This window comes from Suricata suricatta, chromosome 8 (assembly GCF_006229205.1).
Source record: "Suricata suricatta isolate VVHF042 chromosome 8, meerkat_22Aug2017_6uvM2_HiC, whole genome shotgun sequence".
NCBI lineage: Eukaryota > Metazoa > Chordata > Mammalia > Carnivora > Herpestidae > Suricata > Suricata suricatta.
In genome coordinates this window covers 51,835,231-51,896,178 of record NC_043707.1, presented here as the reverse complement: position 1 = coordinate 51,896,178, position 60,948 = coordinate 51,835,231, and the positions used below count along the sequence as shown (strand labels likewise).

Sequence of the window (60,948 nt, the reverse complement as noted above, 5' to 3'; positions counted from 1 at the left end):
AAGCAAACAGGTTAGTGATAGTTGAAATATGCCATTTAGAATATAGTCCCTGAAGAGAGCTCTTGGATGCATGAAGTCTTGCCCAGGGTTTTTCTATGGTGAAGTTTTACAACTGGCAATAGTCAGAGTACTTTCCCTTATTTCTCTGGTGATTCTCCCAAGTTGATTTCTTTTCATGGAATCAAAAAGACGATTAAATGAGTCCAATTTTAACAGCTGCAAATTTATTCTTCAGTGTATTTCAAGCTCATATGGCTCTCTAGTATCAATATTGCTAGTAGCAGCCTAAGTGTGAATATGTGTTTCTGGCAAGGAACAGATTTTCATTTTAATTGACACTTTCTTTTATATACTAAATCTTGGACGCCAAAGAGCTTTCCTCACTAGTAGTTGTAGATGCTAAATCTGTACTTGACTTCACCACCTCCTGTCAAGATAAATGCAAGCTTCGTTTCCCCTCAAATGAGTTCAAAGAAATAATTTCCTTGTTGTCCTGTGTTGGGAGATGTTGTTTTCAGCCAGGCGTCACATTGGTCCAGCTGGAAAGATTTTCAGTGCCTAAAGCAAGATCAGCTGCTTTTTTTTTGTTCTGCAACATGTAGCATTTGAAATGAGAAATTTAGGTTTGCTCAGTTACTCTAAATTCTGTGATCGAGAAGTGGAGGCAATAAAAATCATTAATACTCCAAGTGAGAGTGTGTTGAAGTCTTCGAAATTTATTCAGAAAGTGTCTTGTGCACCTGAGACAGTTACTTACAGAGATAAAGGAAACTCTGTCTTTATGGCAGTTTGGGGGCAGAGAGAGTCTGCATAATAAAGATGATCATTTTAGGACATGTGCCTTAGAAACTGACAAACTTATATCTTCTGTTCAGTGATCCAGATCTTCTCTGAGCTAAGGCACATAGGGCCTGTTAGTTCAAAACAAAACAAAACAAAACAAAATGGTGGTAAAGGTTTATTGAAGTCTCATTTTTTAATTTTTTCCATACTGTAGAGAAGGTTCGCTATTTTGCTTGGGATAGTTCATCTATAAACTTGGTCTTGAATTTCATAAATGGCTGCTTTTACATAGGATTTCTTCCTCTGACTCTGACCACATAGCGTTTATGTTCCTTCTCTTCAGTTATGTTTGCGATCCTTAGAATAACCCTGTGAAGTAGTAGAAAGTTACCTTTATTTTATAGATGAGAGAATCAAGGGTCAGAGAAATGAAATAGTCATACTTCGTAGTAAGTCAGAGACTCAGTACCGGCACCTGGGTCTTCTGACTCCTGGGCTTGTGCTCTTTAGACTGCACTAGCTACTCCACTTTGAAAGGGATATATGGGACATGGTTGTGATCACGTCGAGTCTGTCTCCAAGGGAGAATGGATTCACTCTTCATGCCATGGTATATTGGTGTATGATTTTCTGCTTGAAATGACCCAGATTCCAAGCCTGTTTGTGGAATGTATACTTGAGGATTGATGAGGATTAGAAGAGCCCACAGTCCTTGAGATTTTCTTTGATGATAATATCTGTAACTGCATCAAATACAAATTTGACATTCTGTGTGTCTGTAGCGCAGGTCATGTGACTGTAGATTTCTTTGACATCTTTTCGCATGTTGAGGTCAAGGAACTGATTCTTGATGTAATTCCCTGCATCTTCATAAGAGTTGTTCCCTGGTTTTCCAGAAAAAAAAGTAGTGAAGAAGTGGGATAAATTAACCCTTTTCAGCTGCTCACTTAACTTTTTTTTAATGTTGAAATTTATTTTGAGAGAGGGAGAATGTGGGTGCATGCAGTGTGCTTGCACACAAGTTGGGGGAAGAACAGAGAGAGGAGAGAGAGAATCCCAAGCAGGCTCCACACTAATGTATGGCTTGATCCCATGAACCGTGAGATCATGGCCTGAGCCAAAATCAAGAGTCAGACACTTAACCAACTAAACCACTCAGGCATCCCTACTCACTTAATTTTTAGGTGACCCACCTGATCCTTGAAATGTGTTGGATACCTGCAATTGGGGACCTAGTTTTAGAGGGAGAGTCCTCTTCTCTATTGTACTCCAATGTTTATCACTTGAGCAACAAAATTGAGGAGAGGTATCTCTGTCTCTGCCCTTGATTTCTGGGAAGTATCATTTAAATAGTCAGTGGCTCTCCTGCATCTAATGTCTGTTCTGTTCCAGGGACATCTGACTTTAAACTTATGAGTGAATACCCAAGTTTCTCAGACATCTAAGTATCACTTGGACATCACAAAGCTCGTAAGAGGAGCTGAGTATTAAAGGGATGTGGGGGGGAGTACACCTGGATGGCTCAGTTGGTTAGGCGTCTGACTTCAGCTCGGGTCATGATCTTGTGATTTGTGGGTTTGAACCCTGCGTTGGGTTCTGTGTTGACAGCACGGAGCCTGGAGCCTGCTTTTGAGTTCTCTGTCACCATCTCTCTGCCCCTCCCTGACTCACCCTGCCTCCCTCTCTCTGTCTGTCTGTCTCTTTCAAAAAGAAGTCAACATTAAAAATATTTGAAGGGGTCATCAATCTGGCAAAGCAAAGAAGTTACACTTAGTACTCCCTAAAGACAAGTTCCTTTATGTCTTCTTGGTATAGGAAACGAAGCAATCACCAGTCATTACCAAGAAAGCATTATCATCATCTCCATCCCTTGACACTTACCATCATACTCTGGAAAACAGATGCTGAGATGGACTTTCTTGATTTTTTCCCCAAAGAGGTCCTTCTTGTTGAGAAAGAGGACAATGGAAGTAGCCGCAAAGAACTTGTGGTTACATATGCTATTGAAGAGGTGTAATGACTCATGCATACGATTCTAGTAAGAGGAAAACACCATCAGAAATACCAGATTGAGCAGATGAGCTATTATCTATTTCCTGTTCTTATTCTCCTTGGAAAGACTAGTGCTCCAAATATAAGAGAGGAGTTGGGGAATAGCTTACCTCTTTTCAATGTTTTGGGTTAGGGTCAAAGTGATCTAGCTGCCCTTCTAATCCTTCTTCTGTCATAGCTGTGACTTGGGGGGAATCACTCAACTTTTCTGAGTTTTAGTTTCCCTGTCTCATAGGGTTCTGGAAGTTTGACGAGATCACGTATGTAGTGTCCCTGATGGTGGCTGGCATATAGGTGCACAATAAATGTTAGGCCAATCTTTGGCAGCCAGGGCACTGCAGAGTACTTTGACTCCATAAATGCTGCTTCTACAGAGTGGAAGCTAGGCCTGAGTTGTGCCCATTTGTGCCCATTTGCATCTCCATGATAATTTTTTTTCAGCATGATTTTGATTGGCTTCTGTTATAGAGTCCTGGATCTCCGTGTGGGCAGGAACATAATAGGGATTATTGCCCTCGTGTCAAATGGTGAGGACTAGAGAATTTCTCAGTGCCACACCACAAGCCCTTCTGCCTATTTCCTCCTGTGATTGCCTCTCTGGCTAGGTGTCAAGTGGTGCTGTGTATCTGCAGAGTTTAGATGTTGACAAGTGCCTTAGACCAGCCTGTTTTTAGGGAGCAGATCTTTAGGATTGGAAGTATGCTATTATCTGACTTGGCTCAATCTTTTCACCCAATGAAGAAAGAAAACAAATCTACCTTTTTGTGGCCTTTTGTCATTGCTAATGCTCACACAGAACCCCCTTAAGAGTTCATAGACTTCAATGTTTAAGATGGAAGAGATCGTGAAAGATGAATGACCCCGTAAGACAGTTTGGCTAGATGATATTCATAGTGCTCTAATGTGAACTTGAACTAAGGCGAAGGGAGAACTGCTGGAGTGAAGGATGGGAGTAGGAGCTTTGTCTTCTACCAATAAGCTATGGACCTCCATTAGCATATTCCACTGCCGTGATATCCTCTGTCTCAGACTCCAAGGCTGGATTGACACTTGGCCTCCAGAGGTCCTATCTTGTTAAACTGCAGGCTCCAGAGACTCACCCCACAGGTAGTCTTCCAGCTGTCAATTTAGGTGGCATGTGAGAAACCTGGTCTGCCAGTCTCTCCTTAGTCCTGCTGACAGTACGTATTTAGGCTTCCAAGTGAGGTTAGTAGTTCAAACCCTCTATCCTATTGCACAAAGATGCACATTTTATGTTGTTTTTCTGCTCTATCATTTTCATCTCCTATCCTTTATTTCCATAGGTGGCCTGGAAGTGTCCTAAGTGTATCCCCTGCACTTTCTTAGATGTCTAGTCTGAGACCAAGCTCACTTCCAGTAAATCTAGAGCTTTAAAGTGCTAACCTGGAACCTGCAAAAGAGGAAGTTTTTCTAGAACTATTTGCCTGAGACATTGATTTGTGTGCTAGAGGACTGCTAGACTGTCTGTGTTAGCTGAAATCACCCATGTGGAAGAATTGGTGACACAAAACGTAGAGGAAGGGTCACAGGGGGACTATCAATCAAAGCTGCTTAGCGTAAAGGCCACTTACCACTTCGTCATCTTCCACTAACACCATATCATAGGCACTGAGGGCCGCACAGAAAATGATGCAGGTGACTCCCTCAAAGCAGTGGATCCACTTCTTTCTCTCTGATCTTTGTCCTCCCACGTCAAACATCCTGAGGGAAGAAACAGCACATGTACTTGGTGTTTACTCCAGAGGGGTGGCCACTTTGGGGCCAGTCGGCAGTGAGATGGGAAATGGGGAAAAAAGAGGGAGAAATGGGATAGTCATTCAGGTTGGGCTTTAGTGAAGGCCAAGAAGAATGCCCTGCCCCTTTGATATCTGAGGTGACCCCAGGGAACCATGTGTGTATCTGTGGTGCCCCCAGGGAGCTGTGTACTCACCTGAAGTTCAAGTCTTTGACAGAAAACTTGGTCTCAATGATGCCTGTGGTTTTGACTCTGGATCGTAGCACATCTTGCTCATTAGGGAGGTAGTCAGGGGCTGTAATCCGGTCTAATTGGTTCAGGTAGCTAGAGAAAAGAGATTGGTACAGATGACATTAAACTTTCCACAGCCAGGACCAATAAAGGTAAAGGATCTTACCGAAAGTTATCTAAGTTGGTGATGGAACCAGGACTAGAGTCCATATTGTTAAATCTAGGGTTCTTTTCCTTCAAACCTCATGTGTCCCTACAAAAGGGAGTGTGTGCTGAGGGGTATACCCAGTTGAGGAGGGTCCCATCGCATTTAAGTGATATTGGATAACTTTTCCTTAAGTTTTGCCTGGCTACAAGGTTTTCTAGATCCTTCAGTAAGATTTAGTGGGTTAAATGAGTGCCAAAAGTTCCAGCAAGAAGTAGGAGTAGGGGCGCCTGGGTGGCTCAGTCCGTTGAGCTTCTGATTCTTGATTTTGGCTCAGGTCATGATTCCAGGGTCATGGGATCAAGTTCTGTGCTGAGCGTGGAGCCTGTTTGAGATCCCTCCCTCCCTCCTTCCCTCCCTTCCTCCCTCTATTCCTCTCTTCCTCTCTCCCCTCTCCTCACCCTCCCCCACTCATGCTCTCTTTAAAATAAAAATAAATTTAACAAAAAGCAGGAGTAGACTAAAAGAGACTTCAGAGACATAAGAGATGTGAATCGGTGTAATGCATGGACCTTGTTTATATCCTGAATCAAGTTAAGGAGCAAACAGTTGAGATAACTGAGCAAACTTAAATGAGCACTGGCTTGGATATTTGATGACATTAAGGAATTATCAAATATTTAGGTGTGGCCGTTATGTTGTGGTTTCTTTTTTTAAAACAGCCTCTTTTTTTTTTTTTAGATACATAATGAAATTTTTAGGGTGTAATGATAGGATATTTGAGACTTCGTTCAAAATAATCCAGTGGGAGATGGAGCTAAAATGGAACAAGAGTGGTCATGAGTTGGTAACAGTTGAAGTCAGGTGATTCACTATATTTTCCTACTTTCATGTGTTTGACAGTTATCATGATTTTTTTTAAGACCAGAGGGAGGCAGATATGAAGTGGGATGACATAGAAGAAGGGAAGGAAAATTAAAAAGTGTGTAGTATATGCCAGTATTTTCACATTTAAAGTCTCATTTAACCTCATACACCTTTAAGTTTCATTCCCCATTTTACAGAAGAAGGACAATTTTAGAAGAGTTGAATAACTTGTCCAAGGTCGAGATGCACTATGGTATATTGTAGAAAGCATTCAACTTTGTAGTCAGATAGACCTGGAGTCAAATTCAACCTCTGCCATTTATCTATATGACTTTGGGCAAGTCAGTTAACTTCTCTGAACCTCAGGTTTTCATCGGACTAATAAAAAGTACTCTCTGCCTCGATTGATCGAACGAGATGGTGTAGCTAACGCACCCAGCAGTGCCTGGGCCTTAGTGAGTGCTCTGTGGACAGTAAATGATAACCGTGTTATTAAATTCGATGACAGAAGAGGGATTAAATCCAGGTCTGTCTGATTACAGAGCTTATGCCCATCTATGAAACCATGCTATCTGAGGTAAGCTTGATAAACTCTTTGTACCTTATCTTTTTGGAACCTGCTTCACAAAGTTGGTTCTTTTAAATCCCCGACCTACTTCCTTTAGTTTGCCCTGGAAGTTTCTGTGTCCCATGCCTGGCACCCTGACATAAAATGCTATGTGTGAAGGAGGCATCCATTTCTGGTTGGTGGCCTAAGTAGACACACTGAGGTTACCAGCTAGAATGTTCCACCCTGAAAGGGCCATCGTGAATCACCTGCCTCCTCGGAGAGCATGTGGCAGGACTACAGGTCTGTCTTTGTGGTTCTGAATGGAGAGACTACATATATGAATTAAGAGGACAGCAATCTGAGGGCTACTAAGCTGGGCACATTTGTTTTTAATTTGGGGGTCTTCAGCTCTGTAGGCTGCGGTGAGCCAGTGTGAAGCAATACAGAGTGGTGGCAACTATGGCACTGCCCCTCTCTAAAGGCATTATGTTCAAAGCCTAGTAAAATCACTGTTTGGACCTAACAAAACCAGTATCCAAACTGAATTCAGTCCTTGTGACTCCAGCTTTCATGCCTGGAATTTTAGGCTGGGGGTGATTTCTCCTAGATGGTTGCTTATACTTAATCCCACCACTTCCCCAGCCAGAATCTTACTAAGATGCTGAGTCATTGAGCTGGTACTCTGCAGCTCTCTCGAAGCAGGCTTGCACCCCACCATCCTTCCACAGCTTCTTGATGACCTCCACCAGCTCGGGAGGCATGGTGCCCTCCTCAATAGAGTCAGCCAGGTTGTTGAGCTGTCGCCCAGTGTCCTGTAAGGCAGAGACTTGACTGAGAACTAAGCAGGGGTAATGGCTTTCCGGGAGGGTCCTGGAAATACTGCTGAGAAGAAAGCATTTTGCATTCCTACCAAAGCCCAAGATGAAGATTGCAGTCAGGGAAGATGCTTCAAAAGTATACTGATTGATTATGAGTGTGCTTCTGAGATGTAGAGGGTTTATCCAGCCCTAGGAAGTGTCAGGGAAAACAGGTTCCAAGGGCTTCCTCTGTGGCATTTCTGTCTCCCATCCTTAGTTCAAAATAGTATGGCCACAAAATGTGGGTCCTCCACTTGCAGGGAGGTTGGAAGTGTAAAGACCAGATTGACTATGAAGTAGACCAGCTGGTAGACAAGAAGCTATCACCTTTGTTCTTTCACTGATTCAAATCTAGGAAAAGGCAAATACTGGATATGGGGATTTAGCTTATAAAAGTTCCATGGCCAGGCAAGGAGCCTGGGGGAGCGATTTAAATGATAAGGTGAGACACAGAGGCAGAGGAGGCTGAGAACAGATTTGGGTAATGTATAATAAAGGTAGGGATTGCACACTTCCACAAGACTGAAGTAAAAAGATCGGAAGCTCAGTAGGTAGATTTAGTTCTACAAAATTCTCTTCTGACCCGTATTTCCTCATAGCTTGTTGGCTGGCTGTTTCTGCTCATCAGCCTTTCCTTCCACATTTAACCATGTACTGCTAACCACATACCGCACAGCTTGGTTCAGCGTAGTCAATGCCCAGTGTAGGCATGGCCCGGATGATCGCCAAGATGGACTGCAGCACATTCCCATAGATGATGGTTTTGTACTCCAGGCACTCTTCTGGCGTATAGCCATCCTGATGAATGATCCTGCAAGACACCCGGACCTTAGTTGGACCCAAATAACCAGATCTAAGAGATTGGGAATCTGGGAGGACTTAGAGGGTCATAAGAACCCCATCTCTATTCCTGTTGCTGTCCCAAAGTGGAGAGTGAGGAGGAAAGGGCATGCTGATGAGGGACATTGGGAATCAGGTTCTTTATATCCTTTACATCTGGGTTCCTTCAGGCTGAAGAGCCCCTCATCCTGCATGCCTCTACTGGTTCTACTGACTTCATCACCCTACCTCAGTCCTCTGGGGGTTTGTTCCTACTCACTTCATCTGTTTGACGATAGTGCTCTTTCCTGACTCCCCAGCACCTGCAGGGAGAAATGCTTATGCATCAGATTTCCACCACTTCTCCCCAACCCTCCAGGAGATGGCTCGTGAGATGTCTAAGCCAGGGCTTTGCTTGGGAGTCTTGTCAGGAGAGGACCTGTAAGGTGATTACTGCCCTCAATTTCGCCAGCCTTGAGCTCAAGCCACTTGGTCTGGATTTAGAGCAGTTTCTCAGCCTCTGCACTGTTGGCATTTTGGGCTGGACAATTATTGGTGTTGGGGGGGGGCTGTCTTGTGCATTGTAGGGTGTTTAGTAGCATTCCTGGCCTCTACTCACTACAGGTCTGTAGCACTCTCCTCTTCCAGTTGTGACAACTAAAAATGTCTCCAGACACTCCCAAGTGCCCTGGGCAGGAGTGAGGGTGGTGGCAAAAGCTCACTGAGAATTTTGATAGATTTGATAGAATTTTGATAGATTTAGGGAATTCCTTTAACACATTTCTCTTCTGCCCGATTTTACTCAGGAGAGTGATCTTGGAGCAGGATTGCAGAAAGCTGGATAACTTCACTGAAATAGTTTTTTGATCTTGCTTTTTCCTTTATTGGCTAAAATGTCCCACTGTCCTCTCATAGACACTCTGTTCTCCTTCCACATACCCTTCAACCTTCTCCCCAGTCTGCACTGCCCTGATGCCCTAACCTCCCTCCCAGTTAGTCTGTGCTGGTCCCCTCTAAGCTGCTTATCCTGAATGTGGAAGAAAGCTGCTTAGGCTTAAAAGATCTCTCGGTGGCCTTGCCATCTCTTTTCCCTCTGTAGCTTCTTGGGCTCCTTGCAGTCTTGGTATGCTCACAGATTGGCTGGGGAAAAGGAGGTGCCCCAGCCTGGGGTTCCAGTTCCCAGGCTCCTCGTGGGCTTGGAAACAGCCCAGTAAGCCAATCTGCTGCTCCGTAGACCCCGCCTGCAACAGCTAGCCTATCTTTGTCCTACTGTTGGAGTTTTTTCCTAAGCCAAGTATCCCAAACTTTCTATTGTCTCAGTTCTGTTTACAGCTGTGACCAGTCTCTGACCAACAGAAGTGTTTTACTTTTTTCAGCACAGACCTGTTATCTGCTTATAGCCCATTAGGTTGATGAACCTCCTGTCTGGCAGGGACTTTTGCAAGGCAGCTACTGAACAGAAAGCTAGGAAAGGACTGCTGTAGAGGTTCCTCCTCCCTCAGGGCTCCCTAGTTATAAAATGTATACAGAATGTTGACTGAAAACAAGGAGAAGGAACCGTTTATGTGGCAAGAACCAGTGGGCCTGCTCCCGGGACTACCTGTCCACTGCCACTGATGCTGTGGCAGGACTTCTAAGTCCACTGTCCTCTCCTGTGTCCTTGACTCAGAGCTCTCTGGCTACAGATCAGGTAACTAAGCCCAGGGTATTTGTCAAACTGTGAGGTGTTAGGTTTGGTTAGATTTGGAGATGGACGGGTCTCTCCCAGCCCTTGCACTATTCCTGGTTCACGGAAGGGCAGGACTATTCCAGGGTAGCATTGGCATTCTGCATCTCCTTGGGCTGGCTGTGCTCAGCCCTAGAGCCGGGATCCTGTAGACTGAGACCAGATGGAGAGAGGAAATGACCCTCCATCCGTCCTCCCCACAGGGTGGGCTAGAACCCATCTACCATTTAGGATAAGCAGGAAGGAGCAGTACCTTCCCCTTCTCTGGCTCATCCTCCCATCTCGCTCACCCAGCAATAGCAGTTTGACGGTCTTGGCTTCCTTGTCAGCATCCTCCTGCAGCTTCTTTTCTAGCTCCTTGGATCTCTTGGCCAGTTCTTTGTCCTCAGCACTGGCTCCACTCCCCATCTTTTTCCTATCTCCTCCTCCGCTGCTCCTTCTGGCCCTTAAGCGCTTCTTCTCTAGGGTTTTCTATCTGTGAGATAGAAAAAGTAAATTGAGATCCAGTATCGGTTTTGTAGTCCTCCTCAAAAGCTGCTCTGTAGGAGACTCGGCGAGAGAGCAGTGTCTAGGTTCTTGTACCCTGCCTGTCTTGGCTGAGACTTTCTACCCCAGCTGGAGACCTACTTAGTCTAGGGATTGTAGCCTTTTTATCTAGCAATGTGATGGGTTAAGCCAATTAAGAGCTCAATATGACAAAGGGCAAAGACGTGTGTTTCTGTAACTAAGAAAACGACTGGATTTTGACACAGGAGGACCGGATGCGGGTACTGCCGTTCTATGGAATGAGGTCACGGCTGTCCCATACTTTTGAGGGGCTGACTTCCTAAATGTCTCTTTCTTCCTTGGATTCACTTGCATCTTAGCACTAGAGATTAGAGGCATAAATGTAGGAAGCTCTGCCCATCCCTAGACTCCAGATTTTAGGGTCTTGGTTTCAAGGGCTTCAAGGCATTAAAGCACCCCCTCCATCATATCAAGCCGGTCGTGGGGAGGAAATTTTGTTTAGGGTGGTGCCCTTCCTGGAAAGATTGGAAACGTTTCCTCCAGCTCCTCCAGGGGCTGCTGCTGCACCAGGAAGCTATTAGCATTGTTCACTTATGTTGGGTCATCTCTGTATGTGCTTCTGTTAATAGCACTTATCACTTCATACTGTGCTTTGCTTTAGGATTGGGTTTCCCCCAGGCTAAATTCCTTCCCCTGGAGGTCAGGGACCAAGTCTGATTCATACTTGAATTTTTTAGACCTTATGGTTTATTAGCAGACCCTCAGCAAAGATTTGGTGAATGCACGGAGAAAGGGTATACATAGAGTGGGGCTTGAAATCTCTAAAGCCACCTGAGACCCACCTTCACTTGGTGAGTGAACTTTGCTGTTTAGCATGGGAGTTTGTGCTGCGTCATGCAGCAAACTGCTTCCTTGGGAAATTGGACTCTAGCCTCTGGCTTTGCAAAAGTTGGGGAACCCCTCCCTCTGGTCCTCATCCCAGCTGCCCCTTCCTGGGAAGAAATGCCAGAGAGTAATCCAGCAGTTGCCTCTCGATCCTATGGAAGACTCTCTCCATTGGTCATATTTCTCTATGCCAGTTATTTCAGTTTAATTAAATGGGCTGCTGGTGTAGCCTCCTCAGTAAGGGATACTTCAGGATTTTGCTACCCAAAATGTGGTGCAAGGCCTAGCACAGATCACCTGGGAGCTTCTTAGAAATGTAGGCTCTCAGGCTTTAACCTAGACCTGATTCAGAGCCTGTGTTTTAACTGGATTGCAGGCGACCCTCAGGATGTTAGAGTTCCAGAAGTGCTGCCCCAGGAAGTATTAGGGAACTGTTTTGTCCTCAAACCTGCCTAATCATGAGGATCAGCTGAGATGCTTGTTTCTGTGTGTTATCAAATCTTAGGCCTACTGATTGGAAGATCACTCAGATTTCAAAGATGTTAAAATATCTTGGGGCGCCTGGGTGGCTCAGTCAGTTAAGCGTCTGATTTCGGCTCAGGTCCTGATCTCGTGGTTCATGAGTGCGAGCCCCACGTTGGGCTCTGTGCTGACAGCTCAGAGCCTGGAGCCTACTTTGGATTCTGTGTCTCCCTCTCTCTCTGCCCCTACCCTGCTCATGCTCTGTCTCTCAATAATAAATAAACGATTAAAAAAGTAAACAGAAAAATACCCTATATGTTTTTATAAAGGGGTGTGCTTTTGAATCCTGAAGTTCTGGTAATAGTGCTGATTCCAGAGCCTGAGAAAGTCTTTTAAACAAAAACAAGTGATTATCATCTGGCAAGTTTGGAAAAACCTGATCCAGAAGAGTGGTTCTCAACTTTTGGTGTACTTTGAAATTTACCCAGAGAGCTTTAGAAAATAATACTGATCTAATTGGTGTGGAATACAGTCCTGGCATGAAGATTTCCAAATTTTTTGAGGTGGTTCTAATGTGCAGCCAAGGAATTGAGGATTTAACTTGAGCTCGAAGGGTTTGGCGTGTTCTTTCCTTGTAGAGTGGCATCGTTCCGTAATGGCCTTCATGTTTGGATTGCGGAGCTGGGAGGGAGCACCTGGGCCTCCCACCTACCAGGAACCCTGAGCCGTTGCTGAGCTCCCTCCTCCTTCCACCGCCTTGCAGCTGCATATCTGAGCATCTGGCTGAGGAGCCCTGGGCCCGGAGCCCAGACTCTCAGGGCTGATGGAGAAATAGGTAACCGCCACGGTGCCTTCCCTAGTGATGATGTTTTCCCAATCAAAAATTGGCAAGTGCTTCTTGACTTAAAACAAGAGAGTGTCTGCAACTGTGACTGTCTTGGAATCTGGGCTATAAGGTTTCAGTAATTATACCTCCCCAGCCCAGCCTACCCACAATATTGGTAACCTACACCCAGGCCAAAGCGGTGCTGAAGCCTGCTCTGTTTGGAGCAGGGGACAGGCCAGCCACCGTGCCGGCCAAGCTATGTGGCTCATATCAGTTCATTCTCAAATTAACTTCAAGGTAAGCGCTCTGTCCCTGGTTTACAGACCAGAGAACTGAGGCATGAGGGTTAAGTAACTTGGTCAAGGTGCTATAGTTTAATAAACAGACAAATAGGATGATCTTTTCTTCCCACTACCCCCACATAAGCAGCCAGTGGAAGAACACTTGGAGAACACAGGCAATTTGCATGACCTCCATAACAGTACACTTGTACTGTTAAAGGAACCACTAACTTGTTTGACGTATGGAGAAAATGTTCGAGCTTGATCCTTTTTCAGCTACCACCTCTGCAAACTTCTGTGCTGCTCCTACTTGTTTCGTAGTTTCCTGGGCTCCCAGCTGCCAAGCTGAGTAAGGGAGCTCCTGACCCTTGCCTGGCCTCTAATTGTGCTGACCCATTCTCATGCCAATGATCTGCCTCCTGTCTTCAGCTCCTATGCCTTTCAAAACTGTGACTGTTCTACTTTATTATCGCAGTGTCCTGGTGGAATAGGAAAAGCATGTATGTACTCTTCCCATCTAGAAGCATAGAAAGATGATCCTCGCATTAATAAACACATTAGCATCAGAATCAGCTAGAGCTAAGGAGTCCTAGTCACAGCCTGATAACCAATCATTTTGAGTGAAAAAAGACTCACAATTTCCCGACGAATTTAGTCCTGTTTCCTGGGCTAAGGGGAGACCTCAGGATCTGTCTTAACCCACAGTGATGGGGATTGTGGATAAAGACTTGTCCCAGCTGGAATAGGGGGAACATGAATGAAGAACTGCCCTCAGGACCTTCTAGTCCAAAGGAAAAGGTGGGGTAAATTCTGTGAACTTAAAGGAACTCTGTGCTAGTGCTGGAGAATTCAGAGCTGTTTAAAACCTACCCTCCACCCCTGGTAGGAAAGACAAGTATAAACACATTTAACTGTCAGACTGAAAAATTCTGTAGAAGAAAGGAGGGAGCAACTAAAATGAACAGGTTTGAAACAGAGAAGCAGAACAACAATAGAAACGGCGGTGCGGGGGGAGGGATTTGGGGGAGAGGAAAGCATGAGAGAAGGCATGGAAGCCCGAGGTGCAAAGTGTGCCAGGGAAGACTGGGAAATGAGATGTGACTGGTGGCACGGGAGAGGGAAAGGTGCAGGGACAGTTGTCTGGAGGGAAGGGCTGGCAGAGGAGGGCAGCAAAGGGGCATGTGGCTAGCCTGTGAGGGCCTGGAATGACAGGGAGCGGCTAAAACCATTTGAATACTTACAAACTATTCCCGGGCAGAAGCAGCTGCAGGGTGCTGTAAACAATGCTAGGGGACTGGGGAAGAGGGGGTGTGACAGCACTGGCTGCTTGGACAAGCTGAGAAACTAGAGCTGAGTAGGCCGGTTCCTGAAGGATCTAAGCATAGGGGATGCTTTGGGAAACTGTTCCAGCCAAGGATCTTTGTGAGGTGTTCTCTCTCAAGTCTGGTGCCTGCAGGGAGTGGTCTGGCCTAGTGGGGAGGCTGACATCACAAGTGAGCTGCCGACCAGAAGCTAAGAGAAGGCAAACCTTCTCCAGAGACTTAAGGAGCACACTTGAGTGGGGGCCTGGGGTTCAGGGAAGGCCTTTTAAGGAACCATCTGGTGAATAGAGTAGGAGGGAGGGAGCTGTATTTAGAGGTAGGGAAGATCTCAGAGGCTCAAAGACAACATTATGGCCCCAACCTGAACGAAGTTGGAGGCCAAAGAGGATGACTCACTCCTTCGCTTTGCGTAGACAGTGAACCCCGCTGAGATTCTTACTGGTGTTGTGTAGGTGGGGAAATCGATGCTTAGCTGTAATCAGGACACACTTCCTAGCAGGCACTGTGTACCAAATGGCCTGGAAATAGGGGAGGGTTGTGGGGTGAAGGGTGTGTTGCAGATGGGACTAGGGAGGAGCATGAAGGGACTAGTGAACCGGTTTCCCTGGGTAGGGTGGAGGGCACTGATTGCCCTATGGGCTGGTTAGGTAGGTAGGTCCGGGGGGAATCCCAATGAGACCTAGCCCAATGCAAGATACCTAAAACAGTGTCAAAATATGCATTTTATCAGAATATAGATGACATTCTACATGGTTACCTGATGCTTGATTTTTAATTTCGAGATTTATTTTGTCATTCATTGTTGAGAGCCCAACAGCTTCAAAATTCCTAAAGATGCCAAGACCAGTTTAGTCTGGAGTTAAGACCCAGGAGAGTTTATGAGGAGTGGGGTGTGGAGGCTGTTACAGATTTGTTGTTTCCTATTCCCTTGATTATAAAAGTAATGGATATGCATGGTAGACAATTTTTAAAGTGCAGTTAAATATAAAGAAGAAAACAGAATACCCAATTCTACCACCCACAGATAATCACTTGTAAACTTTTTGATGTGTTTGTTTTCTATGCATATATGTCACATAATTAGGGCCATACCATATGTACAGATTTTTACATTCATTTTTTTTAACCACACTTTACATTGTAAACATTCCACCTCCTTAAGAAATTCTCCAACAACAACTTATAATGGTTGCATTTCATTGCATCCATATGACAAAATTTAAACATTCCCCTATTGTTGGACCTTTATGTTTCCAGTCTTTCTATGTGATAAATATTGCAGTGATGAACAAATTCGTGCATATTTTTCTGGTAGCTCTTTAAAATAACAATTCCTGAAAGTGCAACTACTGGGTCAAATAATAGGAATTTTTAATTTTTTTTATTAAAAAATTTTCTTTAATGTTTTATTTTATTTTAGAGAGAGAGAGAGACAGTGTGAGGAGGGGAGAGTCAGAGAGAGAAGGAGAGACAGACTCTGAAACAGGCTCCAGGCTCTCAGCTGGCAGCACAGAGCCCAACACAGGGCTTGAACCCACAAACCTTAAGATCATGACCTGAGTCAAAGACATAGCTTAACCAACTGAACCAGCCAGGTGCCCCAATAGGAACTTAAAAAAAAAATTTTTTTTAATGTGTTTTATTTATTTTCAGAGACAGAGACAGCATGAGCAGGGGAGGGTCAGAGAGAGAGGGAGACACAGAATCTGAAGACAGGCTCCAGGCTCTGAGCTGCTATCAGCACAGAGCCTGACGCGGGGTCTGAACCCACAAACCAGGAGATCATGACCTGACCTGAAGTGGGACGCTCACCGGACTGAGCTACCCAGGCGCCCCACAATAGGAACTTAAAGACTCTTGATTTTGTATTACCAAATGGCTTTCAGAAAGATTATGTTGATGTTCGTGTCCACCAGTAGTGTATGTGTGTGCCCCATCCCACTACACCCTTGCCTGTATTCGGATTCTTTCTCCCTTAATCTTTGCTATTTGATGGGAAAACATGGTTAGTTCCTTTGTTTTATCTGTTTCATTGCTTCTTTGTGAGGTGAACTCCCCCACCCCCATGTTTATGGTGGCCATAGTTTTTTGAGTTTGCCCGGGGTGACAAGGAGTGGCAGGCAGAGATCAATAGATGTGACACCACATACACACAGATAATAGGGTACAGGGTCCAGAATCCAGCTTGGGGAGGGGTGGAGGAGGCAGAGTTTGGGAAGGAATCTGGCTGTGGGGGAGAACTGGGAGGAGCTGCACAAACAGCATTAATACAACTGGGTGTGGGGAACAAAGGGCTCTCACGGGGTGGAGAAATAGGGAAAAGATTACTGCTCATATACTTATGTTTAGTGAAATCTTAGCTCCCCCTCCCCCCAAGTTCTCTTTAGGTAGGATTTTGTGTTATTTGGGAGTAGGGGTGCTGGCTGGGTGGGGTGTCTGCAGTTCCCCAAACATCCCACCTCCACTTCTTGTTAGGCCACCAAGAGAATCATCACCGTGTGAGGTTGTCATCAGGGAACCCAGGCCAAGAACATAGCACTGATAAGACACAGACATTAACTGAGGAGTAACTACAGGCCAGGCACTCTCCTAAGCACTTAATTTATAGTAACTCATTTATCCTAATGAACACTATATAAAGCAGGGTCTCTTAGAGTCATTTTCCAGAGGAAACAGAAGTACAGGGAGTCCTGTAACTTCCCCAACGTCAATAACAAAGTGGGCGGAGTCTGGGTATGAACCGTGACATTCTGGTTACAGAGCCCAAGTTTTTAACCAATAGATATAGAAGTAAATGTAGGAAGGGGAGCCTGAATTGCGGGGCACATGGTTTATCTATGCCTGCCAGAAGAAAGAAAAGCCAGAGTGAGAATGCCCAGGAACGACTTCTGAAAGTGAATGAATGGGGGCACTTGGTGGAACTTATGACTCTTGATCTTGGCGTTGTGAGTTCGAGCCCTACCTTTGGTGTAGAGATTACTTAAAAATAAAATCTTAAAAAACATAAAAGTGAATAAGTCCTGAGACAATATTAGCTATCTTTGATTGGCCACCGACTTTGTACCAGGCATCGTGCAAAGGTGCTTAACGTTTCATGCTCAGAACAACGCCCTTGAGTGCGATCACATCACCCCGTTTCACTAATGAGGAAGCTGACGCACAAGACTTGCCCAAGACCCGCCCGGCTAACTGCGGAGTGGCGGCTGCCCACGTGGCGCGGGGAAGAGGAACGCGGCGGGGGCGGGGTCTGCCCGGCGGGGGCGGGGCCTCGGACACAGCGGGGCCTGGGGAGGCTGAGAAGCCCGGAGGCGCTGGCGAGGCTTCAGTGGGGTCGCACCTGTTGCGTGACTCCACCACAGTCCAGCTACGATAGTCCTATCCTGACCACCCAGAGAGTGTGGAGAGAAGCACGGACGGAGTTCCGGGTCCTGCTCTCTGGGGAGCACGTGGCCTGCTCGCCTCCTGAGCAGAGTTGGAAGTCGGGAGTCCCGGGGTCTTCGAGGCCAGTTCCTCGGCTGAGGTCCACTGAGGTCCGCCTCGCCCCTGCGGGCAATTTTGAAAGACTGCCTTACTTCTTCCGCCTCAGTGCCAGGGCAGGGGGCATTGGAGCGACTTGGCCGGCGTCTAGGTTCAGCCCGCCTCCCCTCCCTAGCGACCCCAGCTTCCCGGTGGTGCCGACCCAGCAGGCAGCCTCCCGAAGACTCCTCCGGGCTCCGGCAGCATGGCCTCAGGTGAGTGTCTGTGCCTGTGTCGGGGGGTGGGGAGGTGGGGGGGGGAGGGTCTCTGGGACAGAGAAGTTACATGGCTAGGGTGACAAGAGGGTGGGGGTCTCCGCACAGTCTCCAGCCCTAGGGAAGGTGGCCTCCTCCTCCTCCTGGGGCGGCTTGGGAGAGCAGAAAGACAGAAAAGTCGGTAGTCGCTAGGTCTCTTGCCCAGACCCCCCAGAGACGCCCCTGCTTCCTGGCCTCCCTGCCTTCCTAGAAGGTAGCGTCTGCCGGCCAGTGGAATTTTCCCAACACAGGCTCCTCCCTACTGGGCTGGGATTCTCAGTTCTACCCCATCCTCCCAGAGCTGGGCTACCCCTGGGGCTGGTGACAGAGAAGAGAAAAGGGGACTGTGTCCCAGAGGGGCTGGGTTTTCGCGGAGTGTGCCAGCTCTGAGAGAAATGTGTTCTGAGCTTGGGGGAGCTCGCGCTTGATTCCTGTTTATTAGGATTTTTTTTCTCCCATGCTGGCTGGACCAGCTAGCGCGGACTTTGACTCCTTTACCCCAGATCCCTGGCAAGGGGCAAGAGCCCCTGAAGGGGTCAGTGGAGTGCCAGGGTCTGGCCCTTCCCCATCTTGTTTGCTCACCTCCACCCCTCAGGCCCAGCTACGATCAGTCGCGTCACTCCGGGGTCTGAGGAGGGAAGGGAAGGGATAAGAGGCGGGGATGGAGGTCCCCCTCCCCGAGGTTGCCTAGACAACATCAGAAATCGTGGCCAGGGCCTCTTCCGCCTGCGGGGCTTCTGCTTCCTGCATCAGTCACTCCCGCTGGGGGCGGGGCGGAGGAAGGGGTTGGATGTGGCAGAGCCAGGCCCAGCTGGTGCGGCTCAGACTCCCCCCGCCATCGCCGCGGCGCGAGCCATGGCATCCAACCCATCTGGCGCCGGCAGTCCCAAGGCCAAATATCCCTTTAAGAAGCTGGCCAGCCTGCAGGCCTCCTCTGCAGTACCAGGTGAGTGTGTGCTTCCTAGGCTCAGCCACTGGGTCTACCCCACCACCGCCCGCCCTGGCTACTGGTCCCATCAGAGTGGGTACCCCTTCTCCTGCACCCTCTCTGCAGTGGTGCACCTTGTCCTCCCTCCCAGGGACGGCCGGCTTGGGAGGTGGTGCGGCGAGGGTGGTGGGGTGGTGGGTGACAGGTTTCTATGTTCTGTGTCGGGGGTGCTGCCTTCTGTAATGAGGAGTGGGCGTGGGTGTGGGTGCAGCAAGAGGTGTGTTTGCACACGTGTCAGCATGCGGATGTGCTAAGACTGTTTGCATGTGGAGTGTGTGTGAATGGAGAGGGAGATGTGTGGGACTGACTGGTTTGTGGGCTGGCCACACTGCTGGTGGCTGTGTCTTTACTAGGCAGTCTCTGGCTGTTCTGTGGTTAGTGCCTCTTCCGAGGACCCCAGATCTTGAATGTTAGGGCACGCTTGTTACTCTTGGGCATCTCAGGGCTGGGGGTTCATCATTTGCTGTTTGCCCACTCCTGTTCTGTTTGGGGAGTGTCCTCAGAAGTATGGAGTGTCCTCGGGCCAGGCCTGTTTGGGGGTCCAGGCTGGAGCCTCTGCCTGCCTGCCTGTGTGCTCCTATACGCTTTGGTTTGGCTCCCATTCTGGTAGACCTCTCTGTACCATTTGGGGCAGGCACCGTGGAGTGCCTGTGCCCACCTCCCTGAGGGCTAGACCGCAGGAGTCTGTGCTTGTTGAGGGATATCTGCCTGCCTTCTGCTGCCCCCAGGCCTTGTGACTAAGGAAGGACTGCCCCCATTTTGGTGACCTGGTCAAGCCAGTCTTTTCACCCCCACCCCTCAGCAACTGTCTGTACCCATAGCCTGATCACCCAGTGCCTCTCTTTTCTTAGGCCATTGAAAATCCTGACCTGAGTTTAGTGCTGTCCTGAGGTCTGTGTTTTCTGTGTCCAGGTCTGGGCCATTCAGACAGTGTGTACCCTGGAGCCAGAGAAGCACACCTTTGGGTGGTCACTCGGTGGGAGCATCTGATAGTTATGGGTCAAAGCCTTAGGCACTTCTCTGCCTCCTGAGGCAGTCTTGGCAGTGAGTGAGGGGGCTTCTGGTTAGAGGGTAGGTGAGGTGGCAAGATCTTGGAGTTGATGGGAGAAGTCCCTTCTGGCTTTCGGTGGACTCCTCCTGTGCATGTGTGAGTGTGTGTGTGTGTGTGTGTGTGTGTGTGTGTGTGTGTGTGTGTTACAGTGGCACAGACTCAGGGGAAGGGACCAGCCGGCTGGCAGCTGGGTCTTCTGGGCCTGGCCTCAGGGAGTGTACACCGCTAAAGAACCCCAGCAGCCCTGTGCAGGGGCCTGCAGCCTGGACGAGTGGCTCCGGCTGTTGGAACCTGTCCTGGGTACTCCTGTGTTTCAGGGGAGATCCGGGGCCACCCTGCTAAGACAGGAAGTTGAGATTCAGCTCCTGCTGACCTGATAAGAGACCAGCCATGGAGGTCTGTGGTCAGCCTCCCCTGCAGGGGCCAGAAGTGGAGAGTTGTGTAGGATCAAGGTTCTTGGGCAGGCAAGAACCTTGAACTCTGTCTTATACCCTGTGTGTGGAAAAGGTGCCCATCTTTCTTTTCTCTTCCTGCTCTGCCCTCTTCTAAGTATGAGATAGTGTCACCCTCCCCCCGCCCCCATCTCCACCCCTGTCAAGTTCTGTTCTCTTTGCTGCCCTTCACTGCTTGCTTATGTTGGCCTGAGCTGGGCCTCAGAAGCTCTCACCCTCCCTAGTAGGTGGGAAAGTGGGAGGTGTTGGAGGGCCCCAGGATCATAATCGCAGATTATGGTGTTTTACAGAATACTTGCAGAGCCGTATCTCTTTGAGCCTTATGGCAGTTTGTGGCAAGGCAGGGCAGGACCGCTTATCACCTCAATATTATAGGACCTGAAGCCTCTGGGAGGCAGAGACATGCTAGTAAGTGGGAACAGAGTCAGACTCAAGTCCTCCAAATTCTAGTCCCTTATCTCCCACACTTCGCCTCCTGGACAATTTGTCCCCAATGATAGGCTTGAAACCGGGGAGGCAGGGGAGAGTTAGAGGTCTGGGCAGCCATGAGCCAGCGCCCTTGGGCAGCAAATAAGTTCAGTAACTGGTTTCTACCTGGAGTGAGTCACTTCCCTTACTGCCACCCAACTTCTCGCTAGAAGAGGCTTTGTTTGTCCCAAGGAACCCCATAGTCAAGGGACCCAGGGGACCCTGGGTTGCAAAACAAGGCCTCTGGGCAGAGGAAGCTGGCCTGGGGCTGTTGGGTTTGGAAATGAGGGCTGCTCACCCCCACCTCACTCTCCCCTACCCTTTGGCCAGCAGGGCCCTACCCACTCACTATCCTCACGGGTAGTGCATTTTAAGGAGGCTTGGCCCCTCCCAGCCAGACTGCCCAGCCCTTATCAGCCTACCCTGCTCCACCCGTACCCTGCTCCACCCTCTTGGGGGCTCCGCTTTAGGCTGGGTCCTGGTGCTGTAGAAGTTAACGCGCTCTTCACTTCTCCGGTTCCTCTTATTTCCCAACTCTGATGCTTCTTCCCTTGATTTCTGGCTCCCCTGGGCTTTCCTAGCCCCCTGCTTGCTGTCATCCTAGGGTCTCCCCTCCATGTTGCTGCACTTGGTACAGCCCGTGCCGGCCTCTGAGCTGTCCTGGGGGACTGGCTACAGCTCCACTCAGCAAACAGGCGGGCAAGGGGCACAGGGCTGCTGGCCGGAGCTGCCTGAACTCTGGAGGTAGGACACAGGCAGGCACAGGGGAGAGCAGGGGCTGGGCCCTGGATCTGGGGCAGGCACCTCCTCTTCCCTTTGTCCAGCCCTGGGACCCAACTCTGGGGGATCGTGAAGTGGGTCCACAGACTTTAAAGCATGCTACCTGGGCAGAGCCTTCAATCTGTCCCCAAGACGTGATAGAGAGGGGAAAGGACGGTGCTGGAAGGAATATCCTTTGGCGCTGGCTGAGAGAGAGCCTAGTTGGGTGTGGAGAGCTTCCTGGTGGGGAGGATGGGGCTGCTGAGCCCAGGGAGGGTCCTTTGGGGTTGGCTGGGAGCTCAGGCAGCCCCTCTAGACTAGCAGCTTCAAGGCCTTAGTGCCAGCCTCTTGGTGGTGCAGCTGAGGAGTTCTGTCCTCCATGTGGAGAGGCCCTGGTTTTTGATACTCCCGTCCCCAGGTCCTCCCTGGGGCCTCTGGCCCAGATCCTGGGGCCTCCGAGTGGCGCAGACTGTTTGTGGCAGCTCCTCTTGGAGGGGCAGCCAGCAGTGGGAGGGGCGGGCTGGGGCCAGGCCACATCTTGGCAGCCCTGGGGTCCTGGGGGAGAAGGCAGGCCACTGGGGAGGAGGTAGGGTTACTGCTGCCAGACAGGTCCTCCACTTCCTCTCCTCCTCTTCCTTTAGGGTTTGGTCCCCAGTTCAGAGCTAAGTGGCAGCTGTGACTTGCTAGGTGCCGGCCCTGGGTTTCTGGGAGGAGGATTGCTGGGGCCAGAGGCAGGTCTGATCCCGGCCTGCCTGGCCTGGCAGCTGTGGACTTGGGATTGCTGGTGTGGTCACCAGGTCCTTAATGAGCACCCAGTGTGTGTATGTGTGTGTGTGTGTGTCTGTGTGTGTGTGTGTGTGTGTCTGTGTGTATACATGTGTGCCTGCCTTCCTTAATGAGCACCCAGTGTGTGTGTGTGTGTGTGTGTGTGTGTGTGTCTGTATGTGTGTGTCTGTGTGTATACATGTGTGCCTGCCTTTAGGGGGTTCCCTGCTGACCGAGGCAGCGGTTTCTAGTCCAGGATTCAGATTCTTATTCCTGGAGTGAGGGAATCCGCTTGCTTTAGCGCAGATTCAGGACCCCCATTCCTGAGCCTGGAACTCATGAGGGGCCCTGTGCAAGACTGTGAGGGTCAAGTCCTTTGGGGGCCACACGCAGGCCCCTTCCTCAGTCTCTGAGGGGGGACTGCCTACTTTCTAAGCCCTGGCTTCTCTCTGGGGCGGGCCCAGGGCCTGCAGGGGCCCAGGGCTTCTGGTATGCACAGGCCCTGCCCTCCACCCTTTGACCCTGGCATCACTGTCTCCACAGAGGCTCGGGGTGGGCTGGGGGCCCCTCCGCTGCAGCCTGCCCGATCCCTGCCAGGCCCTGCCCCCTGCCTCAAGCACTTCCCACTCGACCTACGCACGTCTATGGATGGCAAATGCAAGGAGATCGCCGAGGTATCACCTGGCACCTCACCCTGTGTCCCTCCACCGCTGTCCCTGTGCCCCGTCTTTGCTCCCCACACCCCTCCATATCAGCTGTCCCCTTACTTCACGCTTGGCTGTGCCCTGATCCCTAGCCTCTCCCAGGTACCTCCGGCTCCTGCTGCCCTTACCCCATCCCTAGACTCTGCAAGCGAGGGCCCAGCGGCTGAGGGCTAGGCCATACTGACCCTTCCTTCCCTCCCACCAGGAGCTGTTCAGCCGCTCCCTGGCTGAGAGCGAGCTCCGTAGTGCCCCGTATGAGTTCCCTGAGGAGAGTCCCATTGAGCAGCTGGAGGAGCGGAGGCAGCGCCTAGAGAGGCAGATCAGCCAGGATGTCAAGTAAGCCCCCAGCGCCGGAGTCCAGCAGGCAGCCATGGGTTGGACCAGGCACAGTCAGACAGCTGCAGGGGTGGGGGGTGGGGCACAGCCCGGCAGCCATTGTTGTTGGGGGACACCGGTGGGAGGGGACACAGCCTGACAGCTGCAGGGTTGGGGGTAGGGGGCACAGAGTAGTCTGCCAGCCTGCCTCTGTCCCTCTTCCATCCTGTCCTGCTGGGACCCACTAGGGAGTAGCATAGAGCAGTGGTGTGCAGCACAGGCTTTGGAGCCGCGCTGTTGAATTCGGGTTCTGTCTTCTACCCACCAGAGTAGCCTAGAACATGCAGCTCAACTTCTGGGTGTGCTTTCTCATACCTAACGCGGGGCAAGACAGCACAGCACGGGGTTCTACAGCCCCACGACGCCACGAGGAACATGTACACGGCAGCCAGCATGGTGCCAGGACCTGGGAACGAGGCCCGTCCCTTGTCATCTACCTGACCCCTTGCCCTTCTCACTTCTAGGCTGGAGCCAGACATCCTGCTTCGGGCCAAGCAAGATTTCCTGAAGGCAGACAGTGATGTAGACTTCCAGTGAGGAGGGCAGAGGGGCATGGGGGATGTGGGGGTGTGGGGCTGGGGCTTGTCCCGCCACTGGCTCCAGCCCCTTCCCTTGTACTATCTCCCTGTATGTAGGCTCTACAGGGAGCAGAGCGAGGGGCAAGGTGACCGGGGCCTACGGGACCGAGATGTGGCGCTAGAGCGGGAATTTCAGCGGGTCATCATCTCCGGCGAGGAGAAGTGTGGGGTAAGTGTGGGCAGCCTTGGGTCTCACTCCCCTCAACTCCAGGGTGTCCCATTGGCAGGCTCCTCTGGCTTGAGAACTAGGTGAGGCTAGCGTGGGGATTTTTCTCATTTCAACAGCTGGAGGGACAAAGGGTCTGGCTGTTAGCTCGTCGATGTGCCATTTCTAGGGTCAAGGCCTTGGGGAAGAGGTGAGGGTGGGCCTGGTGTGGGTCTGAGACCAAGGAGAGTGACCCCATATCCTTGTCTCCAGGTGCCATTCACAGACCTGCTGGATGCAGCCAAGAGTGTGGTGCGGGCACTCTTTATCCGGGAGAAATACATGGCCCTGGCCCTGCAGAGTTTCTGCCCTACTACCCGCCGGTACCTGCAGCAGCTGGCTGAGAAGCCTCTGGAGACACGGACCTATGAGCAGGGCCCTGACACGCCTGTGTCTGCTGGTGGGACCCCCCATCCCTACCCTACTTTGTGTGTCCTGGTGTCCCAGGCTCCCTGAGCTTGGTGCCCAGGACCCTCCACTCTGCCCTTCTTTCCACCCAGGCTCATTCCAGCCTCTTGGTACCTGGTGGGTGGAGGCAGGGGCAGGAGCTCTCGCCCTCTGTGGAGCCTCTGGGCTGGGCAGCGGGTGACCTGGAGGAGCGTTGGCCCTGACTCCACCCTCTCCACCCCTGCAGATGCCCCGGTACACCCCCCCGTGCTGGAGCAGCACCCATACGAGCACTGTGAGCCAAGCACCATGCCTGGGGACCTGGGCTTGGGTCTGCGCATGGTGAAGGGCGTGGTGCACGTCTACACCCGCAAGGAAACTGATGATCAGTATGCAGACGTGGGGAGTGCTGGGGGTCGGGGGGGAAGCCCTGTGGGGGCTGCATTGGCTTGAGGGGTTCCGTGGGGCATGACATGCTCTCTCACCCAAGCTCTTGCTACGTGTCAGTTGCTCAGAGGTGGAGCTGCCGTACCCTGACCTGCAGGAATTTGTGGCAGATGTCAATGTGCTGATGGCCCTGATTATCAATGGCCCCATGTGAGTCCCTGCCTGTCCCAGACATTCAGCTCTCTTCCCAGCCTGGGCTCTCAAGCCTCAGCCCTGCCCCAGACACCTGCCACCATCTCTCACCCCTTCACAGTCACTGCATACTAGCCTTTGCATCCATCTTTGGCCCCATGGACAGTCAGTCCTGTACCCTCCCGCCTCCCCTCTCTGTCTCATTACCCAGGTCCTCCCCAGGGCCTAGAGCCCCTTTCTTGTTCTCTTCCTGCCCAGAAAGTCCTTCTGCTACCGTCGGCTACAGTACCTGAGCTCCAAGTTCCAGATGCATGTGCTGCTCAATGAGATGAAGGAGCTGGCAGCCCAGAAGAAGGTGCCACACCGAGACTTCTACAACATCCGCAAGGTGGGCCCCTGCTCCGTGCCCGGCTCTGTATCCCTGCCTGGCCTCCCTTGCAGGCCTGGACCCCCTGCCCTGCATTCCTTGTGCAGAGTCCTCTCCCAGCCCACTGCACAGGCCCCAGGCTCTCTTGGCCTGTGGGGAACCCAGCAGCCCTGTTCCACCCTAGGTGGACACGCACATCCATGCCTCGTCCTGCATGAACCAGAAGCACCTGCTGCGCTTCATCAAACGGGCAATGAAGTGGCACCTGGAGGAGATCGTGCATGTGGAACAGGGCCGCGAGCAGACGCTGCGGGAGGTCTTTGACAGCATGAACCTCACTGCCTATGACCTGAGTGTGGACACGCTGGACATGCATGCGGTCTGTCCTGGTAGCACTGGGGCTGAGGGGCCGGGTCAGTGTGTGGACCAGGAGCAGGGGTGACCTGGGCCCACCTGTCTTCCCCAGGACAGAAACACCTTCCATCGCTTTGACAAGTTCAATGCCAAATACAATCCCATTGGGGAGTCTGTTCTCAGAGAGATCTTCATCAAAACGGACAATAGGATCTCTGGAAAGTACTTCGCCCACATTATCAAGGTAAGGAGGAGGGGCTGTCTGGGTCTATGTGCAGGGGCAGCAGCGGCAGTCTGGAGCAGCCCTTCACCGGGCCATGTGGGAGCCTGGTGTCTGGGGAGAAGGCTGGTAAGAGGCATGAAGATGGCCAACTGAGCACACATGGTGGGTGCAGAGACAGGGATGGTGGGAGCCTGAATGTGATGGCTGCCCCATGGGTGTCTCTCAGGAGGTGATGTCCGACCTGGAGGAGAGCAAATACCAGAACGCAGAGCTGCGACTCTCCATTTACGGGCGCTCAAGGGACGAGTGGGACAAGCTGGCCTGCTGGGCCGTGAAGCACAAAGTGCACTCTCCCAACGTGCGCTGGCTTGTACAAGTGCCCCGCCTCTTGTGAGTGACCCTGGTAGTGGGAGGGAACGTGGGGGGCAGAGTTCCAAGGGCCAGGGCCTGCCTTGGCTGACCCTCTCCCGTCCCAGCCAAGCCCTCTGAGTAAAAGAGAAACCCCCCGGTGCCACTCATGGTCTGTCCAGCCTGGCCCACCCAGCGTGGCTCAGAAAGTGCTTCTTTGATTTTGGGCTGAGCCCTGATGCTCATTGACCTGCACATCCTGTGTGTGTCCGTCCCGCCTGCAGTGACGTGTACCGTACCAAGGGCCAGCTGGCCAACTTCCAGGAGATGCTGGAGAACATCTTCCTGCCACTGTTTGAGGCCACTGTGCACCCTGCCAGCCACCCCGAGCTGCATCTCTTCTTGGAGCACGTGAGGGGGCAGCATGGGGTAGGGCGTGGGGAGGCTGGCTTGCCTTGGGTGCAGCTGGGGCTCTGAGCCTGACCCCAGGGTCCTGTGCCAGGTGGACGGCTTTGACAGTGTGGATGATGAGTCTAAGCCCGAGAATCATGTCTTCAACCTGGAGAGCCCTCTCCCCGAGGCCTGGGTGGAGGAGGACAACCCACCCTATGCCTACTACCTGTACTACACCTTCGCCAACATGGCTGTGCTGAACCACCTGCGCAGGTGCGTGCTCCACTGATGGGGGTCTCTACCCTCCCCCCATACCTCTTCTGCTGCCCTGGCCTGGGTCCACCAGAGCCCTGACCCTCCTCCTGCCCCAACTCCTGGACCCAGGGGTTCTTTCTGTGCTCCCAGGGCTCCATGGCTCACCGCTCAGAGCTGAAGACCTGGCCCTGACCCCTTGTCCCAGGCTCACACAGTCACTGGGGGCTCAGGAGCCCAGGCTCGGGAGCTGACGCTCTCCTCACACCCCCAGGCAGAGGGGTTTCCACACGTTCGTGCTGAGGCCACACTGTGGGGAAGCTGGGCCCATCCACCACCTGGTGTCAGCCTTCATGCTGGCGGAGAACATCTCTCACGGGCTGCTCCTACGTAAGGTCAGCGTGTGCACCCGCAGCCCCCCTGCCCCTATCCCCACAGTTGCTCACCTTCCTTGCAACCCTTTGGGCCTCTTCAGCAGCTTATCTTCCTTCTCATCAAACCCTCAGTTTGGACTCTGCCTCGCCCCTAGCCTCCACAGAGAGGCCCCAGCTTGGGTTTTGGCTATAAATAACCCTTCATACATCAGACTGAGCCTGGACTCCCCATCTCCTGCTCCTGGGGCCTGTGCCCTCCAGAGCCAGGTGCCCTCCCCAGCCTTGAGGCCACCCGACAGTCCCCTTCTGTGTCACCCGCACAGGCCCCAGTCCTGCAGTACCTGTATTACCTGGCCCAGATCGGCATCGCCATGTCCCCGCTCAGCAATAACAGCCTCTTCCTCAGCTACCACCGGAACCCGCTGCCTGAGTACCTGTCCCGCGGCCTCATGGTCTCTCTGTCCACTGATGACCCCCTGCAGTTCCACTTCACCAAGGTCAGAGCCCCGAGGGTGGCCAGGCCAGCGGAGGTTCTGGGATGCAAACCACCGCGCCCCCCCCCTCCACCAGCGGGGTCTCAGGGCTGGTGCTGCCCCCTGCTGGTGGAGTGTGCAGCATGTCTTGGCAAATCCTGGGGAGAGTGGGGTGTGGGTACCAGCTGAGGGCAGGGGTGGGCAGGGACTGGGTGGCTGGCCCAGGGGCACCTGTCTGAGAGAAAGTGGCCTGTGCAGGAGCCACTGATGGAGGAGTATAGCATCGCCACCCAGGTGTGGAAGCTCAGTTCCTGCGACATGTGTGAGCTGGCCCGCAACAGTGTGCTCATGAGTGGCTTCTCCCACAAGGTACCACGGCCACATGCCTGCCACCTGGCATCCACCCTCTTTTCTCCTTCTCTGCATTGGGGAAAGTCCCAGGGGGGTATTGGCCTGGGACGGTTCAGGGCTGGAGTGGGCCCCAGAGAGCTGGCTGTAGCCCTGTCTGATCACCGTGTCCACTGCAGGTGAAGAGCCACTGGCTGGGACCCAACTATACCAAGGAGGGCCCCGAGGGCAATGACATCCGCCGTACTAATGTGCCGGACATCCGTGTGGGCTACCGCTATGAGACCTTGTGCCAGGAGCTGGCACTCATAACGCAGGCTGTCCAGAGTGAGACCCTGGAGACCATCCCAGAGGAGGCTGGTGTCACCATAAGCCCAGGGCCTCAGTGAGCCTGGCCCACACAGGGCCCCCTGCATCTCAGCACCTTGGCCATGTTTCATCCTCAGACCCCTCCCACCCTGTTGTGTCTGCATGTGTTGGGTCTTCGTTGTTCTGTCCTGCATGTCTCCAAGCTGGATCTGTCCCTGGGCCACCTCTGTGAAAGTGGTGCCCAGAATCTGCTTTGCCCTTGTCCAGGCCTGAAAGCCCCGCTCTGCGGGCTGCCCTGCTCTGGCTCTGTCCCAGGAACCTCTGCAACCTGGCTGTCCTGTGGACATCTAAGTGTCCACAGGGGCTAGTGATGGCTGAGGGGGGCTGGCCCCTCTAGCCCTAGGGGTCCTGCCTGGGCAGAGCTTGTCTCGTGTGTGTGGCTGGGGAGCAGTCTGGTGGGGCTGGGGCATACCTTCTGGGGTCTGTGGGGCTCCAGCAGTGCCGTGGTGGGTAGAGTTGGGCTGAGAGCTCCATCACAGCCCTGGCTGCCTGGACTTGGGCCTCGGAGGTGCTGGAGCACCGCCTTCTCCAAGTCACTACCAAGCAGCCTTTTCCGTCCTTCCTCCGGCCGACATGCTCCTTGGTGTCAGCTTCCTGTGCCTCTGTGGGAGGGGGCAGTGCCCTGTGTGTATCTGTGGCCGCTGCAGCTGGACGTTCCTAAGTCTGTCACCTGCCCTGTGGGTGGTGTCCCCACTGTGGTCCCCAGAGCTTTGACCAGACCCGAATCCACTTGGTCCCCTGTGTTGTGTTCTGGACTGAGGTCTTTGCCGTGAAATGCAGTGTTTCACACAATCCCATCTTTCCTAGTGCATGAGAAATAAAGATTATTTAAGTAATGAGGCAGGTGGGGTGTCTGTTGGGGAGAGGGAGTCATGGTGGGGGTGGCTGAGGGTGGATCCAGGAGCACTGTGGGTAGAGATACAGAGAATCCTAAAGCGGGGGGCCTGGGCTTGGCTGATGTGTATTTGCGCACGTGGAAACTGATGAAGGAAGCTGGGTCGGTGGAGAGGCCCACCAGGGACCCTTCTGCCGCCCCAGGCCCTCATCCAGCCTGCCCCCTCTGAAGTAGACTCTTGACCCCAGGTCTAGGGCACACCCCTGTTGTATCACTTTAGGGGGCTAGCCGGCTTCCCACTTCCTACTCCCTCACTTCCACATTGGGACATGTACTTCCAAGCAGACCTGAGGCCAGTGGTTCTCAAACTTGGGACACCAGGCTTTTCTGGGGAGCTTGTTTAAAATGCCATTTCCAGGGACGCCTGCGTGGCTCAGTCAGTTAAGCATCTGACTTTGGCTCAGGTCATGATCTCATCTCGTGAGGTCGAGCCTTGCATCAGGGCTCTGTGCTGATAGCTCAGAGCCTGGAACCTGCTTTAGATTCTGTGTCTCCCTCTCTCTTACCCCTCCCCCACTAGTGCTCTGCCACTCTTTCAAAAATAAACATTACAATAAATAAATAAAATGCCATTCCCAGGTCCTACCCTCAGCAGTCCTAATTCAGTGGGTGGGAGGTGTGGCACAGACACGTGCAAGCTCCCTGGCACGTTCTCTTATAAAAGTTGGAACAAGCCTGTGCCTTTGGAATCCAGGCTTACCCAACTTGGCTTCAGTCCATGCTCAGTGCACAGTCGCTGGACCACCCCCTGAGGCATAGAGGTTGCTAGAGTATGTTGCCCAAGTGCAGGAGAAAAGCAGAATGTGCCCTGTGCCGTGCAGGGTCTTGGGTTGGGGACAGAGAAGCCTGTGGATGCTGTTGCTGCCGAGTGGGGAGATGGATAGGCTCGTGCTTCGGAAACAATTAGCCCTGGAACAGCGGGAGCGTGTGTAATTGAGGGCCTGGTGAGCGAGCAGGAGGCTGGCTGCCTCCCCTCCTGTCAGCTGGCTCTGCCCCAGCCCTGCCTCTCCTTTGGCAGATGGCGCATCTGCACCTCACCCAGCGCCTCTGGGCGGAAGTTCTCCTGATGCCCCTGGACCCTGAGGGCCATTAGCCACCAGCCTTGCTCCCAGTCGAGGACAAAGGTACATCAGTCTCCAGAAGCCATCATTTGCTAATTTATTCTAGCCATTTATATACTGTAAAGTCAAATATACCACTCTGGCTGATTTCTAGTTTGGGAAACAGACTCAGGCGATGCAAGTGGCCTGTGGCAGAACCTGGATTGGAAGCTAGGGAAGTCATGGGCCTCGTCTACCCAAGGAACAATTTTTTTCCATATAACAGAATCCATTCCGTTTTCCCACCCCTGGTGCGTCCTGAGTGTGTGCTGAGGCCTAGCCCTAAGAAAACTACCAATTTACTTTTTATTAAAAAATATTTTTAATGTTTACTTATTATTTTGAGAGAGAGAGAGCGAGCGCAAGTGGGGGAGGGTCAGAGAGAGAGGAAGACAGAATCCGAAGCAGGCTCCAGGCTCTGAGCCGTCAGCACAGAGCCCAATGTGGGGCTCAAACCCACGAACTGTGAGAACCTGAGCCAAGGTCAGATGCTTAACTGACTGAGCCACCCAGGCGGCCCAAGAATACTTCCAATTTAAAGAATTTCTCAGCAACCTCTCCACTTTTTAAAAAAATGACTTATTCCTGGTTTTTTGGTTTCTCAGAAATTTCTTTTTAAACGTTTACAGAGACCAAGTAATTTTAAGACAGTAAGGTTTTCAGGTTTTTCCTATCTGAAAAGAAAATCATTTTCATTTAGAGAAATTTGGAAAATATAGAAAAATGGGAAGCAAATTCATTTGCAATCCACCAATTTCAACATACAGATCTATATGTCTGTGATCTATTTTTATACATATATATGTGTGTGTGTGTGTGTATATATATATATATATATATATTCCTTTAGGTTCTTTTCTAAAAAGATATTTTTGAGTTGAGATCAAAATATGTATAATTTTGTGTTCCTAAAATATTTTAACATAAGTCCACATTTTATTAAAATATTCTTCATAAATATAGGCATACCTTAGGGAATATGGAGGGTTGGATTCTAGACAACTGTGAGGAATCGAACATCATAGTAAAGTGAGTTGAATTAATTTTTGGTTTCCAAGTGCATATAAAAGTTACGTTTACACTATGCTATAGTCTATTAAGTGTGCAAGTGCATTATATCTAAAACTCAGACTACACACCCTAATTTAAGAATATTGCTAAGAAATGTTACCCATCACCTGAGCTTTCAGCAAGGCATTCCCACGTTGCTGGTGGAGGGTCTCACCTGGATGTTGATGGCTGCTGGCGGCTCAGGGCGGTGGCCGCCGAACACTAGGCTGCAGCAGTTTCTTTCTTTTTTTTTTTTTATGTTTTTTAATTTATTTTTGATACAGAGAGAGACAGAACATGAGAAGGGGAGGCGCAGAGAGAGAAGGAGACATAGAACCGGAAGCAGGCTCCAGGCTCTGAGCTAGCTGTCAGCACAGAGCCTGACTCGGGGCTCGAACTCACGAACCTGACCTGAGCTGAAGCTGGAGGCTTAACCGACTGAGCCACCTAGGCGCCCCTGCGGCAGTTTCTTAAAGTAAGACAACAGTGAAGTTTGCCCCATTGATTGACTCCTCCTTCCACAAAGGATTTCTCTGTACAAGTGATGCTCTTTGATAGCATTCTACCTAAAGTGGAACTTTTAAAATTAGAGTCAATTCTCTCAAACCCTCCTACCGCTCTATTAACTAAGCTTATGTGATATTCTAAATGCTTTGTTATCATTTGAACAATCTTCACGTAATCTGCACCACAAGCAGATTCTATCTCAGGAAACCACTGTCAGGGGACGCCTGGGTGGCTAATGTGGTGAAGCATCCAATTTTGGCTCAGGTCATGATTTCATCATTCCCAAGTTCAAGCCTCACATGGGGCTCTGTGCTGAGGGTTCAGAGCCTGGAGCCTGTTTGGGATTCTGTCTCCTTTTCTCTTCTTTCCCTCCCCCACTTGTTCTCTCTCTCAAAAATAAATAAACATTTAAAAAATTTACAAAGTAGAAACCTCTGTCTTTGCTCATCCATCAGAACAGCTCCTCACCCATTCAAGTTTGATCATGAGATTGTAGCCATTCAGTTCCATCTTCAGGCTCCACTTCTAATTCTAGTTTATTTGCTGTTTCCACTGCATCCGCAGCTACTTCCTCCACTGAAGTCGTGAGCCCCTCAAAGTCATCCATGAGGGCTAGATTCAGCTTCTTCCAAACGCTTGTTAATGTTGGTATTAATGGTACTTAGAATAGTGAATCCTTTCCAGAAGTTTTTCAATCCACTTTGCCCAGATCCATTAAAGGAATCACTATTAAAATAGCTACAGTTTTACGAAGTACATTCCTTAAATAATAAGGCTTGATAGTTGAAGTGACTCGATCCATGGGCTGCAAAATGCAAGCTGTGTTAGCAGGTGTGAAAATATGAATCTCATTGTCTGTCTCCATCAGAGCTCCTGGGCCACCAGGTGCACTTCAGTGAGCATTAATAGTTTGAAAGGAATCTTTTCTTCTGAGCAGTAGGTTTCAACAGTGGACTTAAGATATTCAGTAAACCATGTTGTAAACAGATGTGCTGTCATCCAGACTTTGTTGTTGCGTTGATAGAGAACAAGCAGAGTGGATTAGCCTAATTCTTAGGGGCCGAGGACCACTGGAATGTTCCATGAGCACTGGCTTCCTCTTCAGGCCACCAGCTGCATTAGCCCCTAACAGGAGACTTTGGCTTAAGGGAATACTGTGGCTGGTTTGATCTTCTACCCAGACCACTCAAACTTTCTCCATGTATAAGGCTGGTTTGCTTCCTTATCATTCATGTATCCACTGGAGAAGCACTTCTAATTTCCTTCAAGAACTTTTCTTTGCAGGCATAACTTGCTAATAAGAAGCCTAGCCTCTTGGCTTTTGACACTAAGTTTAATCGTCTCTAGCTTTTGATTGAAAGTGGGACATGTGTGACTCTTTCACAGGGACACTTAGGGGGCCATCATAGGGTTGTTACTTGGCCTGCTTTCAATATGGCCGTGTCGCAGGGAGTAGGGAGGCCCGAGGAGAGGGACAGAGATGGGAATGGCCAGAAGATGGAGAGGTCAGAGTGCACACATTTATCAATTAAGTTTTCCATCTTATACAGGCATGGTTTGTGATGCTCCAAACAATTACAATAGTAACATAAAAGATCACTGGTCACAGGTCACCATGACAAATATAACGATACTAATGAAAATGACTGAAAAATTGCAAAGAGGTACCAAAATGTGACACAGATACGAGGGAGCAAAAGCGTTTGGAAAAGTGGCACTGATAGACTCATCCTAGGTGAGTCACCACAAACCTTCAGTTTGTAAGAAATGCAGTATCTATGAAGAGCAATAAAGCAAGACACAATAAAACGAGACATGCCTATATACATTTTAATTACTGCACACTGTCCTATGGGAAGCCTCACCAAAATTTACTATTGCGACTCTTCTCTGTTTAAGAACGGCTATGGCCGAATGTCATGACTGTCTGACAGTGTTTGCTCTGGAGTCAGACAACCAGGGTTTGAATTTGGCTCCACTGCTGCCTGACTGTGTGACCTCAGGCAAACTACCTCCCCTCTCTGTCTCCAAATCCTCACCTGTTTCATGGGAATAATAACAGCACTGTCCTCGTGTGTTCATTTTGGATTCATTCAGTCAATCCCATCTCAGGATATAGAACATTAAGCGCTCAGTAAATACTAGCTATTATTATCTTTACACGCTTTACAGATACTCCCCGGTCTAGATGCCCATGAGTGAAGCGACCAGGTCCAAGATGCGATTTTTAAATTTTTTTTTACTGCTTTTTGATAGAAATGAATGAAAGTGTGTAAACCAAGCTAAAAGTCCTTTCCTTGCCCTTTGCCTCCCTGACGCCTCCCAGGCAGTCCTGCCGCCTTCTTCTCTTTTCTTGGAATCATCTCACGCCCCTCCCCATGCCCTGCTGGCAGGGGTGAGGGAGAAAGCCATCCCTCTTCTGCTCCTCTCTGCCGTATTAGGGAGTCAGGGCGTCTGCCCTCGTGTGGAGGGGGGCGGGGAACGAGGCTGGGTAGCAGAGGCGATTTGAAGCACAGGTCTGCATTAGGGGTGTCCAGCTGGCTCAGTCGGTAGAGCATGTGACCCTTGATCTTGGGGTCATGAGTTTGAGCCCCATGCAGGGCACAGAGATTACATCATAAAAACAAAAACAAAGCTGGTGTGTTTTAAAAGGCAATACCCAATACCCACCTCTTCCAGTCCGGCCTTCTGGGCCAGTCACAAAACATTCACTTTCCCAGTGCCCCCTGCTGGGAGTTATGAAGAGGGGGCTGGGGCTGGCTGTGCCCCCACATTGGGGAGTGGGTGGTAGTGTTTGGTTGGGATGACATTCATCCTAACTTACAAACCCTCTATCAGAACATCTGCCCCATCCAAGTACTGCCTCATTTGTGAATTCATTCTATGAAACTCCCATAAAAGCTTAAGTATTAAATCACATTTAATCCAACGTTTGGCAAATCATTCTGTTTTGGGGAATGAGAATAAAGGTACCCAGATTAGGTCACCCTGGACAGGTGGGTATTATTATTATTATTTTTAAGTAGGCTCCATGCTGGGTGTGGAGCTTAAACTCACAAGCCTGAGATCAAGACCGGATCTGAGATCAAGAGTCAGATGCTTAACTGACTGAGCCGCCCAGGTGCCCCGGGGTTCCTGTAGCGGAACACGCAGGGCGGTCTGTGGGTGTGGAGCCTGGGAGCATTCCGAGTGCCCTGGTTCTGTGAGCAAATCCCCTCACCCTACCCAGGGGCCAGGGCAGGCTCTCAAAGGCCTGGGAAATGTCGGAGCCCTGAAAGAAAAGCTTGGGCGGGGCTGCAAAATATGAAACAGACCGTATCAAAATGGGTAAGTGTTTAATCAAGTGCTTTCCGAAAGTAGTGTGTCAGCTTTAATATCTGTTAAGTTTGGTATCCATACAAATGTCATTATATTTGAAAACAATTTGTAAGTTGGATTCTTGGCAAGAGTTCCAGGATATGCAGAACGATCGAAGGGAAGTCATAGCCAATAGTAAATTAAACGACTTAGTTGTAGTTAAGTAATTTCTAAAGCAAACTTGTGAAAGCCCTGGTACATTTAAAGCAGTGTTATCTTTGATGAGGGATGTGGGCGAGTTTTAGTTGGTGGTGATGAAGGTGGGGCATTTAAGAATCAGGTGCTGCAAGAATCCGGGTCTGTAAGGGGCTGGAAATGGCCTTGCCCTGCACCTGCTCCTGGTCCAGGATCAGCCCAGCTTCTGCTCTAGGCTGGCCCGCTGGCCCTCCTGAGTCCCTGACTCCGCTGCGCGGATCCAGGGCGCCTGCTCCTGCCACAGGCAAGGCGCCTTCTCGAGATCCATGCAAGACCACATGTGGCTGGAGTTTCTGTCCCCGTTTTGCAAATGAGACATTGCCCTGGGTTTGAAACCTGAGTGTGCCACTTATTAGTGGGGCAAGTCCCCAGCCCTCCCTGGCTTCCAAGATTTGGGAGTGACCTACAAAGGGGAGAGAGTACCAACCCCTTCCCAGTTTTGTGTGTCCACCACGTATTTCCCATGGTGGGGTAAACGTGTACCTGGCTGGCACTGGGCCGAATTCTTCACCATTATGAATACATTTAGTGAGACTAAGAGCTGCATCCTGGCTGTCATCACGGTGCTCCGAGGAGGTTAAGTAACTTACCCAAGGTGACCCAGCTAGCAAATAGCAGAGCTGAGATTTGAACCCAGAACCGCCTGGCTGTTAAGTCCTTGTTCCTTCCACTCTATGATGGTCCCTGGGGGTGGGTTGTGAGTGCCGAGGGTCTGTGGGGTGGGTCTCTGTAGGATTGGGTGCTCAGGGAAAGGATGGTGTCTGGCTCTGGGGGGCAGAGGCTGGAGGCAGAGAGGCCCCAGAGGAGGCTCCTGTGGCATCCCAGGTGTGAGCGATGAGGACCTGGGTGGTGGCAGTTGGGGTGGAGAGCAGCTTTTGCGGGGAGGCAGTTAGGACCAGTGGGTAATACAAGGGTGTCAGAACGGCCGGACAAAAGGCTGAGATTGAGAATGGCCTGAGGTAGGCGTGTCCCCTGATTGCCACAGGCCACCCTGTTCCCTGTTGCCTTACACCGGACCCAATCCACACACTGCCCGGGAGGTATCTGAGTTTGTGTTCTTTGGGATAAAAACACTGTTTCATGGTACAGCTCTTTCACTTCTTACCTGTGAGATCTTGGGTTAAATTATATGAATTCTGAGCTTCCATTCTCTCGTAAAATGAGGATAGGAAGGTCTACTGAGCTGGTATTGAGTGCCAAACGCGCAGCTCTCAGCAGATGGGCCAGCACACTGAAGACCCTCAGTGAACCTGTGAAACTCACGAGGCCGAGTGGAAACCAACATTCCACACTGGGGAAGGAGAAAATCACGGATCGTGCCTGAGTTCGGCCCAGAGGACTTGGAAAATTATGGAGCTACCACTGGCAACTCCACTGAGGGGTCAGAGAAGGGCGGGCTTATTTCTTTTTAGAGAAAATAGCAACCACATCACACTCATATCGTGCTTTGTCATTAGTTTCTGCATTTAATTTTTACAGCAGCCTTATGAGTTGGACAGGGGTGTGCTTACTCCTACCGGGAGACTAAAACTATTTTGAAATAAGATGGGATCTAAACAGATATGTGAAGATGTTCTATAACCATGGTGGATAATGGGAATTATCCATTATCCTCCCATCACAGAGTCAGGAAGGACATTTGCCTGGGAGGGAGGCTGGTGCTGAGGCAGAAGTAGGAAGAAAGGAGGAAAGAGGGGAAACTGCCTTGCAGTGTTCACTGAGGGCCTTGGGCAGGGAAATATATCAGCAGAAGTCAAAATGGAGATGGAGATGGGGTTCAAGAGGCTGCTGGGGGAGGCGGTCCTGCAGGCCACATGCTCAATCTGTCACGGCGCCCAGAGATGACCCGTCCACAGGACTGATTCCCCCTAATTCAGCTCGCAGGAAATGGGCACCAGACCAGGCAAGCTACTTTTCAGCTTACAACAGGGGACTCAAAGTACCAAGCATAGGGTTTTGTCTGAAGTCAGCATGCAGTGGCTTGGGGAACAGTGAGTTGGAAGCAGGGTTTTGAACAGCCTCACTGGCCCTGGGCCGCCTCCTCTGCACCCATGTGCCCCCGGGGCAGCACACGTTAGCTTATAGAGCACCTTTGTGTTTTAGAAAAAGATGCCCCTCCCTTGGGTCAACACAGCCCCGTGCTGGGGAGAGCAGCTTGGTGAGCAGAGAACAGCCTACTTTGGCTCCCTGGTCACTCAGGGACTCTCCTCAGTGCATGCCCTCCCTCAGGGAAGACTTTGGCGGCAGCCTGGCTCCGAGGTCCCTGGGCACCTGCAGCCTGAGGCTGTAGGAGCGGCTGATGCCACTGGCTCCTGCACCCGCTCTTGGAGGACGTCCCCCAGCTGGGTCTAGGAGTTCCCAGCAGCGTCCTGCAGCAGCTTATAAGTCAGGTGAAGCTACAGGCACTGCTGCTCCACGCCAATGCTGCCCTGTAGCTGAACTCGGCTCAGGGCCCACAGAGTTGTCCGGGTGCCGCAGTGCTGCTAAGGGAGTGCACATATCCTGCTGAGGCTTCCCTGGGGTACTCTGTGTGGGGCACTGGTGTCCCCCACTGTGAATGATCCAGGTGCGTGGCTCTTATCCCTCCCCCTCTGCCACATCCTGTCCCAGTGCACCAGTTACCTTGCATAGCTGTTTGGGCACATGGCTCATGCACAAACCCAGGGCCGATGCTCACCTGAATGTCACCTTTGTGGGAGTTAGGAAAAGGCAGGCCCTCTGGGCAGACATGACCCTGATAGTTCACAGAACGGATAAGGAAAAGAGCATCCCTCCCTCCAGGTGGTCGTGGCCCTTCCAGCTTCTTGCTGAACTTACCCCTGGACTCGTGGCCCACTGCAGTGTCCAACTTGTCCACAGGGTGGCGGTACCGAGACCTCTGTGAGACCAGCTTTGGCTTCCGCCTGCAGGTTCTGGCTCCCGGGTGGGCCGGGGCTCCCTCTTCAGGCATGCCACTAACTCTTGCAGTGGGCACCTGTGGGGCCCTACCCCACCAATCCAGTAGATAGGCTGGCTCACGTATGGATCCCCCCAGTGAGAGCTATGTTGTAGGCTAAGCCAGGACTTCTGTAGAAGGAGAGCCACCCAGGGGCCAACTGATGTGGACATGCTTTCTCCTGGACAAGGCTGGAGACACACATTCTGGCCCTTTGGTTGTGCTGTTCTAGATCCCCCTCCATTCTGCTCCCCATGGGTGCTCAGGAAATAGCACTGGCAGGGAGTTTGGGGTCCTGAATTTAGCTACCAAGAATAATAACGATGGCTAACATTTATTAAGCACTTACCATATGCCCAGTATGCTCTCATTTAATCCTTAGATCGGCCCTACACAGTAGGCACTATCATTATCGTCTTTCACAGGGAAAGAAACAAAGGCACAGAGAGGTTCAGTAATCTTACAGTCACCTAGCCAGTAAGTGGTGGACCCGGGATGTGGTGCATTGCTCTACCTGTTGTGTCCAACCCTCCTTCCTTTGGCTTCTGTGAACTAGGAGGCCAAGGGGCCTGTCATGGCTGGGCAGGATGGGGGCTGATTCCTCAGACACTAAGGGAAGGCTGGTCTATGTCCTGGGTCTTACCAGCTCCCCTCAGTAGATTTCCACATGTGGACATCCTGACTGTGCTCGTAGCTCTGGGCCCCAGTAGACAACCCCTGCTCTCTGGGGGCAGCCCTGACTCTTGTGACCTCGTCAGTTAGTTGATTCTTTGTCCCTATTTTCTGTCTCACACCGGCCAAGCCCAAACCCCATCCCCTGACTTCCCTGTGAATGTCCCACTTATATGCCTCTGTCAGTCCCTGGTGCTTTTCCTTCGGCTCCTTACAGCTCCCTGGCGCCTGGGCAGGGTTCTTTTCCTCCTAGGAACTATCTGTTACTCCTGTGGCTATGAAGATATAGTTCTAAGTGCAATCCTCTTCCCGGACTTAGAGAAGAATGCCTTCCACCCACTCCTGCCTTCACTCAGACAGAAACTACTATCATTGCTTACCCCAAAACGGGGTCAGGAAACAAGGGCCTTCTCAGTGACTGGTGCTGGGTCACTGGGGTGTGCATATGGAAACAGCGCCAGCTCTAACCTCACACCACATACAAAGTCAATTCCATATGTCTTGAAGGTCTGCTTCTGGATGAAAATATAAAAGAACATCTTGATGACCATGGAGTACAAAACTTTCTTAGACAGGATATAAAAGGCACTAAGCATGATGGGGGAAAATGACCAATGAGATTCTATTAAGATTAAGAAATTCTAGGCAACAAAAACCACAGAATGAGAGTGATAATAAAGGGCTTGTATGCAGAATAAAGAACTCCAAATTGGTAAGGAAAAGATGGTGAACAAAAAATAAACAGAAGCGGGCCTGGGTGGCTCAGTCAGCTGAATTCGGATCAAGTCATCATTTTGTGGTTCATGGGTTCGAGCCCCTCATTGGGTTCTGTGCTGACAGCTCAGAGCCTGGAGCCTGATTCCGATTCTGTGTCTCCCTCTCTCTCTCCTCCTCCCCTGCTCATGCTCTGTCCATCTCTCTCTCTCTCTCTTTCAAAGGAATATATAAATATTTAAAAATATTTTATATATAAAAAAGAAAATAAACAGAAGGCTTGGTTAGGCATTTCACAGAAGAGGATATCTAAATGACCAATACATACATGGAGAGGGGTTCATTTTTATTTACCATCAGGGAAATATAAATTAAGACCTCAAACAGCTCCTCCCCCCCACCCACCAAAATGGCCAAAAGGAAAAAGCTTGACAACACCAAGGGTCAGTAAGGGCATGCGGTGGGAAGAGCATAAATCAGTGACTACAGGAAACTGTCTGGTCGCATCTGTCAAAGGAGAACACGGGCAGACCACTGCCCTGCGAACCCTGACCCCAGCGCAGTAGCTCAAAGCTGCGGACCGCTCAATGCCTGTCACCTGCACAGCCACACAATGGAATGCTGGACAGCAATGAAAATGACCGAGCGACAGTTACACAAAACAGCAGGAAGAAACGCCACCCAAACACTGCTGATGGAAGAAGCCAGACACAAAAGAGTACATGCTACGTAGTCCCTTCTACGTAAGCCTTAAGGCAAAACTCATCCATGAAAGTCAGACTAGCAGGGATGCCTGGGTGGCTCAATTGTCTGACTTCGGCTCAGGTCATGACCTTGAGGTCTGTGAGTTCCAGCCCCCACTGGGCTCTCTGCTGTCAGTGCAGAGTCTGCTTCAGATCCTGTCTCCTTCTCTCTCTGCCACTCCCCTGCTCATGCTCTCTCTCTCTCAAAAATAAATAAAACATTGAAAAAAATTGTTTTTAAGTCAGGTTAGTGCTTACTCTTGAATTGGTACAAATTTGGGGGGATGTTTAGGGAGTATTGATAAATGTTCTGTTTTTATCTGAGTTCCCTTATCCAGTGTGTTGAATTTGTGAAAATACATCAAATTATAGACTTACAACTTCTGTACTTTATACTCTAATAAGAAGTTAAGAACCAAAATCATGGGGAGAGGTCAGGGTGTGACTAGCCCACAGATGTGACCTGGAGCACTGGCGATCCAAATCAGGGCATTCTTGGGCACAGGACCCCTGCAGGGCTTGCAGCAGTGATGTGGGCTCTGTCTGGGCTTTGCAGATGGGAGACACAGTGAAGTCTGAAATGGAAGAGGTTTGCCTCAACCTGGAACTCACCTTCATGCAGGGGGTAGAGGAGATTTGCCCTCCGCTCGCAGAGTCAGGGTGGGTTTGGCTTGGCTTCCTGGGGGGAGGGGCATGCAGGTCAGAGGAGAGTGACAGCTGGCCACATCTGTTTCTCTGCCTCCAAACTACAGGCTTTGGATTTGCCACTCTCACCTGCGCTACCCACACACTGCCACATTATTATTTTCTTACCAGTTCTCTTTTTTTAAAAATTTTAAATATTTAAATTTTATTTTTGAGAGGAAAAAGACAAAATGCGAGCTGGGGAAGGGCAGAGACAAGAGAGGGAGACATAGAATCGGAAGCAAGCTCCAAGCTCTGAGCTGTCCAGCGAGCCTGATGCAGGGCTCAAACCCACAAACTGGGAGATCGTGACCTGAGCCAAAGTCGGAGGCTTAACCGACTGAACCACCCGGGCGCCCCTTAACAGTTTTCTTTAAATATTAAGTTAATTCACTTTAAAAAATCAGCTCAGTACAACTTCACAACCACTAGGATGGCTATAATTAAAAGCAAAGCAAAACAAAACAAAGATATGGGAAAAATAACAAGTGTCAGCAAGGACATGGACAAATTGAAACCCTCGGACACTGCCAGTCGGAATGTAAAATGGTGTGATCACGATGGGAAATGGTGTGGTGGTTCCTCAAAAAGTGAAACATAGAATTACCATCTGACCCAGCAATCCCACACCTAGGATATATGCCAAAGACTTGAGAACTGTTACTCAAATAAATACATGCACTCACATGTCCAGAGCAGGGCTGTTTACAACAGCCCCAAAGTGCGGGGCGCCTGGGTGGCTCAGTCGGTTAAGTGTCAGACTTCCTTTGGCTCAGGTCATGATCTCACAGCTCCTAGGTTTGAGCCCCGCATTGGGCTCTGTGCTGACAGCTCAGAGACTGGAGCTTCCTTCCAATTCTGTGTCCCCCTCTCTCTTTCTCTGCCCTTCTCCCACTCGCGATCTCACTCTCTCAAAAAAAAAAAAAAATTAAAAAAACCCCCAACAGCCCGAAAGTGAAAATAGCCCAAGTGCCCACCAACAGATGAGTAGATAAACAAAATGCCTTCTATCCCTACAATGGAATATTATTCAGCCACAAAAAGGAATGGAACACTGACCCAAGGCCTGAACCTCAAAAGCATTATGCGAAGTGCAAGCAGCCAGACACAAGAGGTCAGATGTGATAGCATTGACGTGAAAACACCCAGAATACTTAAATCCAAAGAGACAAAATGCAGATCACTGGCTGCCAGGGGTTGAGGAAGGGGGATGATGGGGAAGGAGTCACTGCTTAGTGGGTGTGGGGTTCCTTTCGGGGTGATAAAGCTGTTTTGGAACCAGTTAGAGGTGGTGGCGGTGCAACACTGTGGATGTAGGGATGGTCACTGAGGCACTCACTTTAAAATGTTTCATTGTATGTTATGTGAATTTCACTTGGGTAGAGAAAGGAGGTGAGGACAAACTGCCTCGGTTTTTTTTACTAATGCAAATCTTACTGGTGAAATAATACTGTTCACTGGAGGCGGTAGGGAGTAACAGTACGTGCAAAGTGGCCGGCCTTCAGCTCTTCAGTAAAGGGCAGCCATTGTCCCCTGAAAGCCACTTACTAGGGATGCACCAGGGACGCCTCAGTCTCCCTGCAACGCTGGCGATGGGGGTGAGGCTTGCCTACTTGGGCAAAGAACCCAAAGAACCCCAAAAGCTGCAGTTTCGGGTTGTTATTAAGTCCAAGATTCCAATATCGCCCCAAAAGAAACCAGAGACTACTAGGGAGACCGAGTCACGCATGCAAAGGCAAAGGGCTTTAGTACGGGCTCAGGCTCACAGACTCCACCAAGCCACTGGCCACGTAGAGAGGGAGAGCCCAGATCATGGGGGTGTAGGGGCTTTTTTTAGGAAGGGGGCGTTACAGGAAATGACGACACAGGCACAGCGATCCATTCCCTACCCCCTATCAATACTGGCAGTATGGGAGCCAATCACAACATTTAGAGTATCGACCAATCACAGAATGGGCCCAGGACCCTCATGTAGGGCGTGACTAAGACCCTCATGTAGGGCGTGACTAAGCAATAGGTGATTACCTTATAGCCGCCATCTTTAGGCCTGCCCCTAGAAAGTGCAAAGGTGTTAGCTGGCCTCTCCTGATTGGGTGCCACAAGAGTTGTCCCTCCTTCCCTGGGCAAAGTGTGTCCTTCCATTGGCCAATGATACTGAGAAGCTGGCACCTTGGCCTTTAAGTACAGGGGAAGCCTGAACCAGACCTGGTCCTTACAGGGTGGCGCCAAATGGGCTGTCCCGGTAGTGCAGACACCAGTGTCCTCCTCCATGGAGCAGAGTGGCATGGAGAACGGAGCCGCCCAGGACTACGTGCGAGCCCCTGGAAGGTTCTGGGGCCGCAGGGCCAAACCTGGCGGGGTGGCGGCACTGCACGTTCGGCCACTAGGGGGCGCTGCTGGAGCTGTCCTGCCCAGGAATGGGGCGAGGACTTAGGCCTTACAGAGTACCAATTACATAAACTTGCACCCTCCTGGTAACTGTGCAGCCTACTAAACATGGGATGTGTCGGGGATCCCCAGCCTTCTCGTGTTGTTTACCCGAAGCCAGATGATCTCTTTAGGTTCTTCTGTGCTTCTCTAGCCTGCGCCCCCTCCAGAGTGAAGGGGTTACTGCACCTTCTGTGGTGAAGGCGGTGCACTCAGCGGGCAGAGCAGCCGTTCACCCCCACCTACTGCACCTAACGCCTTCCCTCTGCCTTCAGGGCCTGGCCAGTGTGAGAAGGCTCCGCCCCAGCAGCTCATGGGCGGGGCCAGATCTTCTAGTTGAAGGTACAGGGACCTGGGGCTCCCAAGTGTGTCCTGACCTCTCCATACCACTAAGCCACAACCTCTCCTTCCCTCCCAGTCACTTCTACATGAGCCTACATGACCTCTCATCAGGCAGAGTTCAGCCAGGCCGCAGTTGGCCTGGAATCTGTTTGCCCAGCGAGACCCCAGCTCTCATAGCCCCTTCTCTGGGCAGGTCCCCAGTGTAGTAAAGAGATGATAAAAACCACCAACCGCTGAATAGAAGTGAGACAAGATTTTATTTACGGCTGGGCCAGACCTGATCTCCGTGGTGTTGGAGAGCAGAGGATGGTCCCGAACAAAGGTGGCAGCGAGTTTATATTGACTTTAGCAAGGCATCAAACATCATCGTTTAGTTAACCAATTAAAGTTTGCAGCAACTTTAGGACACCCAGTCACATCTGTACAAACAGTAATTCTGGCGGGACCCTATCAGTTTTAAAGTTCTTTGTCTTCAGAGGGACTTGAAACGAACAATTATAGTCAGGCACTCCAGGTTCTGTGAGATAGTGAATACGTGATTTCCCACGCATATGCTTTGACTGGTCAGCTTCAAAGAGGATGTGGGAGCGCAGTTTTACGATCTAAGTTGTCTGTTTAGAAAGCAGGCAAATTTCAGGCGAGGTTAGCACCTTCTGATTAAGTCCAACAGAGAGCCACATAGTTAGAGCAGTGAGCAGAGAGATATATTTACAAAGCAGTTTACAGAAGCCAAAACAGCAAGTTAATGATTTTCAATTTTTACTCAGTTTGCTAACTTACAACACCCAACCCCGGACACTCCAGCAGGGACGGAGCCTCCTGAACCACAGCACCAGCTCCACCACCACCACCATCTGCACTGCCTGGAGATCCCTCCTTCTGCCCTGCTCCAGGTCCGACCTCCTGATGCCGGTGAGGCCCTCTGCAGTCTCCTGCGGCCAAGCCTGTAAGCCCGTTGGTGCTCCAGCCGAGCTGGCTCACTGCCTTCCCCACCTGGCCCCACCCTTTCTCTGCATACTTTGTATTTGTGTGTATTTAGTACTCCACTAAGCTTCTCATGTTATCCGCAGGCGCTGAAGTTTCATAACGAGGGGCCACTTGGCAACTCAATGCTGTTTTTGACCCCGGCGCACTGTTCTGAAGTTTGCAGAACATTCTTGCTGGCTTATGGTCTCTCTCAGGCATATCTGTTGCCGGGTTTACACCACTCGAAGTGTTTATAAGATCTACATTACATTGAAGTATTCTGACCTTGTGAAGTTGAGTTTCTTGCAGATAATGAATACAAAGGACACAAAGCCATCTAAGTAACATCGGCTGTGCTTGGCATGTGAGGGCCTCTTGCTTACTTGCCAAGTTTATCTAATGTCAGCTCCCACGGGGTTTGCAAACAGTCTTGGATTGTTGCTGGATCCTCCGGTCCGTGGGCTTGCTTGGCAGCCTTTCGCAGGAAGTGTGGTGCCCTGTGTAGAGCTAGACCTTGGGGCTGACTGAGTCAAATGTACCTCAGTGACTGTCTTGTCTTTGGGCATGTTACTTAATTTCTCTGAGCCTCAGTTTCCTCACCTATAAAATGGGGAAAGAAATATATAGTTCAAAGAGATGTTTTGAGAATTCAATGAGAAAGTATATGTAGTAGACATGTAATAGGCACTCAATAAATATGGCTGGGATTATCAGTAAATACATATAGGACCCTTCTTTATTTTTTTTAAAATTTTATTTATTTTTAAATTTTACTTTATTTTTTAAAATTTACATCCAAGTTAGTCAGCATATTGTGTGATAATGATTTCAGGAGCAGACTCCAGTGATTCATCCCCTACATATAACACCCCGGGCTCATCCCAAGTGTCCTCCTTAATGCCTCTTGCCATTTGGCCCATCCCCCCACCCACAACTCCTCCAGCAAACCCTCAGTTTGTTCTCTGTATTTAAGAGTCTCTTGTTTTGTTCCCCTCCCTGTTTTTATATTATTTTTGCTTCATTTCCCTTATGTTCATCTGTTTTGTATCTTAAATTCCACATATGAGTGAAGTCATATGATATTTGTCTTTCTGACTAATTTTCTTAGCTTAATATCCTCTAGATCCATCTACGTTGTTACAAATGGCAAGATTTCATTCTTTTTGATTGCCGAGTCATACTCCATTGTGTATATACACCACATCTTCTTTTCTACTCATCTGTCGATGGGCATTTGGGCTCTTTCCATACTTTGGCTATTGTCGATAGCACTGCTATGAACATTGGGGTGCATGTGTCCCTTCGAAACAGCACATCTGTATCCTTTGGATAAATACCTAGTAGAGCGGTTACTCACTCATAGAGTAGTTCTATTTTTAATTTTTTGAGGAACCTCCATCCTGTTTTCCAGAGTAGCTGCACCAGTTGGCATTCCCACCAGCAGTGCAAAAGGGATCCTCTTTCTCTGCATCCTCGCCAACATCTGTCATTTCCTGAGTTGTTAATTTTAGCCATTCTGACAGATGTGAGGTGGCGTCACATTGTGGTTTTGATTTTTATTTACCTGATGATGAGTGATGTTGAGGATTTTTTCATGTGTCTATTAGCTATCTGGATGTCTTCTTTGGAAAAGAATTCTTCACTGGATTATTTGGTTTTTGGGTGTGGATTTTGATAAGTTCTTTATAGATTTTGAATGCTAACCTTTTAGGTGATATGACATTTGTAAGTATCTCCTCCCATTCCATGGAGTGCTAGATTTTACTGATTGTTTTAGTTTTACTTATTGTTTCCTTCACTGTGCAGAAGATTTTTATCTTGATGAGTTCCCAAAAGTTCATTTTTGCTTTTGTTTTCCTTAGCTCTGGAGACATGTTGTGTAAAAAGTTGCAAGGTCAAAGAGTTTTTTGCTTGCTTTCTCCTTTCGGATGTTTCTCCTTCCTGTTTTACATTTAGGTCTTTCATCCATTTTGAGTTTATTGTTGTATAAGGTGTAAGAAAGTGGTTTAGATTCATTCTTCTGCATGTTGCTATCCAGTTTCTCCAAAACTATTTGCTGAAGAGACTGTCTTTATTCCACTGGGTATTCTTTCTTGCTTTGTCAAAGATTAGTTGGCCATACATTCGTGGGCCCATTTTTGGGCTCTGTATTCTGTTCTATTGATCTGAGTGTCTGTTCTTGTGCCAATACCATACAGTCCTTTTTTTTTTCCATGTTTTATTTATTTTTGAGAGAGAGAGAGACAGCATGACCAGGGGAGGGTCAGAGAGAGAGGGAGACACAAAATCCGAAGACAGGACCCAGGCTCTGAGCTGTCAGCACAGAGCCCGACATGGTGCTCGAATCCACGAACCGTGAGATCATGACCTGAGCTGAAGCCAGACGCTTAAACTACTGAGCCACCCAGGCGCCCCACCATGCAGTCTTGATGATTACAGTTTTGTAATACAACTTGAAGTCTGGAATTATGATGCCTCTGGCTTTGGTTTTCTTTTTCCATATTGCTTTGGCTATTTGGGGGTCTTTTCTGGTTCCATACAAATTTTAGGATTGTTTGTTCTAGCTCTGTGAAGAATACTGGTGTTGTTTGATAGGGATTGCATTGAATATGTAGACTGCTTTGGGTAATATCGACATTTTAACAATATTTTTTCTTCCAATCCATGAGCATGGAATATTTTTCCCATTTTTTTGTGTGTGTCTTCTTCAATTTCTTTCATAAGTTTTCTATAGTTTTCAGCATACAAATTTTTCACCTCTTTGGTTAGGTTTATTCCTAGGTGTTTTATGTTTTTTGATGCAATTGTAAATGGGATTGATTCCTTGATTTCTCTTTCTGGTCTGCTTCATTATTGGTGTATAGAAATGCAACCGATTTGTATGCATTGATTTTATATCCTGCGACTTTGCTGAATTCATGGATCAGTTATAGCAGGTTTTTTGTGGAATCTTTTGGGTTTTCCATATAGAGTATCATGTCAACTGTGAAGAGTGAAAGTTTGACTTCCTCCTTGCTGATTTGGATGCTTTTTATTTCTTTGTGTTGTCTGATTGCTGATGCTAGGACTTCCAGCACTATGTTAAACAACAGTGGTGAGAGTGGACACCCCTGTCGTGTTCCTGATCTCAGGGGGAAAGCTCTCAGTTTTGCCCCATCGAGGATGATATTAGCAGTGGGTCTTTCATACATGGCTTTTATGATCTTGAGGTATGATCCTTCTATCCCTACTTTCTTGAAGGTTTTTATCAAGAAAGAATGCTCTATTTTGTCAGATGCTTTCTCTGCATCTATTGAGAGGATCACGTGATTCTTATCCTTTCTTTTATTAATGTGATGTAACACATTGATTGGTTTGCAGTTATTGAGCCAGCCCTGCATCCCAGGAATAAATCCCACTTGACTGTGGTGCATAATTCTTTTAATGTATTGTTGGATCCAGTTGGCTATTATCTTGTTGAGAAATTTTGCATCCACGATCATCAGGGTAATTGGTCCATAGTTCTCCTTAACAGAGAGGTCTTTGTCTGGTTTTGCAATCAAGGTAATGCTGGCTTCATAGAATGAGGTTGGAGGTTTTCCTTCCATTTCTATTTTTTGGAATAGCTTCCAAAGAGTAGGTTTTAACTCTTCTTTAAATGTTTGGTAGAATTCCCCTGGAGAGCCATGCAACTTTTTGATTACTAAATCAGTGTCTCTACTGGTTATGGGTCTGTTCAAATTTTCTGTTTCTTTCTGTTTCAGTTCTGATAGTTTATATGTTTCTAGGAATTTGTCTGTTTCTTCCAGATTGCCCAATTTATTGTTATATAATTGCTCTTAACATTCTCTTATTATTATTGGTTGTATTTCTGCAGTGTTGGTTGTGATCTCCCCTCTTTTATACTTTAAAAAAATATTTATTTATTTTTGAGAGAAAGACACACAGACAAAACTTGAGCAGAAGAATGGCAAAGAGAGAGGGAGACACAGAATCTGAAGCAGGCTCCAGGTTCGGAGCTGTCAGCACAGAGCCCGACACGGGGCTTGAACTCATGAAATGTGAGATCATGACCTGAGCTGAAGTCAGACGCTTAGCCAACTGAGCCCCCAGGGGCCCCTCTCCTCTTTCATTCTTGATTTTATTTATTTGGGTCCTTACCTTTTTCTTTTTGATTAAACTGGCTAGGGGTTAATCTATTTCTTTAATTATTTCAAGGAACCAGCTTCTGGTTTCACTGATCTGTTCTACTGTTTTGTTTTGTTGGTTTCGAAAGCATTGATTTCTGCTCTAATCTTTATTATTTCCCATCTTCTGCTTGTTTTGGATTTTATTTTCTGGTTTTTTTCCCCCAGCTCTTTAAAGTATAAGGTTAGGCTGTGTATCGGAGACCTTTCTCCCTTCTTTAGGAAGGCCTGGATTGCTATATACTTCCCTCTCATAACCGCCTTTGCTGCGTCCCAGAGGTTTTGGGCTGTGATGTTATCATTTTCATTGGCTCCCATGTACTTTTTAATTTCCTTTTTAACTTCTTGGTTAACCCATTCATTCTTTAGTAGGATATTCTTTCCTCTCCAACTATTCATTGTCTTTCCAAATTTTTTCTTGTGGTTGATTTTGAGTTTCATAGCATTGCGATCTGAAAATATGCACAGTATGATTTCAATCTTCTCTACTTGTTGTGAGCTGATTTGTGTCCTCATATGTGATCTGTTCTGGAGAATGTTCCATGTGCGATTGAGAAGAATGTGTATTCTGCTGCTTTAGGATGAAATGTTCTGAATATATCTGTTAAGTCCATCCGGACCAGTGTGCCATTCAAAGCATTGTTTCCTTGTTGGTTTTCTGCTTAGATCATTTGTCCATTGCTGTAAATGGGGTGTTGTTGAAATCCCCTACTATTATGGTACTATTAGCAATGTGTTTCTTTATGTTAGTGATTCATTGATTTATATAACCAATTATATATTTGTGTGCTTCATGTTGAGGGAATAAATGTTTACAGGTGTTAGATATTCTTGATGGATAGATTCCTTAATTATATATAATGCCCTTCTTCATCTTCTATTACAGTCTTTATTTTAAAACCTTGTTTGTCTGATATAGTTATTCTGGTTGCCAAAAGAAAGCCAGAGGAGCCATACTTATATCGGACAAACTAGACCAGTTTTCTTTTCTTGACTGTTAGCAGGACAGATGGTTCTCCATTCCCTTACTTTCGGTCTGAAGGTGCCTTTACGTCTAAAGTGAGTCTCTTGTAAACAGCATATAGATGGATCTTGTTTTCCTATCCATTCTATTACCTTATGTCTTTTGATTGGAGCATTTAGTCCATTGACATTTAGAGTGAGTACCAAGAGATATGAATTTATCATCATTGTGTTGCCTGTAGAGTTGGAGCTCCTGGTGGTGTTCTCTGGGCCTTTCTTTGTTGCTTTTCATCCTTTTTGTTTTATTTTGTTTCATCTTTTCTCCCCTCAGAGAGTCCCCCTTAAAATTTCTTGCAAGGCTGGTTTAGTGATCACAAACTCCTTTAGTTTTTGTTTGTCTGGGAAACTATTTTTTTTAATGACCACCTTGCTGTTCTAATTCAACACATTGAATATATCCTGCCACTCCTTTCTGGCCTGCCAAGCTTCTGTGGATAGGTCTGCTGCAAACCCGATCTGTCTTCCCTTCTAGGTTAAGGATTTTTTCCCTTTGCTGCTTTCATGATTCTTTCCTTGTCTGTGTATTTTGTGAATTTGACTATGATATGCTTTGTTGATAGTTGGTTTTTGTTAAATGTAATTGGAGTTCTCTGTGCTTCCTGGATTTTGACGTCTATATCTTTCCCCAGGGTAGGAAAGTTTTCCACTATGATTTGCTCACATAAACTTTCTACCCCTTTCTCTCTCTCTTATCTTCTGGGACTCCTATGATTCGAATGTCATTCATTTTTAATGAGTCACTGAGTTATCTAATTCTTATATTGTGTTCTTTTGCTTTAGTTTCTCTCTTTTTTTTCCCTGCTTCACTATTCTCCATAATTTTGTCCTCTATATCACCGATTGGCTTCTCTGCCTTATTCATCCTTGCCACCATGATATCCATTTGAGATTGCATCTCAGTTATAGTATTTGTAACTTTGACTTGGCTAGATTTTACTTCTTTTATCTTCATGGAAAGGGATTCTATGCTTTTTTCAATCTGAGCCAGTATTCTTATTATCGTGATTCTAAATTCTAGTTCAGACATCTTGCTTATATCTGCATTGATTAAGTACATGACTATCATTTCTTTCTGTTCTATCTTTTGGGGTGAACTCCTTTGTTTTGTCATTTTGGAGGCAGAAAAAGAATTAATAAAATTAAAAATTAAAATTAAAATTAAAATCAACACAAAAAATCACATAAAGGATGCTAGATGCTAGGTGTCTTTTGGTCTGGTTGTTGAAAGAAGCTTGATAGAATAGAGAAAAAAGGGGAAAAAATGTCTAAAACATGTATACAATAAAATAGGATAAAAGGAAGTGAAGAAAGCAAAATAGTATAAAATTCCAAAAAATAAAAAATACAGAAAACTATTAAAAAATATTTTTAATGGAAAATAAAAATAAACTTTTTCTCTTTCTGTGTCCAAGAATAAGAAAAGAGAAAGAGAAGAAAAAAAACCCAAAACAAACAAAAGAAACAACTAGATGGACCAGTAAACCGAATAGAATCCAAATGAAATTATATCGTTTCCCCTAGGAGTCTAACTATGAAGCACTGTACAGTCTGCCCACTAAGCAGGAGGAGAGACTCTTGGTCCTCTAGGGCCTGAGCTTGGTTGGCTCAGTTGGACGGAGCTTGGTGTAATGGCTCCATTCTCCACTACGTGGCATTACTTAGCTTACTCGGGTGGATCAGTGTGTCACACATGAGCGTTTATGTGCACGCGCAGGAGAGGTGAAAATGGCTTCCCCCAGCTTCCCAGTCTCTGATGCTAGAACTCTGTGCCCTCACAGACCGTCAGTTAAGCATCCCTCCTTTGTCTCTGGCTTCTGTACACTCCCTACATCTACGCTGTCCAGGCCCAAGCCTCAGCCTGCCAGGCAGCACCTCCCTCCTGAATTAAGTCTCATAGGGGGCTGTGTTTCCAGACCCCTTATATCTGGGGGTCCTGCTGCTTGGTCCCGCTCCCACCCTCTGGGGGACAGTTTTTCAGAGCAATGGCCGGGTGCCTGCCTGCCCCAGGGAAAGTTCATGAGATTGTGAAGCAGCAGATTCAGAGCTTATGGCAAAATACAACACACAGCCGGGGTGGTTTTACCACACTCTTGTCATTTTTGTTCCAATACCAGCTAATGTGGCTGTTCTCCAGGGTCTGCTGGGACCCTTGCCTGTGGGGAGGCCCTATGGCCTCTACCAGATGTCCTCTTGGCAGGGAACCGCCTCTCCCGTGTGGCCCCGGGACCCCTCGGACCTCGCTTTCTGCTCCTGGGGATTCGCCCTTCCCACCAGAGCTCCGCCAGGTATGGAGCTGCGGAATTTCCGATTCCGCTCTCCCCTGTTTACAGAGTCCTAATGGTATTGAAACCCTCTCCTTTCTCCCTTTCTTGTTCAGTCACTTGTGTGTGCTTCCACTCTTACTCTTGTTCTCAGCTACTTTTTGGGGGAGTGCTTTCCCTTCACTCTCCCCCCTTCTCTGTCCTCTCTCAGCAAAAACAGCTCCCTCCCCTCCACGGCTTCTCGCTCCCCTAGGTCACCTCTCTGTGCTATGTACCTGCCGAGTTCTGTGGCTCAAGTTATGCAGATTGTTGTGTAAATCTTCAGATCAGTTTTTTAGGTGTGCAAGATGGCTTGGTGCTGATCTAGCTGCATTTAGGGGATGAAAGAAGCTGAGAAACTTCCATGCTGTTCTGCCTTCTTGGCCAACAGGCCCCTTCTTTAAAGAACAGTGCTCTTTCCTAAACATCTTGGTCACACTTAAATTGGAAGTTAGCGTTCCTCGTTCCTAGAGGCATCCAGGAGTAGAGGCCCGGGAAGGGGGCCACCATCTGGTGCTAGGGACCTCACCCTCAGGCAAAAAGCAGGAGAAAGACCATTTCCAATCTCTGGCAGGTTTGAGGAGCAGAGTCCACTGTCTGGGCAGAGACGGTGTCGTTCCAGAAGTATTAGCGCTAAGGTCCACATCCTTAAATGAGATCAAATCTCAGAGAACAACAGAGCCTCAAGGGACATTAGAAGAGAACCCCTAGCCCAAACATGCTGACACCTGCTGGCGTTCCAACAGCTGGAGAGCAGCGGAGCCAGGCATGGATGGAAGATGGTGTGCATTTATTGAACACTTACTGTGTGCAAGATGTGGCTCTTAAGTTCTTCTCACATTTTAGCAGATTTAATCCCCAAAACAACTCCCACTGAATGAAAGCTCTGTAAAGTCTGAACTTTGTCTAATTTGGTCACTGCTAAATTTCACAAGAGTGCCTGACACATTAATTAGGTCCCTGGTGAAAATGTGGTGAATAAAGAAACTGGTTTCTACGAGGCAGGTATGTATTACTGTAAACCGAGGGGGAGACTCAGGTGCACGGGGATTCAGTGACTTGCCCCAGGTCCCCCCTGGGGCTAAAGGGCAGAGCCAAGATTTGAACCCAGACCAGACTCCCAGGCGTTCTGCCTGATTTCACTGAACCTCTGATCAGTTTCTTTTCCTTCTTGTCGTCTGCTTGTTTGGAGTTTGCCTTGGCTGTCTGAGGACATTTGCATCACTCAGACAAAACACCTCTGGGGCACTTAGCTCCACCCTCATTGATTTCCCAGTTTCAGGGTCCGATTTACTAGTATTTTAGACTCTTGTTTTTCATGATGAGGGTGTTGAAGGGAACTCGATTTCCAGGGTTGAAGCCCTTACACAACGTTGGAATTCCTTCTGGACTGTCCAGGCATGTTCTGCATGTTGCAGGAGGGTGTGGGAAACGGATGTGATGGTGTCTGCACATGCCCTCCCCACCTCCCTCCCCCGGAAGCCTGGGAGGGTCACCCGTTTGTGGAGAAACTTGGAAAGAAATAAAGAAGGACAAGCCAGGAGCTGAGCAGCCGAGCAGCCAGTGGTGTGGCTGGGTCCCTGCCTCAGTTCAGGTCCTCTTCTGCACCCTGCTTCTCCCTCTCCTCCCCCTCCCCCTAATTCTCACTATTTCCCCTCCCACCTCACTTCCAGAGGCTCGCTCCCTGGTTCTGGATCCTGGAGGATTCAGTCAATTGAGCAACTGACTCTTGATTTCGGCTCAGGTCATGATCTTGCAGTCGTGGAATTGAGAACCCGTGGGGCTCTGTGCTGAGCATGGAGCCTACTTAGGATTCTCTCTCTCTCTCTCTCTCTGTGTCTCTCTCTCTCTCTTTCTGTCCTACTCTCCTGCTCACATGCTATCTCTCTCTAAAAAAAAAAAAGAGGGGTGCCTGGGTTGCTCAATCAGTTGAGACTCCCACTCTCGGTTTTGGCTCAAATCATGATCTCATGGTTCATGAGTTTGAGCCCCACATCAGGCTCTGTGCTGACAGTGTGGAGCCTGCTTCAAATTCTTTCTCCCTCTCTGCCCCTCCCCTGCTCACTCTCTATCTGTCTCTCAAAAGATAAATAAACTAAAAAAAAAAAAATCCTGGAGAACTGCAGCCAGTGCCCTGCCCAGCCCAGGGATGCTTTCTCCAATCTGAAGCTCTCAACCCTCACTGCCCAATGGCAGCACTTATGGGGCTGAAAAAATATATATGCAAGTGCTCTGCACCACCATCCACCCAATATTCAAATGAAGCAGGTCTGGGAAGAGCCTAGGAACCTGCAAAAATAGCTTCTATTCTGCCACTGGCTCCGATGCACAGCCTTGATTGACAGACTGTTCTTCATGTTGCCAGGTTTCCATAACTTGGGGTTATATGAAAAAGCAATAAGATGTATCTAGAATTACTGTGCTGATTCTGTGAAAAGAACTAATGCACTGAGGAGGCCTCCTCGCCTCCACCCGCTTTGCTGAGGTATAACTGACATGCGACACTGTGTATTTTTAAGGTGTACAACTTGATGGTTTGATGCAGGTACAGAGTGTGAAATGGTTCCCACAATGTTAGTTATCCCACCATCATCTCACACAGTTACCATTTTTTCCTGTGTGTAGTGAGAACATCTCAGACCCGCTTAGCAATTTTCAAGTGCCCAGCACAGTATTGTTAACTAAGGCCACTGTGCTGAGCATGAATCCCTAGAATTTACTCATCTTAGAGCTACAGGTTTGTCCCCTGTGACCGACATCTCCTGTTTCCCTCACCTCCCAGCCCCTAGCAAACTCCAATCTGTTCTCTGGTTTTGTGAGTACGGGGGTTTCAGAAATGAGTGAGATTGTACGTATTTGTCTGACTTATTTCATTTTGCATAATGGCATAACACAATCCATGCTGTTGCAAATGGCAGAATTTTCTTGTTTTTCATGGCTGAGTAATAGTCCATTGTATAAATACACCACATTTTCTTTAGGTCTTCATCTGTTGATAGATATTTAGGTTGTTTCCATTTCTTGGCTCTTATGACTAATGCTTCAGTGAGCATGGGGGTGTAGACATCTCTCTGAGATAGTTATTTCGTTTCTGTCAGATATAGGGGATTGCTGAGTCATACAATACCTCTATGGTTAACTTTTCTTCCTTTCTTTTTATTTTGAGAGAGAGAGAGAGAGTGTGTGTGTGTGAGCAGGAGAAGGGGAAGAGGGAGAGAAGGAATCTTAAGTAGGCTCCATGCTCAGCACTGAGCCCAACTGAGGGCTCAATCCTATGAGCCTGAGATCATGACCTGAGCTGAAGTCAAGAGTTGGATGCTCAACCGACTGAGTCACCCAGGTGCCCCAGCTTTTTGAGGAACCTCCATACTGTTGTCCATAATGGTTACACTAATTTACATTCCTACCAACAGTGCAGGCGGATTCCCTTTTCTCCACATCCTTGTCAACACTTGTTATTTCTTGTCTTTTTGATACTACCCATTCTGACAGGTGTGAGGTGCTATCTCATTGTGGTTTGCTTTGCATTCCCTGATGAGGAGTGAAGTTGAGTATCTTTTCACTTACCTGTTGGCCATCTGTACCTTTTCTTTGGAAAAATGTGTATTCAGATCCTCTGCCCATTTAAGAATCAGATTATTAGGGCTTTTCCCCTCACTGAGTTAGTTGTTTGAGTTCCCCATAGAGTTTGGATATTTTTCTCTTATCAGGTATATGATTGCACGTATGACCTCCCATTTTGTAGGTTGCCTTTTCATTTTGTTGATTGTTTTCTCCCGTTGTGCAGAACTATCGGGGTTGTGGGGGCCTGTGTTTCCATCCTGGCCGTCCTGAGATAGCACTCCTTGGGGGGCATCCTTCATACCCCGTGTCTCTACCTCAGCACCTGCGGCTGAAAGCGGTGGAACACGGTTTCCTCCAGGCATGAGGATGACGGAGGGAATTACTATCTTCACGGCCAACACTGGGTGCCAGCACCTCCGACTGTTCCACCTCATCTTATCCTCACAGCCACGCTGTGACGGACATATGGTTACTATCCTCATTTTGCAGATGAGCAAACCAATCTCCCAGCTCGAGGCCACCGTGCTAAGGAGGCTGGCGTCTCCCTGGCAGGGTGTACTGTTAGAGCCACAGGCAGAAATGGTACTGAAGGTCCCAGGTGACTCTCCCAGAACACCCCAAATGGGAAATGTGAACCTGGCCTCTATCCGCATGGTCCCTGGGGCTCCCCACATCTCAGATTCCAGGTTAAAGGGCCTCCCTCCCCACTTTCTCTCCTCATTCCTTCTCCAGTCTGAGACAGGCCTCTCTGTCAGGGAGAACAAGTCTCCCCTTTGTAGAGATCCCATCTCTCCCCGCACTTTAAGGCGTGGTCTTATCCTAAGGGTCAGATTTGACAGGTGGGACCGTCCCCCATTACTCCTCTCCAGGTTGGGTTGGGGGCTTACGTAGATACTGCTAAGGGACATTCCCGCCCAGCTCTGAGGCCCTTACCCAGCCTAGGACACAAAACCAAGTCCTAAGATCAGAAAGTGAGCACTTATTAATCCCCAAAGATGCAAACAAAGGAGAGGATGCTTCCTGCATTCTTCAAAATGATGTCTTTAGAGAAACAAGTCCTCATGATGGTTCTTTTGGTTTTGGTCTTCCAAATCTCTTGAAAATGCTTGACCAAATGCTGAATCTCATGTAATGCAGTGGTATGCCAGTCAATTTTCATCTCTTAATATGCATATATGATGTGATTTTCTGTTTATTTAGAAAAAACATTACAGTTAATTCAAATAATGAATTTAGTATGACATTTTATTTTCATTTAATATACTGATAAGTTAAAAACAACTAAAGCTATAGTTAAAATCTTTAGTAATATCTATTTATATGTTTATATATCTCTATTTAAATACATACAAATAAAGAAATACTAGTAGATCCTTTACGACAATCTCTCACAAAAATAATGTACTAAAGGAGTAAAATTAGGATTGGGGTCCTTCATGTAAAATGCTTAAGTTCTTCTACACACAGAAGTCGAGGTTCCTTTTCTCCACCAAATGATTCTCATAACCTTCAAAGCTTTCCACCACTCTTAAATCATTTTGTTAGAAATTCCGTTGTATAACCCTATACTCATTTTATTTATTCATATATTATTTAATTATTTAAAAATATTTTTATTTTAAAATATTTAAATATTTTAAAAATACTTTAAAAAATGTTTTATGATTTATTTTTGAGAGTGAGAAAGAGAGAGAGCACAAGCAAGGGAGGGGCAGAGAGAGAGGGAGACACAGAATCCGAAGGAGATTCCAGGCTCTGAGCCGTCAGCACAGAGCTGGACGCAGGGCTTGAATTCACAAACCGTGAGATCATGACCTGAGCCAAAGTTGGACACCTAACCGACTGAACCACCCAGGTGCCCCTATTTCTTATATTTTAAAATGCTATCATAGGACCAAAATTCACACTTAAAATATCGACCACTCCAGAAATCAAGTCAGTTCCAGTGACTAAGATAATTGCCCTTACCTGGGCCTGCCAGCTGGTGGGAAGTAAAAGAGCAAGCACATATGCTGTGAGATGTGCTTTGGGGGTAGTCTGCAAATTTGGAACGCTTTAGAAAGGAAGAGCTTTCTAACGTGACAAAACTGACAAAAATTGGACAAGTTAAAAAAAAGGTTTTAGCTGATATCGCTGTTACCTAAAGAAATAGCTATAATAAAAGTAGAGCATCAGTCAAAACACCAGGACTGGGACTCTCATCTAATGACAGTCAGCCATGGCTGAGCTCCTTGCTCCGCAAGCAGGACTCCCAGGACGGTGCCCCGGTGACCACACTGAAAGAGAGGCCTCGGGGCTTCTGGGTGGCTCAGTTGGTTGGGTGTCCAGCTTTGACTCAGGTCATGATCTCGTGAGTTGGAGCCCCAAGTTGGGTGCCAGCTTAGAGCCTGGAGACTGCTTCAGATTCTGTGTCTCCTTTTCTCTCTGCCCCTCTCCTACTCCCATTCTGTCTGTCTGTCTCTCTGTCTCTCTCAAAAATAAATGAACATTAAAAAAAAATGAAAAGAGAGCACTTGGAGGGACTCAAAGAAGCTATTTTTTAAAATTTTATTTTATTTCTGGGTGCCTGGGTGACTCAGGCAATTAAGCGTCTGACTTTGGCTCAGGTCATGGTCTCATGATTTGTGAGTTCAAGCCCTGCGTGGGGCTCCATGCTGACAGTTCAGAGCCTGGAGCCTGCTTCAGATTCTGTGTCTCCCCCCACCTCTCTGCCCCTCCCCTGCTTGCACTCTGTCTCTCTCAAAAATAAATAAATATTAAAACATTTTTTAATTTAATTTAATTTTTTTAATTGAGAGACAGAGAGCCTGAGCAGGGTAGAAGAACAGAGAGAGAGAGAGAATCTTAAGCAGGCTTTATGCTCAGCATGGAGCCTGATGGGGGGCTCGATCTCAAGTCTGTGAGATCCTGACATGAGCTGAAATCAAGAGCCAGACACCCAACTGACTGAGGCACCAAGGTGCCCCAAAGCTATTTTTCACTGTCATAGACACATCCCTGATTTGGAAAATCAGAAAGTGGAAAAATTCAGAAGTGGGAAAATTGCATAAGGACAATTTTTGCACTCTCAGAATGGCTGATATATAACACTAATAATTTTATATGGAGTTTAGCAAAAATGCTTCACGATATTACTCATAAAAGCAGAGAACCACAGGCAACAATATTAAGCCACCATCAGTGGGGTCTTTTCGAAGCATTCCCAAGGATGTTTTAAGAACACGTCACACTGTCGACGATGTGATCCTGATGAAATGTAAAGCTGGGTTATGGACAAGAACCAAAGCCTTGAGGGCCCTTCATTCCTGCAAACAGACTTTATATAATTACCTCTTGAGATGTATTAGAAGTATATTTGGGTTATTTTCTGTTTTCTTCTCAGAGAAGATTAAAGATTTTCCTTGCCAGGGAGCTATGGCTCTAACTGCAGCAAAAAAAAAAAAAAAAAAAAAAAAAAAAAAAAAAAAAATCTTCTTTTTTTTGCTTCATTTTCTTTCCTGCTTTGAGAAATTTCCACTTGTCTTTCTAATGACAGACACTCATTTTACTGGTACTGTTATTGAGGAACACTATAAAGTTTGCCTTCTACCCAAAAACCTTTTACTATTCTTGTCGTCCATAGTCCTTAAGAAAAATAAAACTAATGAAATTCTAAAAATGAATTAACAAAGCCTCCTTAAACTTCCATGGCCTAAATTCTTACCACTAACATTAATGTGTGAGAGTAACCCCTCTAGGACTCACAGGTTATATACTCTCATAGATTAATAAGAGGCTGGTCCATGTGTTTGAAAATCTGCCCCCTAATCTTAGATTTATTCTATGACAGGATATGATTGAGATATGATTACATTCTGGAAGGGACTCATAAAATAACTCTAGCTTTATCATCAACAGGTCTGAGCTGCCTTTCCAAACCACGATCAACAACAGGAGATTTTGTGTTCTGGAAAAGACACATAAGGTAAACTACCCTTGAGCGTCAATGAAAAAAACCTTATATATCCTGTTAATAACTGATCTGGCATCAAAATTTTCAAGTATTCATCCTTAGGATAATATTTACCAGCTCAAAAGGTATACAATACTTCCTCCTGACTGCCAGATGTCCATTCCATTGGAAATCTTAAACTGAGATTCTTAGGAATCTTCTAGAAGATACTACTTTAGAAGTAGACAGCTTCCACTCAAGACTTTGGATTGAGATTAACAATCTGAGTTGATTCAGGTCAATTTATTTATTTATTAATTTTAATGTTTATTTATTTTTGAGACAGAGAGAGACAGAGACAGAGTGTGAACGGGGGAGGGTCAGAGAGAGAGGGAGACACAGAATCTGAAGCAGGCACCAGGCTCTGAGCTGTCAGCACAGAACCCGCCATGGGGCTCAAACCCACAAACTGTGAGATCATGACCTGAGCTGAAGTCAGACGCTTAACCGACTGAGCCACCCAGGCGCCCTGATTTATGTCAATTTAAAACTAAACACACCAATCCTATTTAAAAATGGATAACCTAATTACTTTGTTTTCATGAAAAGGAAAGCAACCCTTTACCTTTTGACTTGGAGACCTATTACAAGGATGGATAGTCATTTGTTTCTGTTAATTGCCTGTTTACAATTGGCCAATGTACAGCCACTGTCACATCAGAGAGT

At 48.3% G+C, this 60,948-nt stretch overlaps 2 protein-coding genes and 1 long non-coding RNA gene across 8 annotated transcripts in view; 1 reads left to right on the top strand and 2 right to left on the bottom strand.

The window, feature by feature from the left end:
- Positions 1-1,436: 1,436 nt before the first annotated feature.
- On the bottom strand, positions 1,437-10,194 carry GNAT2 (G protein subunit alpha transducin 2). The gene is made up of 8 exons (XM_029948946.1): positions 10,077-10,194; positions 8,341-8,383; positions 7,911-8,052; positions 7,039-7,196; positions 4,787-4,915; positions 4,428-4,557; positions 2,665-2,818; positions 1,437-1,667 (listed from the first exon to the last, which is right to left on the bottom strand). Exons 1-8 carry the CDS (start codon positions 10,192-10,194, stop codon positions 1,477-1,479), a joined length of 1,065 nt encoding a protein of 354 aa, XP_029804806.1. The 3' UTR covers positions 1,437-1,476.
- A 7,512-nt stretch (positions 10,195-17,706) lies between these two features.
- AMPD2 (adenosine monophosphate deaminase 2) lies at positions 17,707-29,491 on the top strand. Of its 5 annotated transcripts, none has more exons than XM_029947869.1 (18): positions 17,707-17,800; positions 22,866-22,996; positions 23,232-23,362; positions 23,866-23,934; positions 24,037-24,148; positions 24,398-24,584; positions 24,819-24,960; positions 25,079-25,168; positions 25,409-25,538; positions 25,702-25,896; positions 25,984-26,115; positions 26,321-26,484; positions 26,727-26,853; positions 26,945-27,108; positions 27,362-27,482; positions 27,785-27,958; positions 28,193-28,303; positions 28,462-29,491. In XM_029947869.1, exons 1-18 carry the CDS (start codon positions 17,791-17,793, stop codon positions 28,669-28,671), a joined length of 2,400 nt encoding a protein of 799 aa, XP_029803729.1. In that variant the 5' UTR covers positions 17,707-17,790; the 3' UTR covers positions 28,672-29,491. The 5 variants fall into 5 exon arrangements, with proteins under 5 accessions (XP_029803729.1, XP_029803731.1, XP_029803728.1 ...); XM_029947871.1 differs by lacking the exon at positions 17,707-17,800 and adding an exon at positions 18,381-18,785; XM_029947872.1 differs by lacking the exon at positions 17,707-17,800 and adding an exon at positions 21,405-21,542.
- A 27,800-nt stretch (positions 29,492-57,291) lies between these two features.
- LOC115299941 overlaps positions 57,292-60,948 on the bottom strand; it is a 14,208-nt gene continuing 10,551 nt past the window's right edge. For both annotated transcript variants that reach the window (XR_003912429.1, XR_003912428.1), the window contains exons 2-3: positions 60,848-60,948; positions 57,292-57,479 (exon numbers count right to left, since the gene is read on the bottom strand). The exon at positions 60,848-60,948 is cut by the window's right edge and continues 13 nt beyond it. This is a non-coding gene — a long non-coding RNA (uncharacterized LOC115299941). The remainder of the gene's footprint in view (positions 57,480-60,847) is intronic.

What these genes read in the sequence shown, in the direction of transcription:
- GNAT2 (XM_029948946.1), bottom strand. Translation starts at nt 10,194, where the DNA reads ATGGGGAGTGGAGCCAGTGCTGAGGACAAAGAACTGGCCAAGAGATCC. An exon ending in CGTCAAACTGCTATTGCTGG is followed by an intron (nt 8,384 to 10,076) that starts GTGAGCGAGATG and finishes TTCTCCCTGCAG; the next exon opens with GTGCTGGGGAGTCAGGAAAG. An exon ending in GTCAAAGACTTGAACTTCAG is followed by an intron (nt 4,558 to 4,786) that starts GTGAGTACACAG and finishes TTCTTCCCTCAG; the next exon opens with GATGTTTGACGTGGGAGGAC.
- AMPD2 (XM_029947871.1), top strand. Translation starts at nt 18,695, where the DNA reads ATGGCATCCAACCCATCTGGCGCCGGCAGTCCCAAGGCCAAATATCCC. An exon ending in AATGCAAGGAGATCGCCGAG is followed by an intron (nt 22,997 to 23,231) that starts GTATCACCTGGC and finishes CCCTCCCACCAG; the next exon opens with GAGCTGTTCAGCCGCTCCCT. An exon ending in TGCATCTCTTCTTGGAGCAC is followed by an intron (nt 26,854 to 26,944) that starts GTGAGGGGGCAG and finishes GTCCTGTGCCAG; the next exon opens with GTGGACGGCTTTGACAGTGT.